This window comes from Salmo salar, chromosome 13, assembly GCF_965601325.2.
Source record: "Salmo salar chromosome 13, fSalSal1, whole genome shotgun sequence".
Taxonomy (NCBI): domain Eukaryota; kingdom Metazoa; phylum Chordata; class Actinopteri; order Salmoniformes; family Salmonidae; genus Salmo; species Salmo salar.
This window is the reverse complement of record NC_138303.1, coordinates 102463124-102535212: the sequence shown is the minus strand read 5'-3', so window position 1 is coordinate 102535212 and position 72089 is coordinate 102463124. Positions and strand designations below refer to the sequence as shown.

Here is a 72089-nt window from a genome sequence, read left to right as displayed (position 1 = left end):
CCCTTCCTCCTGTCCCGTTTTCCTGTCCCTTCCTCCTGTCCCTTCCTCCTGTCCCGTTTTCCTGTCCCTTTCTCCTGTCCCGTTTTCCTGTCCCTTCCTCCTGTCCCTTCCTCCTGTCCCGTCGTCCTGTCCCTTCCTCCTGTCCCTTCCTCCTGTCCCGACCTCCTGTCCCTTCCTCCTGTCCCGTTTTCCTGTCCCTTCCTCCTGTCCCGTCTCCTGTCCCTTCCTCCTGTCCCTTCCTCCTGTCCCGTCCTGTTTCTCTGTCTGCTTATACTATTTGCAGCTCGGCCAGGTTCCAGGCCCAGAGCAGCAGCGTCTCAGACAGAACCCTTCACAGAGTTAATATCAAAAAGGAATCGTTCTGATAGTTCCCAGCGAGCTGAGCTGGCAAAACACTTCCAGATTCTCCTAGAAGGAAAATGTAAACAAACTAGCAACGCTGGCGGGGAAAATGGTAGAGTGACAGAGAGTAGTGAACCTGTTGTGTCCCCCTGCCTCGCAACTGAAGGGGTTCCACACCACTGGGTAGTCCTGCAGGTCACCTGGTTACACACACAGAGAACCATTACATTTACCTGATTCCAGACCTGTTTGTGCCCTCTTGCCAAGATACTATGATATGAGAATGACCATAGGAGTTGGCGAGACAACCCAAACAAATGTGGAACGAGGTTACCATCACATAACAGACGTGCTGGAATATTTCCGATTCAGTCAGCATTTTAAAGCAATTCTCATCAACAAAAGGAGTATAATATGTGCAATATGTTTGTATTGTATATATGTTCTGTATGTTGTTAGGCTTTGCTCCAGACAGAGGACACAGCTCAAGGTTGTATGTATGTTTAGGCTCCACCACAGCAGAGCTGTACATAATAACCATGACTGTACAGGAAGTAACCACTTCATTGAACTCCACCCCAGAGACTGATCGAATATTTGTGTTTGTGCTTTTTTGGGGTGAAAACTAAATCTCAAAATTCATATCAGGGTAGCACTTTATGTTACGGTACAGCAATGATCATATATTTACTTAGAGATGACATATTGAGACTGTAAATAGAGTACAGCAATGATCATATATTTACTTAGAGATGGCATATTGAGATTGTAAATAGAGTACAGCAATGATCATATATTTACTTAGAGATGGCATATTGAGATTGTAAATAGAGTACAGCAATGATCATATATTTACTTAGAGATGACATATTGAGACTGTAAATAGAGCACAGCAATGATCATATATTTACTTAGAGATGACATATTGAGATTGTAAATAGAGTACAGCAATGATCATATATTTACTTAGAGATGACATATTGAGACTGTAAATAGAGTACAGCAATGATCATATATTTACTTAGAGATGACATATTGAGACTGTAAATAGAGTACAGCAATGATCATATATTTACTTAGAGATGGCATATTGAGACTGTAAATAGAGTACAGCAATGATCATATATTTACTTAGAGATGACATATTGAGACTGTAAATAGAGCACAGCAATGATCATATATTTACTTAGAGATGGCATATTGAGACTGTAAATAGAGCACAGCAATGATCATATATTTACTTAGAGATGGCATATTGAGACAGTAAATACAGAGTAATACTCTATGAATCCCTTTCTTTGTGTTTGTTTGTTTTTTAAACAAGTAGCACCACCTGGTACCATTTGGTAGCGGCCAGGTAGTTAACGGTGGAAACAGTACCATAAAAAAAGGCACATAGTAACAGTAAGACTACGGTTAATATAAGCTTATAAAAAAGGATTTATGAAAACGGCACACACTATCCAACTTACGGCTGTTAGTGGTTCAAATCCATTATACTCCCCGAGCCGTTGAAAGGTGCACTTAGGCAGTTAAAGATCTACTGATGTACTTGGAGGTTTGGATTGTAACCTATTGAGATGTGCTTAGAGGGGGATTTGTAGCAAGAGAACTAACTGTGTTCCAAATGGCAGTCCTACAAAGTGCATTACTCTTTACCAGAAACCTGTGAACCCTGGTCTAAAGTAGTGCACTCTATAGGGAACATGGTGCCATTTGGGGCGTTGCCTAACTGTTGTTAAAGAGAGAAAGTCATGATTATATCAGTCAAGAGATCACATACATATGCCTACAGGGTTGAGATAATACCATGAAGTCATACACACATCACTTATGTAGCAGTGTGTAACAGTTATATAACATAGATTTCACCTTCAGGGCTGTTGCATTGTAATGTAGAATAACGGATAAAGTTAGGTGTTAATCCTCTACTGCACACATTTTGGTTTTTCCATTGTAACATTTTTTCCATTTTTTGGAAGATTGATGCTTTCTGATAATGTATCAATAATTTAAAAGATCACTTTTACCCGCCACACCCAGACATTTTTTGGTTGCCTCAGTGCCTCAGAGCAACGCTGTGCCATAAGGGTACTAAAACACCAAGTAAAATCAGATATTTTCAGACAATTTATTAAGTGAACTATAGTAGAAACAATCACTATTTTCATACCAAAATGGGCATAAAGGGGGCATAAACTAGTATTTCACTGCCTATCAAACCTCCTTCTGGGATCCATTCTTCCTCGCTGTCACTGTCCTCAAGCTGACTGTCCTCACTATCAGAGGGTATGATCCTAACTGCCTGATTAGGCTCCTTTGGCCCATAGAAGGTCCCTGTGTCCATCGCCTGTGAATGTCAGTGGATATTGACCATTTTAAAACAAACGTCTTTCATTGAGCATGACATTGTCCTGAAACATAGCCTAACTGCACAATGTTTCCCTGCACAACTACAGTTTTTGAATATATATAAAATAAAAATATGTTCAAAACTTATGAAATATGCTTCTTTAGAGGTTCCTACACAAGTACATATTTTGTATTGTCAAGTTATCTTTATTTAAACAGGCAAAATAATGAAATGTATCTTACTCTCCTCTCACACCATGTGCTCACGTAGCTCTGCTTCATGAAAGAAGTTCCTTCCTCCAACTGATATATGATCATACCAACTTCTGCACCTCATTGGATTGTTTACAGACATGTCATCATCACATATTATCATCTGTAGGATTTATTTATTTTTATTCATATGGGGGGTTGAGGGGCAAAAAGGTTTTCTGTTGCCTGAGGGCACAATGTGCAGTGGAGAGAGGCTTAACAGTAGTTCTGTGTATCAAACCCCTACTAAGGACCCCTACTAAGGACCCCTACTAAGGACCTGATGAGAAGATTGATTAGTAGCTGATTTAGAGGTGAATTTTATATTTAATGAACCTTTTATTATTATTAACCTTTATTTAACCAGGAGAGTCAGTATAGAACAAATTGTTATTTACAATGATGACCTGGCAATGGATTGTATCTTAGGTACCACGATCCTCTTTTTCAGAGAGCTGAGGAGGATGTGGGTGAAGGTTGGGGGTTTGGAGATTTTGGGTGGTGAGTAGGGAGGTTTGCCCGGACAAGCATAGGAACTTTCCACCGTTTCTTTCCTCATTATTTTTTTGTCTGTGTTGTTTTTTCAGTATTGCAATGCATCACTTGACATTACCCAAGCAAGTTTGAGCTGCAGTGCATCAGCTGAAAGCAATTTGGTGCCGAGCACAGCTGCCAGGCGGATAAGACTTTCCTTCTTTCGTTTACTTTGAAATGCTGCAGGGTTTTTTTACATCCAAAATACACAAGGCGGCCAAATTGCTGACATGTGTGTGTAAGGGGCAGAGGAACTCTGCATTCTTCCATGCCCCAGAATGCAAAACTCCCAACTGTTTATCTAAAGAACACAGAACACTTTAGCACTATTAAGAAACATGTCATACAGTAAACTAAAGGTTTCCTCCCACGAAAAATCCCTGTCCTGTTTATTATTCTTTGCAAAAAGTTATTTTAGTTTTGACTCACAAACTGACTGGCAGATCACAATTAAGCAGTGGTGTTGTAATTGGGTTGTGTACAGGCTCCACGTGGGACACTAACAGGCAAGGAAAACGTGGAAGTGCTGGGATTATTTGTCTGTGGATACGTCCTAAATGGCACACTATTCCCTATTTAGTGCACTACTTTTGACCAGAGACGACAGGCCTCTGGTCAAAAGTAGTGCACTATATGGGGAATAGGGTGCCGTTTGGAACACACTGTGGGCAGGTTGAAGCTGTAGATGGCTGTGGACCGGTGCCCTGGCCTGGACTGTCTCTCTCTCACCGAGTATCTGAACAACAACACAGCACAGACTAGCCTGACAGAGGAAACACCGTGACAAGGTGTGACTGTTTTCAACAAGGTCCCTCTCTGTAATAGTTCACAGACACACAGAGTGGTATGAAAACTCAAGTCATAGTGAAAGTATACAGTGCCTTCGGAAAGTATTGAGACCCCTTGACTTTTTCCACATTTTGTTACGTTACGGCCTTATTCTAAAATTGATTAAATAAAAAAAAAATCCTCAGCAATCTACATACTTTATACCCCATAATGACAATGCGAAAACAGGTTTTTAGAAAAAAAATGAAATACCTTATTTACATACGTTTTCATACCTTTGCTAGGAGACCTTTGCTCGAAATTGAGCTCAGGTGCATCACGTTTCCATTGATCATCCTTGAGCTGTTTCTACAACTTGATTGGAGTCCACCTGTGGTAAATTCAATTGATTGGACATGATTTGGAAGGGCACACAGCTGTCTATATAAGGTCCCACAGTTGACAGAGCAAAAACCAAGCCATAAGGTCAAAGGAATTGTCCGTAGAGCTCAGAGACAGGATTGTGTCGAGGCACAGATCTGGGGAAGGGTACCAAAAAATATCTGCAGCATTGAAAGTCCCCAAGAACACAGTGGCCTCCATCATTCTTAAATGGAAAATGTTTGGAACCACCAAGACTCTTCCTAGAGCTGGCGGCCCGGCCAAACAGAGCAATTGGGGTAGAAGGGCCTTGGTCAGGGAGGTGACCAAGAACCTAGAGAGTTCCTCTGTGGAGATGGGAGAACCTTCCAGAAGGACAACCATCTCTGCAGCACTCCACCAATCAGGCCTTTATGGTAGAGTGGCCAGACGGAAGCCACTCCTCAGTAAAAGGCACATGACAGCCGCTTGGAGTTTGCCTAAAGGCACCTAAAGACTCTCAGACCATTAGAAACAAGATTCTCTGGTCTGATGAAACCAAGATTGAACTCTTTGGCCTGAATGCCAAGCGTCACCAAGCGTTACGTCTGAAGGAAACCTGGCACCATCCCTACGGTGAAGCATGGTGGTGCAGCATCATGCTGTGGGGATGTTTTTCAGCGGCAGGGACTGGGAAACTAGTCAGGATCGAGGCAAAGATGAACGGAGCAAAGTACAAAAAGATCCTTGATGAAAACCTGCTCCAGAGTGCTCAGGACCTCAGACTGGGGCGAAGGTTCACCTTCCAACAGGACAACGCAGGAGTGGCTTCGGGACAAGTCTGTGAATGTCCTTGAGTGGCACAGCCAGAGCCCGGACTTGAACCCTATCGAACATCTCTGGAGAGAGCTGAATATAGCTGTGCAGCGACGCTCCCCATCCAACCTGATAGAGCTTGAGAGGATCTGCAGAGAAGAATGGGAAACTCCACAAATACAGGTGTGCCAAGCTTGTAGCGTCATACCCAAGAAGACTCAATGCTGTAATCGCTGCCAAAGGTGCTTCAACAAAGTACTGAGTAAAGGGTCTGAATACTCCTGAGTGGCGCAGTGGTCTAAGAGGCATCACTACAGTCCCAGGTTTGATTCCAGGCTGTATCACATCCGGCCGTGATTGGGAGTCCCATAGGGCGGCATACAACTGTCCCAGCGTCGCCCGGGTTTGGCCGGGGTAGGCCGTCATTGTATATAACAATTTGTTCTTAATTGACTTGCCTAGTTAAATAAAGGTAAAATTAACAAACAAACAAAAATAATTAAATGTGAAATTTCTGTTTTTTATGTTTAATACATTTCTAAAAACCTGTTTTTGCCTTGTCATTATGGGTTATTGTGTGTAGATTGATGAGGGGAAAAAACTATGTAATCAATTTTAGAATAAGGCTGAAACGTAACAAAATGTGGAAAAAGTCAAGGGGTCTGAATACTTTCCAAAAGCACTGTATAACCTGCTCTGGCATGTGGTGCTATTTCTTAACTGTTGGTTCCAGCCCTGATGAAAGAGCATCAACGTGTTCCTGTGGAGTGGCAATGGACTGACATAACATGGAGATGTTACATCATGTTCCTTGGCTGCCATATTGGAATCTGGAATGACACCTGCACTATTCCCCAGAGGCTAATACAAGTGCATCCTGTAAAATCATCTACACACTCCAACCATCAGAATGACCTGGAACCAGTCCACACATTCTATTCTACAAACTTCCTGGATAACAAGTGATGTCATAGTGGAGAGAATGTAGCAGAAAGCACCTGGGGGTGTGTGAAGGCATTTCCACTACGGACAATAATGTTTCAGAGGGGCAGAATCCTCTTGCATCCCTGCCAAACGTGGATGCAGTGTGTGTGTGTGTGTGTGTGTGTGTGTGTGTGTGGTGTGTGTGTGTGTGTGTGTGTGTGTGTGTGTGTGTGTGTGTCTGAGGAATGCTGGACTTCCTTCTATATCAGCCTGATGGTGTGTGTTTATTCCACCAACAGACAAGAGCAGCTGCAGCCCCATGGGCCCATTCAGTAAACAGGATTTGTAACGTCCCACACTATCCTGCTGTGGTTACCTGAATAAATATCTCCATCTCAACTTGTTTCACTTGTGGCTTGATAGTTAAGGGGGAGCTGAGGGAAAGGAATCCTAAAAGAGACAGATTCTGGACACAATCATGTATCCGGAACACGTTAGGTGTGCCCTGGCGGGGGCGGGGGGACTGACCAGTATTAGGAGGAAATCCATTGCTTTGTGTTTAGACACAGGTCATAGGTCATAGGGAAGAGGATGAAAGGTGACAGTTGAGAGAAAGCCTCCAGGGAGCAACTAAAGACAAGAGAGAAGAAGAGAGAGGAGATGGAGGGAAAGTGATGTGGAGGGTAAGGGGAGGGAGGGTAAGGGGAGGGAGGGTTAGAGGAGGGAGGGTTAGAGGAGGGAGTGTTAGAGGAGGGAGGGTTAGAGGAGGGAGTGTTAGAGGAGGGAGTGTTAGAGGAGGGAGTGTTAGAGGAGGGAGTGTTAGAGGAGCCAGGGTTAGGGGAAGGAGGGTTAGAGGAGGGAGGGTTAGGGGAGGGAGGGAGGGAGGGTTAGAGGAGGGAGGGTTAGGGGAGGGAGGGTTAGAGGAGGGAGGGTTTGAGGAGGGAGGGTTAGAGGAGGGAGGGTTAGAGGAGGGAGGGTTAGAGGAGGGAGGGTTGAGGGAGGGTTAGAGGAGGGAGGGTTAGAGGAGGGAGGGTTAGAGGAGGGAGGGTTAGAGGAGGGAGGGTTGAGGGAGGGTTAGAGGAGGGAGGGTTAGAGGAGGGAGGGTTAGAGGAGGGAGGGTTAGAGGAGGGAGGGTTAGAGGAGGGTTAGAGGAGGGAGGGTTAGAGGAGGGAGGGTTAGAGGAGGGAGGGTTAGAGGAGGGAGGGTTAGAGGAGGGAGGGTTAGAGGAGGGAGGGTTAGAGGAGGGAGGGTTAGAGGAGGGAGGGTAAGGGGAGGCAGGGTTAGAGGAGGGAGGGTTGAGGGAGGGTTTGAGGAGGGAGGGTTAGAGGAGGGAGGGTAAGGGGAGGCAGGGTTAGAGGAGGGAGGGTTGAGGGAGGGTTTGAGGAGGGAGGGTTAGAGGAGGGAGGGTAAGGGGAGGCAGGGTTAGAGGAGGGAGGGTTGAGGGAGGGTTAGAGGAGGGAGGGTTAGAGGAGGGAGGGTTAGAGGAGGGAGGGTTAGAGGAGGGAGGGTAAGGGGAGGCAGGGTTAGAGGAGGGAGGGTTGAGGGAGGGTTTGAGGAGGGAGGGTTAGAGGAGGGAGGGTAAGGGGAGGCAGGGTTAGAGGAGGGAGGGTTGAGGGAGGGTTAGAGGAGGGAGGGTTAGAGGAGGGAGGGTTAGAGGAGGGAGGGTTAGAGGAGCCAGGGTTAGAGGAGGGAGGGTTAGAGGAGGGAGGGTTAGAGGAGGGAGGGTTAGAGGAGGGAGGATTAGAGGAGGGAGGGTTAGAGGAGGGAGGGTTGAGGGAGGGTTTGAGGAGGGAGGGTTAGAGGAGGGAGGGTAAGGGGAGGCAGGGTTAGAGGAGGGAGGGTTGAGGGAGGGTTAGAGGAGGGAGGGTTAGAGGAGGGAGGGTTAGAGGAGGGAGGGTTAGAGGAGGAGGGTTAGGGGAGGGAGGGTTAGAGGAGGGAGGGTAAGGGGAGGGAGGGTTAGAGGAGGGAGGGTAAGGGGAGGCAGGGTTAGAGGAGGGAGGGTAAGGGGAGGGAGGGTTAGGGGAGGGAGGGTTAGAGGAGGGAGGGTTAGAGGAGGGAGGGTTCGAGGAGGGAGGGTTAGAGGAGCCAGGGTTAGGGGAGGGAGGGTTCGAGGAGGGAGGGTTAGGGGAAGGAGGGTTAGAGGAGGGAGGGTTAGAGGAGGGAGGGTTAGAGGAGGGAGGGTTAGAGGAGGGAGGGTAAGGGGAGGGAGGGTTAGGGGAGGGAGGGTTAGAGGAGGGAGGGTTAGAGGAGGGAGGGTTAGAGGAGGGAGGGTTAGGGGAGGGAGGGTTAGAGGAGGGAGGGTTTGAGGAGGGAGGGTTAGAGGAGGGAGGGTTAGAGGAGGGAGGGTAAGGGGAGGGAGGGTTCGAGGAGGGAGGGTTAGAGGAGCCAGGGTTAGGGGAGGGAGTGTTAGAGGAGCCAGGGTTAGGGGAGGGAGGGTTAGGGGAGGGAGTGTTAGAGGAGGGAGGGTTAGGGGAGGGAGGGTTAGAGGAGGGAGGGTTAGGGGAGGGAGTGTTAGAGGAGGGAGTGTTAGAGGAGGGAGGGTTAGAGGAGGGAGGGTTAGAGGAGGGAGTGTTAGAGGAGCCAGGGTTAGGGGAGGGAGTGTTAGAGGAGGGAGGGTTAGAGGAGGGAGGGTTAGAGGAGCCAGGGTTAGGGGAGGGAGTGTTAGAGGAGGGAGGGTTAGAGGAGGGAGGGTTAGAGGAGGGAGGGTTAGAGGAGGGAGGGTTAGGGGAGGGAGGGTTAGAGGAGGGAGGGTTAGGGGAGGGAGGGTTAGAGGAGGGAGGGTTAGAGGAGGGAGGGTTAGGGGAGGGAGGGAGGGTTAGAGGAGGGAGGGTTAGAGGAGGGAGGGTTAGAGGAGCCAGGGTTAGGGGAGGGAGGATTAGAGGAGGGAGGGTTTATTGGAGGGAGGGTTAGAGGAGGGAGGGTAAGGGGAGGGAGGGTAAGGGGAGGGAGGGTTAGAGGAGGGAGGGTTAGGGGAGGGAGGGAGGGTTAGAGGAGGGAGGGTTAGGGGAGGGAGGGTTAGGGGAGGGAGGGAGGGTTAGAGGAGGGAGGGTTAGAGGAGGGAGGGTTAGGGGAGGGAGGGTTAGGGGAGGGAGGGTTAGAGGAGGGAGGGTTAGGGGAGGGAGGGTTAGGGGAGGGAGGGTTAGAGGAGGGAGGGTTAGGGGAGGGAGGGTTAGAGGAGGGAGGGTTAGGGGAGGGAGGGTTAGGGGGGGAGGGAGGGTTAGGGGAGGGAGGGAGGGTTAGGGGAGGGAGGGAGGGAGGGTTAGAGGAGCCAGGGTTAGAGGAGGGAGGGTTAGAGGAGGGAGGGTTCGAGGAGGGAGGGTTAGGGGAGGGAGTGTTAGAGGAGGGAGGGTTAGAGGAGCCAGGGTTAGGGGAGGGAGGGTTAGAGGAGGGTTAGGGGAGGGAGGGAGGGTTAGAGGAGGGTTAGGGGAGGGAGGGAGGGTTAGAGGAGCCAGGGTTAGGGTTAGGGTTAGGGGAGGGTTAGAGTAGCCAGGGTTAGGGTTAGGGTTAGGGGAGGGTTAGAGTAGCCAGGGTTAGGGCATCCAGTTAGGGGAGGGAGGTGGCCTAGGCCCGGCCGGCGGTGTGACTGATAGCCCACCAAGGCCTCAGCAAGCGGAGACGGGGGAAAGACTAACCCACCTTGACATGTGTAGGAAACCCTAGCAGGCTGAGCTAGCAGTCAGATAGGAACCACCGGAGGAGCCGAGATGCGCTGCGTCGCTGTGCTGCGTCGTAATGCGTCCCTTTCAACTAAATCTGTTTAGATGAGCGCAGTAAAGAGGAATGCCTCCATATACCTCCTGGAAACCACACACAACTGCATTAAAATGACATCGGACAAAATGAATGGGAATTGGGTATTGGCAACTGCGCAAACATATAGCAAACATGTAGCGCTGCCAACTCAAGTTCTCTCACTGAGCTTTGATTCTATATGTGTGTGAAAACGAGTTAATAAGGATAGACAACAGCAAAGTGGCTTTAACAACGACTTAAGAAGATTTGCATTGACTAGTAAACATGAAAATGAATAAGGGGCATCCTAAGATAAGAGAATAGAGAGACGCCGTGGCGAGGAAGGGAGGAGAGAAGGGGGGGAGGAGGGGATGAGGGAGAGAGTAAGTGGAAGATGGACATGTAGAAGCACTCTATCTTGACCATCGGCTTGGCTGAGAAGACCGTGGAGAGAAATAACTTTTTGGAATTCTAACTCTCCCCACTGAGAGAAAACGATGTATCGGCAGGAGTTTCAACAAACAACGGCGTACATGACAGGGGGGCTGTCTCCATCTCTCCAGCTCTTCTGCGTGGAGAGCAGAGGAGAGGAGAGGAGAGGAGAGGAGAAGAGAGGAGAGGAGAGGAGAGGAGAGGAGAGGAGAGGAGAGGAGAGGAGAGGAGAGGAGAGGAGAGGAGAGGAGAGAGGAGAGGAGAGAGGATTTTTATCTTGCACGCCACGGTGGAACAGCGAAGCTGTAAATAGTCCTGAGGCTAGGGTTATGTCCCAAATGGAACCCTATTCCCTACTTTGACCAGGGCCCTATAGGGAAAAGGGTGCCTTTTGGGACTGAACCCAGGGCTGTATCTCAGGAGGAGTAATGAAGGCCTGGGATGGAGCCAACACAAACACAAGCCGGAGCCGGCCCAGAAGGATCCGCAGCACCGCTCCACTGTGCCCACACACACACACAGTCATGTGTGGGCAGGCATACACAGACATACATGCATGTGCTCATCTGCGTAACACACACACACACGCATCCATCCATCATTCAACAGCTGGGTCTTCCCCTCACTGACTCAAATAATTGTCAAACAACAGACACAACCATTTTGTATCCTGTGTTTTGGACCTAACCCCCAAGTACTCATCTGTTAGTACTGTAATTCTAGACCTAATATTAGTCAATCCTTGACATGGACAAATAAATACAAATCCTCCTGCCAGTGTATAACAATACCCAGGGGATATAGAAAGAGTTTAACAAGACCACACTGAGTCCTAAATGGCATCCTATTCCCTATATATATATGAGAAATAGGAGAAATAGGAATCCTTTAAACATATCATGTCAACACACACAGTCGTCACATTAGGCTGTTAGCACTTATTAAAAAGCACGTTCTATTGTTCCTGAAGAAGACAGGTGTAAACTCTTTACAGATATATTTACCTTACTAGCACAGCACTATTCAAGGTGACAAAATGAAATAATACAAACAATATATTTTGTATAAAAATGAACAAATGTTCCTGGACAGATATCAGACCAGGGAACACATAGAGAAACTGAACAAGTTGAAAGTGATCATTTTTGGGGATTCCCATTTGCACATACAGTAGATCTACCGAGGTGCACCTGGCTGCGTCATCAGAGAGTCACCTGGCTGCGTCATCAGAGAGTCACCTGGCTGCGTCATCAGAGAGTCACCTGGCTGCGTCATCAGAGAGTCACCTGGCTACATCATCAGAGAGTCACCTGGCTGCGTCATCAGAGAGTCACCTGGCTGCGTCATCAGAGAGTCACCTGGCTGCGTCATCAGAGAGTCACCTGGCTGCGTCATCAGAGAGTCACCTGGCTGCGTCATCAGAGAGTCACCTGGCTGCATCATCAGAACCTGGCTGCGTCATCAGAGAGTCACCTGGCTGCATCATCAGAGAGTCACCTGGCTGCATCATCAGAGGGTCACCTGGCTGCATCATCAGAGAGTCACCTGGCTGCATCATCAGAGAGTCACCTGGCTGCGTCATCAGAGAGTCACCTGGCTGCGTCATCAGAGTCACCTGGCTACATCATCAGAGTGCCACCTGGCTGCGTCATCAGAGAGTCACCTGGCTGCGTCATCAGAGAGTCACCTGGCTGCGTCATCAGAGAGTCACCTGGCTGCGTCATCAGAGTCACCTGGCTACATCATCAGAGTGCCACCTGGCTGCATCATCAGAGAGTCACCTGGCTGCGTCATCAGAGAGTCACCTGGCTGCATCATCAGAGGGTCACCTGGCTGCGTCATCAGAGAGTCACCTGGCTGCATCATCAGAGAGTCACCTGGCTGCATCATCAGAGGGTCACCTGGCTGCGTCATCAGAGAGTCACCTGGCTGCATCATCAGAGAGTCACCTGGCTGCGTCATCAGAGAGCCACCTGGCGGCGTCATCAGAGAGTCACCTGGCTGCGTCATCAGAGAGTCACCTGGCTACGTCATCAGAGAGTCACTTGGCTGCGTCATCAGAGGGTCACCTGGCTGCGTCATCAGAGTGCTGTGGGGTGAGAGAGAGCTCACATGCGCTGTCTTGTCTTTGCCCTGCTAACACCTCTGTCACTGAAACACACACACACAGCAGTTATTAAATGTTAGCTTAACCAAACCATTCATAAGCATTTGAAAAGGCGTATTTGAAGTGTAAAGCCACTGGAACGCAAACAATGATTCTGTCACTTTAAAAAGGTTCTGTCATCCTCTATGATTCCCTGTTTACAGGGTGGCAGGTAGCCTAGTGGTTAAGAGCAGTGGACCCTGAGCCATCAAGGTGGAAAAATCAGCCGTTCTGCCCTTGACCAAGGCAGTTAACCCCCAATAACAACTGCTGTCTGGGCGCCATGGATAAGGCAGCCCCCCCCCACACCTCTCTGATTCAGAGGGGTTGGGTTAAATGTGGAAAACACATTTCAGTTGTAGGCATTCAGTTGTGTGACTGACTAGGTATCTCCCTTTGTGATAACATGAGAATATTATTTTTCTGAGTAATTATTTAATTTATGCGGCATTTAGACACAATATGAATCTGCATATTCAGACACCTTTAAAGGATCCTGAAATAACAATACTTTGAAATGTTGATATCTGTCTGAAAAGCATTAACTTGCCAAATGAATTCATTCCTAGAGGCCTCCGGGTAGACATTAGAGAAGGTGGGAGGGAAACTAGGGAAAGAAACAGCTTTCTATGTTGGCCTAAACTGTTCCTTGGTGCCCTGATTTCTATAATTGCTCAGGCAGGACACCAGAGGTTGTGGTGGTTGTGTGGGGTTTGTAGAATACGTCCCTCATGTCAAACACATGACAGTAATCCCATTAAAATGCAAGAATTCTTCCACTGCTAATCATGTTCATGTTATGGAACATGTTTTGCATTACTCCAGAAATGTGCCAGGATTTTTCCAACTTCAGTTGAAAGACATTGGGAGGAGAGCAATGCAACTCTCTCTCTGTTGGCTTAACCAGACCTGGGTTCAGATACTATTTAAAATACGGAGAGTTTGGCTTTAGCCTTACTGGAGTACCTGATTGGCAGGATTTGCCCTTTTAGGACTTTTCTATTGGCTTCATTACAACAGACAAGCTTAATCAAGCACAGTGTAGGTATATGACATTATTTCAAATATTATTTGAACCCAGGTCTGTGTTTAACGAGAGAGAGAAGACTAGTCCAGGGATTATTTAGAGTAGATTGGTGGAGATCTGGGGAGTGACTTCCAGTCCCAGATCTCTTTGTACTCTACAAAATGACAATTCCCATGAGTGGCAGAGTCAGACTGGGTATTAAGTACAACCTGCATGGGAGTTCAAAGCAGGCAAGTACATGTTGAGAAGAAACATTAAAGCAGAAGTCAAACCATGTACGGAACAGAGAGCTCCACAGAGGACTAGAGGATAAACAAATCAAATAGGTCTGCTTGACGAGGTTCATAATGACATGATACTTTTTTGGCATATTTGCGAGACAAGACAGATTTGTTAGACAAACTAATTTGCATTTTGATTGATTCAACACCCTCATAGCTAAAAGCAATCAAGAACTGACAAAAAATCTAGATGATTGCCTTGATTTAAGAAGTATTTTGAGGGAGCATTACTACAACTAACAATGAAGGATATTCAGCTATAGCAAACACTAAATAGGGAAAAGACACAGTGCTTATGAAAATACTTCCTTTGACACCTCATAGAATTCCATCCCTGTTCTTCAACATAAGAGGACCTGATGACTGTGAGATTAAAACAATTTGGGCAGAAACTGACTGTTTGTACCCACGAGCCACCGCCACTTCAAATATTTAATTTGATTCTGTCAAAGTGGTGGACTGAACAATGGGAATATTGACAGTTGGGGAACGTGAATTAGTTTAAGTGTTTTAGCACTGCGGTCTACTGTCCCGAGTGAGCTGTTGCTTTGAGAAAATCCTGTGTTGTATTTCTTTCCTCTGCAAGAGTGGGCTTCCTGCAGCAGGTCAAATTCAACTGTTGGTGGCCTCCCCTTTTCCTGAGGGGCTCTGAGCCGGGCCTGCCACGAGCCACTAGACCCACCCCCCTCTACTAGAGCCACTGGACTCCCCCCTCAACTCCTCTGCCCACCACACGCAGGCAGGCCCTGCCTTGTGCCACTCCATCACCTCTCGAACCCCTTCCCCTTCATCCCCGTTTCGTCCCCTCCATCCCGCTGCACATCACCCAGGTCAGGACCACCGCTGTCAGACGCTTCCTGCACGAGCCACCGGTACAGACCAGAGACCACATCTCAGGGGATTTCAGCAGAAGACAATCAGCCCTCTGACAACAATTGAGTTTCTCTTTTCAGGAGAGGATAGGAATGTAGCTATCACAGTAATGTCTCCTGTTGAAGAAGTCTTCTGAATTCAATGGGATCAACCTCATCTGTGATTTGGTTTTAGAGGACAGAGAGGCTGTTTTATAGAGTACAGAGAGGCTGTTTTATAGAGGACGGAGGCTGTTTTATAGAGGACGGAGAGGCTGTTTTAGAGGACAGAGAGGCTGTTTTATAGAGGACAGAGAGGCTGTTTTATAGAGGACAGAGAGGCTGTTTTATAGAGGACAGAGAGACTGTTTTACAGAGCACAGAGAGGCTGTTTTAGAGGACAGAGAGGCTGTTTTATAGAGGACAGAGAGGCTGTTTTATAGAGGACAGAGAGGCTGTTTTATAGAGGACAGAGAGACTGTTTTATAGAGGACAGAGAGGCTGTTTTATAGAGGACAGAGAGACTGTTTTATAGAGGACGGAGAGGCTGTTTTAGAGGACAGAGAGGCTGTTTTATAGAGGACAGAGAGGCTGTTTTATAGAGGACAGAGAGACTGTTTTATAGAGGACGGAGAGGCTGTTTTAGAGGACAGAGAGGCTGTTTTATAGAGGACAGAGAGGCTGTTTTATAGAGGACAGAGAGACTGTTTTATAGAGGACGGAGAGGCTGTTTTAGAGGACAGAGAGGCTGTTTTAGAGGACAGAGAGGCTGTTTTATAGAGGACAGAGAGGCTGTTTTATAGAGGACAGAGAGACTGTTTTATAGAGGACGGAGAGGCTGTTTTAGAGGACAGAGAGGCTGTTTTATAGAGGACAGAGAGGCTGTTTTATAGAGGACAGAGAGACTGTTTTATAGAGGACGGAGAGGCTGTTTTAGAGGACAGAGAGGCTGTTTTATAGAGGACAGAGAGGCTGTTTTATAGAGGACAGAGAGACTGTTTTATAGAGGACGGAGAGGCTGTTTTAGAGGACAGAGAGGCTGTTTTATAGAGGACAGAGAGACTGTTTTATAGAGGACGGAGAGGCTGTTTTAGAGGACAAAGAGGCTGTTTTATAGAGGACAGAGACGCTGTTTTATAGAGCACAGAGAGGCTGTTTTATAGAGGACGGAGACGCTGTTTTATAGAGCACAGAGAGGCTGTTTTATAGAGGACGGAGACGCTGTTTTATACACAGAGAGGCTGTTTTATAGAGGATGAAGAGGCTGTTTTATAGAGCACAGAGAGGCTGTTTTATAGAGGACGGAGACGCTGTTTTATACACAGAGAGGCTGTTTTATAGAGGATGAAGAGGCTGGTTTATAGAGGACAGAGAGGCTGGTTTATAGAGGACAGAGACGCTGTTTTATAGAGGACGGAGAGGCTGTTTTATAGAGGACGGAGAGGCTGTTTTATAGAGAACGGAGGCTGTTTTATAGAGAACGGAGAGGGTGTTTTATAGAGGACAGAGACTGTTTTATAGAGGACAGAGACGCTGTTTTACAGAGCACAGAGAGGCTGTTTTATAGAGGACAGAGGCTGTTTTATAGAGGACAGAGATGCTGTTTTATAGAGGACAAAGAGCCTGTTTTATAGAGGATGAAGAGGCTGTTTTATAGAGGCTGTTTTATAGAGGATGAAGAGCCTGTTTTATAGAGGATGAAGAGGCTGTTTTATAGAGGCTGTTTTATAGAGGATGAAGAGGCTGTGAGAAAAATGTCCAGAATGTCCAGTGACTGGATGTCCTCACTACTTAAAACTGATGATCAAATACAAAAGAAACAGTAGTGCACTACCGAGGAAATATATTGCTATTTGGGATACAACTTCTGTATTCCTGGCAGCAACAGGCAGCCCTGCCTCTCCCCCTGCCAAGGACCTCTGACTATACACTGCACTAACAGACCTCAGATGCCACACTAACAGACCTCAGACTATACACTGCACTGGCAGACCTCAGACTATACACTGCACTGACAGACTTCAGATGCCACACTAACAGACCTCAGACTATACACTGCACTGGCAGACCTCAGACTATACACTGCACTAACAGACCTCAGACTATACACTGCACTGACAGACTTCAGATGCCACACTAACAGACCTCAGACTATACACTGCACTAACAGACCTGACTCCACACTGCACTAACAGACCTCAGACTATACACTAACAGACCTCAGACTCCACACTGCACTAACAGACCTCAGACTATACACTGACAGACCTCAGACCCCACACTGCACTAACAGACCTCAGACTATACACTGCACTAACAGACCTCAGACTATACACTGCACTAACAGACCTCAGACTCCACACTAACAGACCTCAGACCCCACACTGCACTAACAGACCTCAGACTATACACTGCACTAACAGACCTCAGACTATACACTGCACTAACAGACCTCAGACTATACACTGGCAGACCTCAGACTCCACACTAACAGACCTCAGACTCCACACTGCACTGACATCAGACCTCAGACTCCACACTGCACTAACAGACCTGACTCCACTAACAGACCTCAGACTCCACACTGACAGACCTCAGACTCCACACTGCACTGACATCAGTCCTCTCAGACTCCATTCCTGTTTGGAATTATTTTTTACTTAAGACTTTTTCTTAAAACTGCATTGTTGTTTAAGGGCTTGTAAGTAAGCATTTCACTGTAACGTATTTAGCGCATGTGACAGATACAATTTGATTTGTTTTAAGCTTTACATATTTACACCTTTATAACCCTAACCCTTTATAATATAAAAATACATCAGGAATCACTAAACAAACAAAGGCCTTATGCTTGTTAACATTTTAGTGAAGAGAACACTACAGGTCAGAGTAATATGGTGATTTCCCTGTGGGGACAATAAAGTTTAATTGAGAACCTTTGAGGCCAGTTCCAATACTCGTTAGACAGTTTCTTTGTCAGACAGCGTGTGGATATCAACAGCCTTCTCTCTATACCACTCTGAGGCTTCGTCCCAAATGGCACTTCAGGGATCTGGTCAAAAGTAGTGCACTATATAGGGAATAGGGTGAAATTTGGGATGCAGCCTGTCTTTGAACTGACCCCGTCTGTCTTCCCAGGACCATCCTCCAGGTCTCAGGGAGGAAGTGAGCAGGGAGAACAGGAGGAAACTGGACGGGGCTCATGGGTACTGACCCTGAACCCAACAATACAGTTGATGATGACTACACTCCAGGATTTCAAGTGGGAGACACAGACACTGTTCCTGTCTGCAAAATCATAACTTAAAGCAATGATCTCCTACAGTTTGTAGAAAACGCATTTCCTTGAGTCTTTTGAACCAAACGCAAAAACATGTGAACATGTGTAACATTCTAACTACCAGACAGGAGATTTCTAAACAAGTTCAATATTTAGTATTTATTTCACAACAATAAACACAAGTAGTTTTTGTTCATTCATTATCATTTCTACAACATAGGGACAGGAGATGTGACGATGGCTGGTGCACACAGACGTCCCTTCCTGTCCAACCAGGTCTGATGATGGTGTGTGTGCTGTACTGGACAGCAGGCATGATGGGAGAGGCTCTGGAGGACTGCCTTCCGGTGTAGGGTGAAGTTGCCCCTAGTTTTGCATTCCGCCCCCACTAATGGTTAAGGTGAGGATTGGGGCGGAGGCTGGGAAGATTACCCTTTACCAGCTCCAGAAGAAGAGTCTGCTGCCGTGCTTGGCTGGCTGCAGCTGGCCCTCGATCACAGGGTTGGGCTCCGGCCGGGGTCTCGAGTGGTAAGCATTCTCAGGAAGGGGACGAGAGGTGTCCACCTTTGTCACCTGGAGGGAAACACATGAGCCGAAATGTTAAATAAATCCACAGAGAAGAGGAGACGGGGAGCAGGCTGACTGGTTTGTAGGCCTGTACTAAGAACACAAGTGAAGGTTTTGCTGGTAAAAGAGAAAGCATATTGGTTCAATGAAGATCTGTGTTAACAGGCACAAAGCTGTTTTTAAATGTGAGAGAGTACTGTTTACCTAGCATTTGCACCACTGATGGAGGACAGAGGCAAATGGAGAGAACCAACCCGCAGGTAGTATAGGTAAGAGAATGGGAGAGGGTTTTGAACATTCATAATAACAGGAGTTGGACAAAATGAAGGTCCAATCCAATACATAGAGAATGTTCAATCATTGTTTTGTTGTTCCCAATCGTGATCTTTTAATAGTATTGCCCAAAGCTTTATTGAAAGATGATGTCTGGGAGTAGCAGAGAGGTCCCGTGTGGCTCAGTTGGTAGAGCATGGCGCTTATAACACCAGGGTTGTGGCTTCAAATCCCACGAGGGACCAGTGAAAAAAAAACACGTATGAAAAATGTGTGGACTCAATACTGTTAAGTCGCTCTGCGTCTACTAAATGAGCAGACTTCTCCTTCTGGTAATAGTTTAAAGGGCCTCACCTTGGACAGTTCTCCCAGGTTGGGTCTCTCCCAGCCCAGCTCCTTCTGGTAATAGTTTAAAGGGCCTCACCTTGGACAGTTCTCCCAGGTTGGGTCTCTCCCAGCCCAGCTCCTTCTGGTAATAGTTTAAAGGGCCTCACCTTGGACAGTTCTCCCAGGTTGGGTCTCTCCCAGCCCAGCTTGTCCTGCACACAACTGTCAAAGGCCTGCTGCTGTTTGCGGCACTGACGCAGCTCTGCCAGGTTGGAGTAGTCCAGGCAGGTCCAGTACTCTGTGAAGGACTCAGCACAGCTCCCCTTTATCTGCCTGGAGGAAACATCACGGAATCATCTGATTAGCAAACTGTTGTTGTTTAATTTAACCTTTATTTAACTAGGCAAGTCATTTAAGAACAAATTCTTATTTTACGATGACTGCCTACCCCGGCCAAACCCTCCCCTAACCAGGACGACGCTGGATGAATTGTGCACTGCCCTATGGGACTCCCAATCACGGCCGGTTGTGATACAGCCCGGGATCGAACCAGGGTCTGTAGTGACACTGAGACGCTGCGCCTTAGACCACTGTGCCACTAACGTGACAATTCAGACAGAATCCCTTCCCCAGGCATCTATTTACTTACTTAAGCCCTCGGTTCTTTTAAGGAGCATAGGCTGTTGACAAATGTCCCCCATTTCACCCAGGCAACTGAAGTGAGTTCTAAATGTAGCACTTTCCCTACATGCTGGACAAGAGTTGGCTTTCTTATGGTCAAATTAACACTACTATTATGATCCTGGATAAAACTTGTTTTTTTTAACTATCTAGCTAGACCTATGTTTATTGACCTTTTTAATGTGGGCAAGGTACCACTTCAAGGTAGGTGTAGGACCTCCAAAAGAATAAACAACCAGTTGTAATTAGAAGTTTGACAAAACCTTGTACTATTACAATAATGCCATCTTTTACCACTCAGCCCATGTTTACATCTGGGAGCAGAACTGTTTATTTGTTCCTGCTTTGGAAGTGGGGTTTTATTTGTGGACCTTACACAGAGCAAGCCTGCATGTCAAACCCAGCCCAATTCACAGACAGATACCAGTCACTGCAGAGGTATGTGCCTGTGTGTCCGGCATTAATAGGGGTTATTAGTGCACAGCGGCCTTCTGTAAACAAAGCCGCCCGTCATGCCCCACAGTGAGACAACCCATGAAAACCAGAAGCCATGGCCATCTCAGTCACCAGATATCAACCCAATTGAACACTTATGGAAGATTCAGAAGCGGCGCATGATAACTTTTTCCACCACCATCAACGAAACACCAAATGATGGAATTTGTTATGGAAGAATGATGTCGCGTCCCTCCAAGAGTTCCATTAAAGCCGTTCTGGCTCGTTGTGGCCCAACGCCATATTAAGACACTAGGTTGGTGTTTCCTTTATTTTGTCAGTTACCTGTATATCCCATGTCTGACAGACAGACAGCATATAGTTAGCCTACCACTCTCTTGACTCTTATTGGTCAGTTGCAGAACAGAAGTGAAATGGAACATGTATGCTTTAAGTTAATCTATTCACCCTGTTGTAAAGGCCGTATAACAAAAAACACCCAGGTTGAGGCTTTCGGCTGAAAACTGTTGACAAAACCATGAATCAAAACGGCAGACAGTTCAGCAAAAGCTGCTGATGTGGATCAGCCGTTTCATACAGTAAACATACAGCAGAGTCCTGGCAAGGGTTCACATCTTATCAATTTCTGTTGTAAAAACACATGCAGGCTTAAGATCTTATATCATCACAACTATTACTGGTCCTTAATGATGCTAAAACAGCCTTAAAGTGGCTCATGTGAAACAGACCAACATTTTTCATGTGGGTGTTTAATAGTCAGTCAACACTATGATTACCTACCTGAAGAAGTTAAGTGCACACTCGTTGACTTTCCTCCCTTCGTTCAGACACTTCCTAGGGTCCTTCTCCTCCCAGCGACAGAGCATGAACTCCTTGTTGGCCTTGTCACACTGTGAGCCATAGTGGTGGGCAGCTCCCTTCAGCACTGCAGATGACACACTGATCTACACAGGGGCGAGGCCAGAATGAGACTCTACAGACACTACTCAACACAGACACACATACTGTATAGACAAGTGTATAGCCTACTTCAATATCAAACCCTAAACAGCCGAATATAATGACAAAAGCCAAAGGTGAACATTGTCAGCTATGCTATCTTTGAAATAAAATATTACTTTTTGAGAGCATAAATCTGGTGTACTAGTATTTGGAGTGGGGAGATCAGTTTAAGTACATCAGTGTTTTTGATAATGGCAATCAGAGGGGCAAAAGTTCCTATTTCTTACAGGTCTCATTTTATTCAGTTCAAAACGTATTGCTCAGAATACAAATCACAACATTATATCGATGTCTTTAGATGCACCACAAACATCAACTGTATTGTTGTTGTAGGCCAACTGAAGTTGCCCTGCAAATGCACTCAAGGACAGGCTAAATATCATAACCGATTGACAGCTAGCCAAATATACATTTTGATGTGAGACAACTTGAGGGAGGGGAATTCAATTAAACCAAGTAGCTAGCTAGCTAGAACGCATAAAATCACTTCCCATGATAATAGAGTTAGTAAGCTTGCTAGGTATCTTGCATTGTACGGTATCACAACATGTTTTTTAATAACAGCTGTAGCTGTCCCAAACAGGGACTGCTGTACATAAATTAAACGCTACCTAAGTTATAGTACATAGCGAACATTTGCTAGCAAACCTTAACTTTTTACTTCCAGATCACAGCAAGTAACGTTAGCTGACGGTATCACTACCTATGCAATACTTTGCAATCAACACGACACCTAGCAAACGAAAGCTAGTAACCTTGCTGGAAAGCCAGTATTTAACAAGCTTGCTAGCTAACAATAGCCTGCTATGCTAGCTCCAATTGGATTGCTGCTTTATCTAGCTAACTTTGCTAGCATTGCTAACCAGATTGTTTGTCAACGTTACGATTCGTTCTTACCTCCTCAACATTCAAGTCATTAAAAGTGGGAACCTCCACCGAACCCGGCATGGTCCGGTTTCTGTCAGATTAATCAAAATGAAAAAACGATGTGATAAATTCCCCCAACACACTCAAGGTCCTCGTCTAGCTACAGGACGAGGCCGCACAAGGAAGGTCAGTGAGTGCATTGCGCATGTCCACAGGTTTGAAACGCATTTCAATGACGTGTAGGAACCGAAAGAATAACACCAAAGATACTGTGATTTACACTGATTTAAACGCTGAGTTATTAACTTGTTTGTCTTACGATTGGTTTCCTTCTTCATTGGAGATAGAACACCCCGGTGGCGTTAATCCATTTAGTTTTGTCGCCTTGAACAGGTTAATTGGAGGAGCAGGCAGTCGTTTCAATCGCCTGCGTGGACCTGGAGGACACCTGTTGATCCGAGGACGGAGGATTCAACAAGGTATCATACGTGATCCTGATACTAGGATGGGAATAGCATCATTAAACCTTATTAGTGATAAGCTGACCATTATACGTGAATCAACCAAAATGTTTATTCCTCTGGGGCCAACACGCTAACCCCGCCCCAGATGAATGCTCTGTTGGAGAATTGCACCCATGGCCTTTTAGTTTTTAATTAAACTGCCTTTTTCGTCAGCATGCTATGCTAGTGAATGCTAAAGCAGCCTATTGGATTCCACAACACTTCCGGCAGCTACTCCCCAACGCTATGTATCACATTTTCATTGAATCCAATGGGCTGCTTTAGCATTAGCTAGCCTAGCACGTTGATGACAAAGGCAGTTTAATTAAAAACTAGCAGACCGTTTCGACTTGAAGGAAGACAGTTTTTAGCTGCTCGTAACCTTGCACAGAGAGCCTACCCAGCAGGCAATGCAACCCAGCCCAGGCTGGTGCTAACCTGAATGCAGTAATTCCATAAAAATAAAATGTAATTTATTCACTTGGCCAAATTGTATATTCATAAATGCAAATGCTGTGGGATTTTATTTTATTTTTTAGCTTCTACAATTGTATAAATTCCAGAAATGTGTGAAACATTAAAAAATATATATATATAGATCCCAGAAATGTTCCATAAAGGGATGTTTCTTTTTTTGCTGAGTTTATATAAACCCTGCTTTGCTGATGCTGTGTGTTGGCTAATGAGAGGCTTTGAAGCTGCCATATAGAGCCCCACAGTGTACGTGTCATAATACCTAGAACAAAAAAATGAATGGTGAAAAAACGATTGGAACCGCTAGGTTTTGTGGGTATAAAACCTAACGGTTCCAATAATTTTTTCACCATCAGGGATTTTAGAAACACTTAAAATAAGAGCTGTGTTTTGTGTAAGCTTACCCTGGCGTGATGTTTTGATAACCATGTAAATCTCTATGACAAGGTGATTTTTATCAATATATTTTGTTCTATTTACGCTCAGATTTGAAAATGCTAGTTAGCATAAAAGTAGACATCATGCAAGACTACAAATCACTGCAAACTCCTGCACCTCATCTTTAGCTGACTCATTTGCTAACAGGTATTGTGTCTCATTTTACATTTTAGTCATTTAGCAGACGCTCTTATCCAGAGCGACTTACAAATTGGTGCATTCACCTATAATATCCAGTGGAACAACCACTTTACAATAGTGCATCTAAATCTTTTAAGGGGGGGGTTAGAAGGATTACTTTATCCTATCCCAGGTATTCCTTGAAGAGGTGGGGTTTCGGGTGTCTCCGGAAGGTGGTGATTGACTCCGCTGTCCTGGCGTCGTGAAGGAGCTTGTTCCACCATTGGGGTGCCAGAGCAGCGAACAGTTTTGACTGGGCTGAGCGGGAACTGTGCTTCCTCAGAGGTAGGGAGGCGAGCAGGCCAGAGGTGGATGAACGGAGTGCCCTTGTTTGGGTGTAGGGCCTGATCAGAGCCTGAAGGTACGGAGGTGCCGTTCCCCTCACAGCTCCGTAGGCAAGCACCATGGTCTTGTAGCGGATGCGAGCTTCGACTGGAAGCCAGTGGAGAGAGCGGAGGAGCGGGGTGACGTGAGAGAACTTGGGAAGGTTGAACACCAGACGGGCTGCGGCGTTCTGGATGAGTTGTAGGGGTTTAATGGCACAGGCAGGGAGCCCAGCCAACAGCGAGTTGCAATAATCCAGACGGGAGATGACAAGTGCCTGGATTAGGACCTGCGCCGCTTCCTGTGTGAGGCAGGGTCGTACTCTGCGAATGTTGTAGAGCATGAACCTACAGGATCGGGTCACCGACCTTGATGTTGGTGGAGAACGACAGGGTGTTGTCCAGGGTCACGCCAAGGCTCTTAGCACTCTGGGAGGAGGACACAAGGGAGTTGTCAACCGTGATGGCGAGATCATGGAACGGGCAGTCCTTCCCCGGGAGGAAGAGCAGCTCCGTCTTGCCGAGGTTCAGCTTGAGGTGGTGATCCGTCATCCACACTGATATGTCTGCCAGACATGCAGAGATGCGATTCGCCACCTGGTTGTCAGAAGGGGGAAAGGAGAAGATTAATTGTGTGTCATCTGCATAGCAATGATATGAGAGACCATGTGAGGATATGACAGAGCCAAGTGACTTGGTGTATAGCGAGAATAGGAGTGGGCCAAGAACAGAGCCCTGTGTCAATTTAAAACTTTCCCAAGACAGTTCACAGAATTGTCAATTTAGCCAATTTTTGAATTACTAAATTTAGTTAACATTAGATAGTTAATCCAGAGATTCTTACCTTTGCCTCGATTCGCAGTCTCATCCAGAGCATCATGGCATTTGTAGTTATGTATGATAGCCACATTAGCAGCTAACTAGCGTTTCATTTTTGGGGGGTAACTACAGGCAAATATATTGATGAAAGTCACCTTGTCTGAGAGAGATTTACACGGTTATCGAAACGTCACGTCAGTGTAAGCCTACACGAATCACAGCCCTTATTTTACGAGTTCCTAAAATCCCCTTTGGGAAAAATGAATGGTGGAAAAACGTTTTTCCTTTCTGACCACTAGGAGCAGTCCTCCATAGGAATGAATGAAATCCTACAGTATTCAAATAAATTGTTTAAATTACATGTATTTAATTAAGTATGTACAGTATTTGTTGTAGTGGGGGCCGTAACATTAGTAATTATACTTTAAGGAAAATCTTTATATATATATATAAGATTTTGTGTTTGTTAAGTTCACAAAATATCATTTAAAAGTATGCATTAAGCATTGGCGAAAATCTGATATCAACTTTGGAGGGGACAATTACATGACATTTTCTCAAGAGCAATTCCTGAGGGGGAGCCCAAAAGTAGTGCTGTAACACATAGCCTACATTGTAATATGGTAAATGTATATTGAGGAACCAAAGAAATAAGGTGTTTGCCGTACTCCTAACTACCGGTACCCAAAACTACACAACTAATCACAACAGCAATACTATTGCCTTTAACAAATCTTAGTTCAGTCACCAGTTTAAGTTGAGAGTGGGGGTATCCATGGCATTTTCCAATTATGTTCCTATTTTACAAGTCAAAAAAATTGAGAACCTTTCATAATGTTGCCAAACAAAGACAAACAAACTTACCTGAGACTCCCTGTCTCTGCCAGTCTGTCCCTGCATATCTGTCCCCAACTCTGCTGTCTGTGTGCCATCTGTTGCCTGCTCTGCCTAATGACATCATTGTGAAACATTTCCATTAGAATTTCATTTCTTTCTTATGAACATTTTATCAACTAGTCTTTGAGATATTAGGCTACTAGGGTTCTTACTATGCATTTTGGTGTATTGAAAAATACTCTGATGTCCGTCTTTTATTTTTCTGCCATTTTTCTACCTGGCTGGCTGGCTACACACACACAGTGTGTAGGTTATTTACAGTAGGAGATAGGCTGATCTGATCATCTTCGAATCATTCTATTTGGGCTTCGATCTAAAAGGTAGCTAGCAAATGTGAAACGGATTAAAATGACAAGAGTTGACAGCTGTATGAGTTCACCATTTACACAACATATGCTGCAACCTTTTGTAATTTTAATAGTTTGTTTCATATTGGCTGGCTTCCATCAATAGCTGAATTTGCAAAGCTAGCGAGCACCAATTCAGTTTCAGTGGTGTTTGCTATAATCTTTGCTACCCGGGTTAAATAAAGGTGAAATAAAATAAATAAATAAAAGTTCACTTGCGACAATTTAGCTTTTGCAACGAGACCATTAAATATATTTAAGACAATGGTAGAAGAGAGTGTAGTTCTGTTCAGTTTGGATTTCAGTTTATCGCTAACCTTATCACAGGGACTTTGAAGCACTAACTTACATCATCTGCATGCTGATTCCATTTTTGACGACGCCACATAAATGGAATAGGCACTAGCTAGCTTAATAGTTAATATTTCCGCGCTAGCTCTGCATATTCAGCTAGTGTGTGTGCGCGATTGACTGGATTAACCTCACGTCAGTTACGTGCATTGAGTGCCTTTCAGACAGTAGATACAACCTCTCTGTTACCTAGCAAGCTAAGGAACTGGCAGTGGATCAAACCATTGTGAGGCAAAGGGTGGGGGGGTTGCAATCTTTTGAAACTTAAAAACGCGCTATTAAGTGTCTATAATCAGCTCAATTGCTTTCATTGCGTATTATTAATATTATTTAAATTACATAGTTATGTTTCAGTGGTATATTGGGGGGGACAAATCATATTTTTCCCAGGATGGGGGGGTCGTGTGTCCCCCGTCGCCCCCGGGATTTCCGCCCCTGGCATTAAGGCACATTTGTCAAAATCATTTCACGGAGGGCCGAGTGTTTTCAGGATTTCTCTCCTCCCTTGTACTTGATTGATGAATTAATGTCACTAATTAGTAAGGAACTCCCCTCACCTGGTTGTCTAGGTCTTAACTGAAAGGAAAAACCAACAGACACTAGGCCCTCCATGGAATGAGTTTGACACCCCTGCATTAAAGTGTGTTTATTTTACAATGGACAGGTTCAGAAATGTATGTGCAGTGGCTTCAAACAGAAATCTCTCATCATTTGTTTTATTAGATGACTTCATTTTATACAAGAGTGTAGAAATCCTCACTGTTTAAAAGAAACAAAGAAAACACGAGCCATTTCAGCTCTTTATTGCTCGATTTTGCATGAAATATAGCAATTTGTATTCAGTGGTGTACTGCAGTTTCTGTGGACCCCCTGCAAGATCGGAGATCGTGCCCCTCCCAACCTAAAAAAAAACCGAACAGATTTAATGCGTCAGCCACTCAATCACAAAGTAAGTAGAATTTGAAAGTGTATAAATACCAGCTAAAAACTGTATATAACTATAGATAGTACACTGTATATATACTATATATATAAACTGTATATATACAATCCTATTGTGTTCTTTGAAATACATTTTCTTTCGTATTAATGTTAAGACCTTCATAAACACAACCAAATACTTTTTGAGATAGCATATATTAAATGTATTTATTATAAGGCTGTTAGAATGTTGACCCCACAAAAGGTAGGGCCCGAGCCTGAATTGGTATGGCTGGAGGCCCGGTGTGGTGACAATGATGGTTTCTGGGAACTGATGGCTTTTAGTTGAAGCTAGATGGAGTACAGCATTTTAGCTAAGCCTAACCAAAAACGATATGGTCTGACCTACCTACCCATGTCAATTGGACAACAGAAACACTTGGCTTGCTACAGGTGGAAATTCTAAAAGTTTTATGAAGGACTTGGGAGGGTTACTTTCAAAATGATTAATTTACAACAACAACTTGATGGGAGGCAGACCCCTAGAGCTCCCCACGTTGTTGTACGCCAATATTTGTATTGTCTCAAGCACTGAGCACATTTCCGGTCTGCTGAGCGCAAACTTGAACCTTGTGAGATTTCTATGCAACTTCCGGCACATTTACTGTGAACACTGAGGTTGTACCCACTTTAATGTATTGTTTTAACTGTGGCCAATTAGGCTACTGTGGCTATTTGATCATAATGTAGGTAGCCCTACCAGAGTGGCCTACCATAAAAAACAATGGAGAAAATGCTTCACATTACATTTTAATATAAAAATAGCGGTTCCTATCATTCAGCCTACAGTAGCAACCAATGTGTGGTGTTCAATGTAGGCTTACATTCCATGAGACTTTTGAAAAAACACGCAGAGCTTGACATTAACCTGTTAATGCACTTGTCCTTCAGACAAGGTGACTGAAAATGTTGTTGTTTGATGCAAGAAATCCCTTTATAAAATTCATTATTATTCCCATACCATTATTACAGAGAACCAGACAAATTATGCTACCCTCTGCCTATTGGCTACTTTAGCTTATTCAAGCCTTTCTCAAAATACAACATTGCCCTTTTAAGACAAAAAAAAAAGCTCCTTAATTAATGGACTCACTTTTCAAATATGTCTAGAAATGTACAAGGTTTGTGCTCTTGTAGGAAGCAATCACTCCCACAATGCTGACTACAAATTAGTTTTAACTGGGCTAATAACTTACTAACTAGCAAAGAATATGAACCTGGCTACATGCAACTCTTGCTTTGATTTCAAAACAAGCCATTATAATCCTGACACTCATGCTGTAAAACAGTCCAGTTCCAAGTGAACGACACAAATCCATATATGGAAATGGTCTATTTGCATATAGTTCGTTTTGCATAGTTGGGTTTCTTTCGGTATGTTGCGATGAAAGTGGCTAATATTGCGTTGATTCGATCACTATTCCCACATTAAAGGGAAACGTTGACTTGATAGTGTTAACTAATGGGGAAAACTCAAGAAAGTTGAGTAAAATTCAATCTCGTGCTTCTCTGTGCTGGCTGGTTTTTCTTCTGCGGTGCAGTCCATGGGGAGCTGCGCAGCCGCCGGCAGTTTAGAGGGAACATTGGATTAAAGTATTGTGTTTACAGGGCTTATTATTTTCTAAGACAAGAGACAACATGCTAGGCTTCTTTTATCATAATACACTTCATGCGGTGAAATTTGGAGAAAAAAAAGAGACACGGCACTAGCTTCCCGTTTCCATGGCTACGTTGTCAAACAACCTGCTTGCTGCAGAAACCAGACAGCTGTTAGCTAAGCTAACCTCTGTTTTTCATTGTAACTTCATAAAATAGCAAATATGGAGTTCACAGGTAGCAGTTACACTGGAGCCTTCAAGAATGGCAGGTAAAGTAATAACTATTCTTTGACATATGCCAGTTTGCAAAACTTCTATGTGTCAAAGTGTAGTGACATAACGTTAGCTAGCTTACTTTAGCAGTAGTGGGTAGCTAGCTAGCTTGCACCAGTTCTGGCACAAGTTAAAGTCCAATGTTCTTATCATCTCACCACTGGTGAATTAGCTATGTCCTTTGCTCTGTTCCTCAGGATGGAGGGAGAAGGAGAGTATAAATTCCCCACAGAGACAAGATATGTTGGGGATATGAAGGATGGCATGTTCCATGGAAAAGGTGTTCTCTATTTTCCAAATGGAAGCAAATATGAAGGAACTTGGGAGAAGGGGATATCCAAACAGGTGTGCAACATACTTTCTGTGTGTGTGTTTCGCATTGGTTATAGTGGGCATTACATCTGGTCCCCTTTAGCAATCATTCACATTCATTGTCGCAGTTATTACGTTTCCATACTTCTCCTCCAACATGTGCTCTCTGCATGTTCCACACAGGAAAGACATTCCTTTTTGGTCAACTGTTCATTCATGCGTATCTCAGCCATAATAGTAACCAGTTCGATTATTATCATGATTACTGCGGTCCATTAGACATGATCTAGGTTTAGCAAGCCCATGACCAAACACACCTCACTCCCATCCAACTCAGACCTCTTTGTTTCATGGTAAAAACTCCACAGGATATGGAATATAGATCTCTCAACAAAGGATGCACGATTAAAGACTATTCAACCATATTGGCATACTTAGGTCTATGTTGTGGTGAAATGTAATTCCCAATCCAAACAGAATTGAAGTGGTGAAAAGTCCCCCCCCCCTAATATCCCTTATTTGCCATTAGATACAGGTTTCAAGTTTATGACTAAATAAAGACAGTTTGTTGCAGAATACTACAATGTTTCATCACTGAAACTACAAAGTGTTTCATCCGCAGGGAAAGTATACCTTCTCTGATGGGCTGGAGTACCAGGAGAAGGACTGGGAGTTCTGTGATGGTTATGACAGACAGTTCTACACTGAGAGGTGCAATGGACTCAAACCTGCAGGTAAAACATGCACTTCTTTTTTTTATGAAAATCTACCTTTTTTTTACAAGCAGACTAAATCCTAAGGTATTAGGATAATAATCTATTCAGTCCTCAATACCATAGCAATGGAATAGAACATATTATCTCAATGGTTTTCACCACAATCTGTATTTTTTTTGTCAAATTTAGTCACCTTGCTTTTTGTTGTTTGACTCAAGACTTGACCAGTCACTGACTCTATCTGTCCTGGCAGGGGAGTCTCAGCTGACAGACCTGGACCCACCGCGTGTCATCCCAGATGGCTGCTATGACTGTGGGGACGGCTTCTACGACCCCAACACCAGGGTTATCACTGACTATGAGCATCACTTCCTGAGGAACGCAGGTGAGCAGAGACTGTTGGAGCTCACTTCAAGGTTTTGACACAGAGTGTGAAAACAGATCCAGGCGTATTGAATCACATATATTTCTGACCTCCGGCTCATTAGAGTGCGCAGTAACCTCCAATTTTCCAGTACTGAGTTTGACTTTGTCTTTTATCTTAACTTATCATATTTTTGGGCCTCATTCCTTTATCACAGGGGTGCAACTTTGGTTTTAGAAGTGGGGGGGACATAACTTTTATTTATTTATATATATTTTAATCCAATTGGATAAACATCCGAAACAGGCTACCCGACCGCTCAGAGGCGTCCACATGGTCCTAAAGCACACAGTTTCCTTGTTTTGTATCACATTCCAATTATGAAACTGGGGGGGGGGACAAAAATTGCCATTTTGGAATGTAGTACAAAACGAGCCAATTGTGTGCCTCGTCCCCAGTGAAAGTTGCACCCCTGCTTTATTATAATGTTCAGGGCAATTATTATCCCTCTGGCCACCTGGGAAACATTTTATATTAAAAACTGATAAAATACTATAAACAGATTACCCATATTCTCTAATGTAAGATTATTGCAGGCAGATACTTTGCTGAGGCAGCCTTATTACCCTATAACTCATCATCTGTAGTCCTCTCAGCCAAGCATGCCTCTCCACTGCAGTCATTTTAGTTTTGTTTTCAAAGGGAACATTTTAAACACATTTTTTTCCACCCATTGAGTGCTCGATGTGGGATCTTTGATTTGAAGGCAACGAGGTCTGTCAGGTTTTGCGATAGGAATTCCAATAGCCGTGCCAGTTTTTCATAGTTTTTGCATCACCAGACAATGTCATGGATTACGAACGGTTATGGATCTAATCGTCTCTCTGTGAATGGGATGGACGGGGGTGTATCTATGGGAGACAGCCCAGCTGTGATGTCATAGTCTGTCTTGTGAAATAATAGCCACACTATATTCAATCTCTTGCCATAGGTTGCAGCTAAGCCGGTATTATTTGGAAACCGTGAGTGTATAGGCTTAGACTATATACACATACACAAAATAAAATACTAAATATGATATGAAAGTGTATATTTCTTATTGTCTTCGATCAGACTGCCACAAACACAGGTGTGTGTATGTGGATGATCACTGACTGACAGGCAGGCAGTGGTTTAGGACTTACTAGTGGTCCCAGATTTACTAGTGGTTCCAGCCAGACCATGACAGGCAGGCAGTGGTTTAGGATTTACTAGTGGTTCCAGCCAGACCATGACAGGCAGGCAGTGGTTTAGGATTTACTAGTGGTTCCAGCCAGACCATGACAGGCAAGCAGTGGTTTAGGATTTACTAGTGGTTCCAGCCAGACCATGACAGGCAGGCAGTGGTTTAGGATTTACTAGTGGTTCCAGCCAGACCATGACAGGCAGGCAGTGGTTTAGGATTTACTAGTGGTTCCAGCCAGACCATGACAGGCAGGCAGTGGTTTAGGATTTACTAGTGGTTCCAGCCAGACCATGACAGGCAGGCAGTGGTTTAGGATTTACTAGTGGTTCCAGCCAGACCATGACAGGCAGGCAGTGGTTTAGGATTTACTAGTGGTTCCAGCCAGACCATGACAGGCAGGCAGTGGTTTAGGATTTACTAGTGGTTCCAGCCAGACCATGACAGGCAGGCAGTGGTTTAGGATTTACTAGTGGTTCCAGCCAGACCATGACAGGCAGGCAGTGGTTTAGGATTTACTAGTGGTTCCAGCCAGACCATGACAGGCAGGCAGTGGTTTAGGATTTACTAGTGGTTCCAGCCAGACCATGACAGGCAGGCAGTGGTTTAGGATTTACTAGTGGTTCCAGCCAGACCATGACAGGCAGGCAGTGGTTTAGGATTTACTAGTGGTTCCAGCCAGACCATGACAGGCAGGCAGTGGTTTAGGATTTACTAGTGGTTCCAGCCAGACCATGACAGGCAGGCAGTGGTTTAGGATTTACTAGTGGTTCCAGCCAGACCATGACAGGCAGGCAGTGGTTTAGGATTTACTAGTGGTTCCAGCCAGACCATGACAGGCAGGCAGTGGTTTAGGATTTACTAGTGGTTCCAGCCAGACCATGACAGGCAGGCAGTGGTTTAGGATTTACTAGTGGTTCCAGCCAGACCATGACAGGCAGGCAGTGGTTTAGGATTTACTAGTGGTTCCAGCCAGACCATGACAGGCAGGCAGTGGTTTAGGATTTACTAGTGGTTCCAGCCAGACCATGACAGGCAGGCAGTGGTGTATGATTTACTAGCCAAACTATAGTTTGGTAAACCCTGTCTAGAGTAACTATACGCAACATGATACAGATGAGTGTCCTCATATTAATCACTGCTTGATCCGGAGCATGCAAATCTCATTTATGTATTTAGACAACAGACAGACAAAAACAGACAAAGAGATGCATATCCTGAACAGATGTCCTGAACATGTGCAATAAGAAATATGTTCAGATTTTTTCCTTCATAACAGTTCTGGTATTGACCAATGAAACGAAGGGGAGGAAGGTAGTGTTGAAGGAGAAAAGAGGAGGAGCTGTAAAATAGAGTTGTTCCAATCATTGGATTCAGATTAATTTGGTGTCTGCTGTTTGTACTGCGTATTGGTAGGGCATTTTTCTACAGGAAACCTTTGATTGATTTAGCAATATACCGCAGACGGCCTTGTGTATTACAGCTACTATCAGGGATGAAATGTCAGCCATTCAAAACCACCCTTATAAACTGGGTGGTTCGAGCCCTGAATGCTGATTGTCTGAAAGCATACCATGGGTATGGCAAAACATGTATTTTTACTGTTGTAATTATGTTGGTAACCAGTTTATAATAGCAATAAGGCACCTCAGGGGTTTGTGGAAAGACATTCCTTTTCCACATTGCGTCGTGCCTAAGAACAGCACTTAACCGTGGTATATTGGCTGTATATTTATTGCTTTAATATACCTCTCAGATCCATTGTCATACCCTTGATGCTCTATTTCTGTTAGCCCTTACCTAGGAACTAATATAGTGAAGAATTTTAAATGAAATATGCATATAAGCTTTCAATAGACTGTGTGTGTGTGTGTGTGTGTGTGTGTGTGTGTGTGTGTGTGTGTGTGTGTGTGTGTGTGTGTGTGTGTGTGTGTGTGTGTGTGTGTGTGTGTGTGTGTGTGTGTGTGTGTGTGTGTGTGTGTGTGTGTGTGTGTGTGTGTGTGTGTGAGGAACCGCACGCACAAGAAGGATCATTGGGCCTCGTCACACTGTGTCCTCTGATCTATGTTCATCTCTGAGAGGTTGAAGGTATGTCTGTCAAAATGGGTGTGAAGACAGAATTTAATGCCAATGGCTTCCATCCAGGAAGGAGAAGAGCAGAGGGTCCCGGCACTAACTGGACATTGAGAGGAACTGCTCTCCCTGTGGGGACCATGTGTTTTGAGGAGGAGAGGAAAGAGTGCAGTCACCACTGTGGAAGAGGACAGAAGAAGGGATGTGTGCGGGGGGATGGGGGAGCGGAGCAGGGCCCTCAGACCAGAGCGATGCTGGGCCAGGCAGGAAGGGTCAGGGAAATGCCCAGGCTTTGGGCCAAGACATGAAAAGAAGCACAAAAGCAGATGGAAGGAAGAAGCCCTGAGGAAGAATCTCTGAGTCTTCACAGCAGCAGCCCAGCTGAGGAGAGGTGAGGTGAAACGGGTCATCTGGACTAGACCCAACCCCTCTGAGGTCGGTCCAGTCGGGGGAGGGGAGTAGTGGCGCGGGTGGAAGTAAGGTGTGTCTTACTTCCACCACCTTCCTGCCAACCAACGCCACATGCTGCCTGATCAACTGATGTACTTTACTTTACTATTTATATTTTTGACAACTTTTTCTACATCCCTAAAGAAAATAATGTACTTTATAATCCACACATTTTCCCTGACAACCAAAAGTACTCATTACGTTTTGCATGGCTAGCAGGAAAATGGTCCAATTCACTCATTTAAAAAGAGAACATCCCTGGTCATCTCAATTGCCTCTGATCTCACGTAACACAAATGCTTTGTTTGTAAATTGTGTGTTGGAGTATGCCCCTGGCTATCCATAAATAAAATGGTACCGTCTGGTTTGTTTAATATAGAGCATTTGAAATGATTTATACTTTTACTTTCAATACTTAAGTATGTTTTAGCAATTTTACATTTACTTTTGATACTTAAGTATATTTAAAACCAAATACTTTTAGACTTTTACTCAAGTAGTATTTTACTGGTTGACTACCCTTTTACTTGAGTAATTTTCTATTTAGCTATCTTGACCTTTACTCAAGTATGACAATTGAGTACTTTTTCCACCACTGGTATTTATTTGTCTGTCTGTAATTTTCTGTTGTTCGCCCTGGCATCGAGCAGGAGCCCTACAAGTGGTCAGGAACCCTATTGCCACATTGTTTGTTGCAGTTTCCTGTTTCTGGAATAACTTCTTTTGAAAGTCGTAAGGTTTGACATTCAAAGCCTCCCTCTGCCAAGGAAAACAGCGCTGGTTTGAGCTACGGCCACTTGGTTGTGAGTCGAGGTGTGTTCCCAAAATGGCACCCCTATTCACTATATAGTGCACTACTTTTGACTGGAGCCTAATGGGGGGCTTGTGCCATTTGGGACGCAGACAAGCTGAAGCCTTTTCAAACAGATACAATCAGCGTGTTCATGTTTACTGTAATATCACTGGGTTCAGGTCAGTGTCTTCATATTTACTGTAATATCACTGGGTTCAGGTCAGTGTCTTCATATTTACTGTAATATCACTGGGTTCAGGTCAGTGTCTTCATATTTACTGTAATATCACTGGGTTCAGGTCAGTGTCTTCATATTTACTGTAATATCACTGGGTTCAGGTCAGTGTCTTCATATTTACTGTAATATCACTGGGTTCAGGTCAGTGTCTTCATATTTACTGTAATATCACTGGGTTCAGGTCATCGTGTTCATATTTACTGTAATATCACTGGGTTCAGGTCATCGTGTTCATATTTACTGTAATATCACTGGGTTCAGGTCATCGTGTTCATATTTACTGTAATATCACTGGGTTCAGGTCATCGTGTTCATATTTACTGTAATATCACTGGGTTCAGGTCATCGTGTTCATATTTACTGTAATATCACTGGGTTCAGGTCATCGTGTTCATATTTACTGTAATATCACTGGGTTCAGGTCATCGTGTTCATATTTACTGTAATATCACTGGGTTCAGGTCATCGTGTTCATATTTACTGTAATATCACTGGGTTCAGGTCATCGTGTTCATATTTACTGTAATAGCACTGGGTTCAGGTCATCGTGTTCATATTTACTGTAATAGCACTGGGATCAGGTCATCGTGTTCATATTTACTGTAATAGCACTGGGTTCAGGTCATCGTGTTCATATTTACTGTAATATCACTGGGTTCAGGTCAGTGTCTTCATATTTACTGTAATATCAATGGGTTCAGGTCATCGTGTTCATATTTACTGTAATATCACTGGGTTCAGGTCATCGTGTTCATATTTACTGTAATATCACTGGGTTCAGGTCATCGTGTTCATATTTACTGTAATATCACTGGGTTCAGGTCAGTCGTGTTCATATTTACTGTAATAGCACTGGGTTCAGGTCATCGTGTTCATATTTACTGTAATAGCACTGGGTTCAGGTCATCGTGTTCATATTTACTGTAATAGCACTGGGTTCAGGTCTGTGTCTTCATATTTACTGTAATAGCACTGGGTTCAGGTCATCGTGTTCATATTTACTGTAATAGCACTGGGTTCAGGTCATCGTGTTCATATTTACTGTAATAGCACTGGGTTCAGGTCATCGTGTTCATATTTACTGTAATAGCACTGGGTTCAGGTCATCGTGTTCATATTTACTGTAATAGCACTGGGTTCAGGTCAGTGTCTTCATATTTACTGTAATATCACTGGGTTCAGGTCAGTGTCTTCATATTTACTGTAATAGCACTGGGTTCAGGTCAGTGTCTTCATATTTACTGTAATATCACTGGGTTCAGGTCAGTGTCTTCATATTTACTGTAATATCACTGGGTTCAGGTCATCGTGTTCATGTTTACTATAATATCGCATTGTTCTTTCCTGAAACCTTCTTTTCTACAATCGTAATTGAAACAAATGTATTCATCACATACACAGTTTACAGCAGGTATAAAAGGTACAGCTTAATGCTTATGTGCCAGGTCACTCAACAATGCAGTACATGAATCAATAATTATTTACATTTCAACAAATAGACTCCCCCAGAATCATGACAACTCCAATGTCAACCATACTCCAGCATTAGCCCAAGTAACCCACTGGCAGCATTAAGTCATGTTAAGTCTATTGGTCAAGGTGATCTGACAGCCATTAACTTAATTTAACACTTTAAAGTGTTGCTTCTGCATTAGTTGGCAGGAAACACTTTTCCCTTGGAGTGTATTTTAAGGATTTAAGATAAACATGTTTTAACAAGGAGCCATTATCGTTTCCCCAGCACCATGTACACCACTGCTCCTGGGTGAGTCGGAGCCTTTTTGTGAGAGAGTTTAGGGAATTAGTTGATATCCAGTTAATGGCCAGCAGCAAACCGTCCTGGGGGGCTAGAGGGAAAGGCAGAGTCAGTAAGAGAAAAGTGATTCACCAACAAGACAATATTTGTAGCAACAATGTCATGTTTATGATGTGCTAATTGATATGCATTATACAACGGGTGGGTCTAATCCTGAATGCTGATTGGTTAAAAGTGCATTCCAGCCGGTGTCTATTCAACAAGTTCTTTGTAACAGGCAGTAGAGCCTACAGCTGGTGTACAGTGTTCCCAATCAGTTTGTTTTACTTTTATCATATTTTATTTCATGACAGCCATGTGTAGATAAATGAATCTAACAATACAACCATGCATCCTACAATTATTTGGATCTGGTTGATAATATTTTTCAGAACACATTTAGGATTTTATTTTCTTCTAAAAAACTAAAGTGTGTAGGCTAAATAATTTTTCTCCAAGAATTAAGAATTAATACATTCCAAATGAATGTCCCTAAACGCCCCTAAACGCTCATTATAGAAGGCTTTATTGCAGGGTTTAAATAAGACGTCCACAGTAACATTTTAAAAACACATGAAGTGTATGTTAAGTGTTCACAATTTACATTTTATTTCAGATTGCTTCCGAACCATGGTGGCCACCTGTGCCCTCAAATAGAATTGTATTAAAGTAGGAGTGACTTTTAAACACTGTGAACGATCACAATCCAGGGGAAATTACAGAATATGAAAATGTGTGAATTCTGTCTCATTACCATACGTGCTCGGAGAAACGGAAGGTCTAATTGTAGTTCTATACGACCTCGCAACAGGCAGAAACCGGTGCAGTGGTATTAATTGGTTTAAAATAGTGATGAAATGACCTTCTTGACGCTGACCTCCGTTTGTTGAGAAGGGGGAGGCAACACAACGCGACATAAAGGGTGGATAGGCTGTTTCTCGCATGCTGTTACCGTGGTGCATGGAGCAGACCGTGATTTGTATTTCTGAACGCGCGCGCCAGGTAGAGTGGCGAGAGAGGCGACTTGGAGTGGCTGCGGCTATCGCAGGCAATTACAAACAATCAGGCTACAGCTTCAGACCTGTGCCCAACAATGGGCCCAGCGCACACTGTTCCCCCAGATGAGCTCTCAAGTGTGTGCAGCTGCGACGCTCCGATTCAGTCCCAGCAGAGAAGCTACCTCTTGCTCTGCAATTATTAAGTCATTTCAGTTTTAACTATGAAAAACACTATTATCCGCAGTTTTGGTAGTCGAGTCATCCTTGTTAAAATTGTCGTTCATTTTTTGGGGTGATTTATTGGTGGTTGAAGTACCACTAAGAAGGTATTTTCTCCTAATTGTTACCCTGATTTTTCACTGAGATGTAAATGGTTATTGAGTTGAATGTGTCCATTTCAAAAGCTCTGATATAATTATATGCATCCAGTCCAGTGTCTTTTTTTCGTCTTCCTCGATCACATTACAATTTTATTTAATGAACTATTAGAATAAGTAATTTCTTTATACCCTTTCAGTTAGAATAATTGTTTTAAAACGTGTTTTTAAAAAGTTGTTGCTTTATTCTGACCTTCATTGTCTTACTTGATTATTCTGAAAATCTATTTATTTTCCTGCAGATGACTATGAACGGGAGTGGATTGTGTCCACTTGTCGGAAGAGCTGGGATGAGGTCGTTGGACATTCACCTGACAACTAGGCTGAATTTCACAACTGGACATTGAGTTGAGGGGCCTGAGAAGCTGCTGATTTTTAAAGGCAGCTAATTTATGGAATGTTTAACTGTGGGTGTGTATAGGCTACATGTGAATCATATTTTGTGAAATATGGAATATTCCACATTTTCGTTATTATTATAAATATATGATTTTAACAGATGCATAAAAAACATCGATAGGTTTATTTCAGATGCACAAAAACACAGCGAAGCGCATGTAATGTAGCCAGCCTATACTGAAATGAAATATGATAAAGTCTAGATCGAAAAAGATGCGAATGCTTCAAACATTTTAATGCAGAATGAGGGGGGGAAAAACATTTGGGATTTTTAACTTGTAAAGCCATTTGTTTACGTGTAATGTTTGTCCTTTTAATTCTCTGCATGGTGCTAAAATGTTTGTGCTGCCAGTGTAATCAGTGTCAGATTGTTCTCTCAAGTGTCCTGAAAGACTCTGCAGGTAGCAGCCTAATGGATGCAAATCAACATGAGAGATGACTTCCTGTTATACGTGCAATATATCCACCAGCATAATATACAGTTGCTATAGGCTTTGTTCCAGTTGTAGTCTTATATTGAGATATATCTTGTCTGTCTGTCTACAAAAACACACCAAAATTCTAAACCCCGAAAATCGAACATGCATTCAAGTATAGAAATATGGAATGAAATCTCCGTATAAGGCTTTGGCTCCGGTAATTGTATTTTGTACTATAATGCTGTATTTTGGGGGGGCATATTTCTATAGTGAATTTTTGCGTGTTTTTGTACAGACAGACAAGCATATATTCTGAGACGTTATGTCTGCCTCAGCGAGAGCTGCCCTTTGAAACAGAACCCAGAATAGGGGATCAATCTCATGATGCAGCCTGACAGTGACTTCCTGTCTGTGATGGCGCTCCGCTGGGCTCGCGGGAGGAATCAGCAGCAGAGCGGTGGAGAAAAGAAGGAGAGGAGAGTAGTTATTACTGCACACACTGACCCATGAAGTGCTCACTAGCACAGCCAACGGCCTGTGATTGCTTCCCGCGCCGGGCACACTCGCACGCACACACACACGACCAGGCAAACCCAGGCTTAAGGAAAATTCAAACACACCAGAATAACTCTGAGGCCTATAAAAATGTACAATGCATGATGCATATAGCGTAGCATGTGCAGACACACTTAGGTTTTACCACGGATTTCATATTTCAAGATCTATTCTTAAATTGGCTCCGCTGTGTGTGTGTGTACGTGCGTCCTTTAGTGATTGTTTGGGATAAGGAGGTTAAAGTGCTTCTTGCATCAAATTGTTGTGGTCCAACAGAATTATTTAAAAAAATACAAATTTCACATTTTAAAGTCAATTTTATTGCATTTAGTACACAAAACACAGTCAAACAAATAAACCTTTGTTTCATTTTTTATAAAACAATACCATTTTGACATTTTCGGAGAAAAAAAGTGCTTACAGACTATTGTCTCAATAAATACAAGAACATTGAAGTCTTGTCTCCTTTAGTCCCTTCGTAAACACAGGATCCTATTCCTCACTGACTCCAGTCCACAGCCAAGACACAAAGTTCCAGTTTCACACAACCTCCCTCTACCCTGCCAGTCAGGCTGGCCAGCCACAGTCTATACATATCATATCCCCAGTCCGCTAACTGTCAGTGTACCACATCTCCATTTCAACCCATAGAAGTGAAGCACACAGGCTGGACCACTGTAGAAGACACAAACTCTCGGACATGGATCCTGCACAGACATAAACACTAAATTGCTGACAAAACAGCTGTTTAAAAAGGTATTACATGTAATGTGACATGTATCGGTCTTTCAGTCCTTAACCACTGGAGGAAGACTATCTGTTTATACACTGCAGACCTCCCTGTCTCATACACCATGTGATTGTTCAACATTTAAAAGAGTTATGTCAATTTCAAAAGTCTCACAAGGGTGTTACAGTAGTAAATCATGATTTTAGACAACTACAATTTGGAGCTTCAAATGATTGAAATGTCCATAACAATAGATTGTAATGTATACTTGCACATGAGCATTGGAAATTCAAATCACACCAAATAAATCACATTTCAATATTTTCACCAGTACAGATTGAAAGTTACACCTTTCCAAAAAAAGGTGTAATAAAAAAATCATCCTAATAAATGTGAGTTTTTTTTCTCTCTGTGAATTTGAGTGTTTTACCTCAGCTGCCTGAAAATGATGGATAACTCAAAACAACCAACTGACGGTTTTCTCAGCATGTAGAAGATAAGGCACACAATCTATCCTCATCTGAGGCTCATATCCTTTACAGAAGGCTGCTGATCACAATGTATTAAAGGGACATTTAAAATGTATATTCCATCGTCTCCAGCACATGTTAAAATTGCACATTTCTATGTTTTGTAGTAAAAAAAATATAGAGGAAGTTAAGTGTTTCCAATGACATCATCAGTGTGCATGGTGTGATTTTAACCAATTATGAGTAGGCATTGCCCACTAATCGTCTACTAATTGGTTGATGATGTCATTGGAAACACTTATCTTCCTCTACAGTTTTTACTACAAAACATAGAAACGTGCCATTTTCACATACAGTTGAAGTCGGAAGTTTACATACACCTTAACCAAATACATTTAAACTCAGTTTTTCACAATTGCTGACTTTTAATCGTAGTAAAACTTCCTGTTTTAGGTCAGTTAGGATCACCACTTTATTTTAAGAATGTGAAATGTCAGAATAATAGTAGAAAGAATGATTTATTTCAGCTTTTATTTCTTTCATCACATTCCCAGTGGGTCAGAAGTTCACATACACTCAATTAGTATTTGGTAGCATTGCCTTTAAATTGTTTAACTTGGGTCAAATGTTTCGGGTAGCCTTCCACAAGCTTCCCACAATAAGTTGGGTGAATTTTGGCCAATTCCTCCTGACAGAGCTGGTGAAACTGAGTCAGGTTTGTAGGCCTCCTTGCTCGCACACGCTTTTTCAGTTCTGCCCACAAATTTTCTATAGGATGGAGGTAAGGGCTTTGTGATGGCCACTCCAATACCTTGACTTTGCTGTCCTTAAGCCATTTTGTCACAACTTTTGAAGTATGCTTGGGGTCATTGTCCATTTGGAAGACCCATTTGTGACCAAGCTTTAACATCCTGACTGATGTCTTGAGATGTTGCTTCAATATATCCACATAATTTTCTTTCCTCATGATGCCATCTATTTTGTAAAGTGCACCAGTCCCTCCTGCAGCAAAGCACCCCCACAACATGATGCTGCCACCCCCAGTGCTTCACGGTTGGGATGGTGTTCTTCGGCTTGCAAGGCTCCCCATTTTTCTTCCAAACATATACTTGCGTACTATTGTTTGTACAGATTAACGTGGTACTTTCAGGCGTTTGGAAATTGCTCCCAAGGATGAACCAGACTTGTGGAGGTCTACAATTTTTTTTCTGAGGTCTTGGCTGATTTCTTTTGATTTTCCCATGATGTCAAGCAAAGAGGCACTGAGTATGAAAGTAGGCCTTGAAATACATCCACAGGTACACCTCCAACTGACTCAAATGATGTCAATTAGCCTATCAGAAGCTTCTAAAGCCATGACATCATTTTCTGGAATTTTCCAAGCTGTTTAAAGGCACAGTCAGCTTAGTGTATGTAAACTTCTGACCCACTGGAATTGTGTTACAGTGAAACAATCTGTCTGCAAACAATTGTTGGTAAAATGACTTGTGTCATGCACAATTAGATATCATAACTGACTTTACAAAAGTATAGTTTGTTAACAAGACATTTGTGGAGTGGTTGAAAAACAAGTTTTAATGACTCCAACCTAAGTTTATGTAAACTTCAGAGTTCGACTGTATATTGATGTTGGGCTGGTGCTGGAGAAAATGAATATGTAGTTTCATTTTTTTTTTTACATTTCCCTTTAACGAAGAGCTGATTACCTGATGATTTCATACAACATCAATACTAACAACTGTGATTTAAAAATTCGTATTCGTTTTTAGTTCGTAGCAGATTCCACACCAAAACTATCAGTTATTTTGCATTCCTTCATGGTATCATCACAGAGCGAAAGGGGAGGTTTCTTACCTCAGTGTCTCTTGCCCAGCCCACAAGCCCAAACCCTTGCTGTTTTTTTCTCCTCATGAGTAAATCTGACAGCACACATGAGGCTGTATTCCTGTTAGCCTGGTCCCATCACTCCCTTCAGAGGATGGAGAGAAGAGTCCTTTCAGTCCATTTCTGCACGCACAGAGAGCTCATAGTCGTGTTGAATGTGTCTTGACAGTGAATAAGTCCCAGTTAGCAAAAGGAAGGGCTCATGTCCTCCATGACAACAATAGGTGGGATATATAATCATGATCCTGTTCATAGAAAAAGAGTTCTCTGTCTGTCTGTCTGTCTGTCTGTCTGTCTGTCTGTCTGTCTGTCTGTCTCTCTGTCTCTCTGTCTCTCTGTCTCTCTGTCTCTCTGTCTCTCTGTCTCTCTGTCTCTCTCTGCCTCGGTCTCTCTCTGCCTCGGTCTCTCTCTGCCTCGGTCTCTCAGGCATCTTGAATCTTGATCCTCTCCGTAAGTCATCATGTTTGACCTCTCGGGTCGAGTCGGCGAACGGAGGTTGCTGATGGGAGGTCAGGGTTCATGGGTCAGAGGTCAGGGGTGTAGCGGCAGCATCCGTTAGTTAGCGGCTGAGGGGTAGCTGGGACAGCGACATTGCTTGATGGGGGTTCAGGCTCTGTGTCGCTAGAACAGAGAACGGGTGGCCTGGTGGAATAGAAGAGAGGGACACACTTAAAATATCAAGATGGAGGAGCAGTAGAGGGACATACTTAAAATATCAAGATGGAGGGGCAGTAGAGAGGACATACTTAAAATATCAAGATGGAGGAGCAGTAGAGGGACACACTTAAAATATCAAGATGGAGGAGCAGTTGAGGGACATACTTAAAATATCAAGATGGAGGAGCAGTTGAGGGACATACTTAAAATATCAAGATGGAGGAGCAGTTGAGGGACATACTTAAAATATCAAGATGGAGGAGCAGTAGAGGGACACACTTAAAATATCAAGATGGAGGAGCAGTAGAGGGACATACTTAAAATATCAAGATGGAGGAGCAGTTGAGGGACACACTTAAAATATCAAGATGGAGGAGCAGTAGAGGGACATAGTTAAAATATCAAGATGGAGGAGCAGTAGAGGGACATAGTTAAAATATCAAGATGGAGGAGCAGTTGAGGGACATACTTAAAATATCAAGATGGAGGAGCAGTAGAGGGACACACTTAAAATATCAAGATGGAGGAGCAGTAGAGGGACATAGTTAAAATATCAAGATGGAGGAGCAGTAGAGGGACATACTTAAAATATCAAGATGGAGGAGCAGTAGAGGGACACACTTAAAATATCAAGATGGAGGAGCAGTAGAGGGACATAGTTAAAATATCAAGATGGAGGAGCAGTTGAGGGACACACTTAAAATATCAAGATGGAGGAGCAGTAGAGGGACACACTTAAAATATCAAGATGGAGGAGCAGTAGAGGGACATAGTTAAAATATCAAGATGGAGGAGCAGTAGAGGGACATAGTTAAAATATCAAGATGGAGGAGCAGTAGAGGGACATAGTTAAAATATCAAGATGGAGGAGCAGTAGAGGGACATAGTTAAAATATCAAGATGGAGGAGCAGTAGAGGGACATACTGAAGCACAGTATTTGTTTTATTGTTAGCGCTCGAGTGAGATTTCCAATGTGTTCATTACAAATGCAAATAAACAGAAAACTTGAACTATTGACACAGCGAAACACGGTCAATAGTTAAAGTCTTAGAAAAAAGGGTTCCAAAAGGGTTATTAGGCTGTTGAAATCCCTCCTCTGTATCTCTCTGTATGTCTTCATCATTATCATTTTATTTTCTAACAGTGGAGACGTAAGGATGAAAGGACTGAAAAGACAGCCAGAAGATGAGGGCTTTGTGATGATGTAGTAGACAGACTAACCTATGTAACACTCACTGTCGATGTATCCGTGCAGGGCCACCATGCGCGCCCTCTCAGAACTTCCAAAGGGGGAGTAATGCAGGTCGTCAGGCAGCGAGGGGGGCATCCGGGACTGGGGATGGCCTTGTGGGGGTCCGCTGTGCTGGGGGGTATGCTTTTTGTGTCTTGCTCTGCAGTTTTGAAACCAAACCTATGAAAATGCAATGTTACCAGCCGTGATGTATCTGCAGCTATATTCTCAATGTTTTAGGATCATTAGTCATGCATTAACTATGCCATCTAGCATACGCTGTTATCCAAAGCAACTCACAATTGCTTTACAGTGCAATCGCTAGCATTGCTTTGAGACGGAGAAAACAGACAGTCACCTGTATGACTCTCCTGCTTAGACCCGTCATGTCCGCCAATTTCTGCAGGGTCTGTGCATCAGGGTTGTTGTCCTGTGAAAACTGAGTCTGCATCACCTGGGAATTATAACAGAGTTTTAGAAATGTATGACCTCAGTCTCAGTTATTTTTATTCTATATTAGCAAATTGTTAAGTATCAGCTTCCATTTTTCATATTACTGCAGAGATAAACAACAGCGAGCCCATTGGAATGAATGAGACACCAAAACACATCTGACAATGTAACCAACAACGACCATTAGAAAGTTAATAAGATAGTGAAATCACTTTGTGAAGTCATGGTCATTCACTATTGACTTATTATTAGAAAGAGAAATGAAGAGACAGGGACATGAGCGTCCCTCTCTGTGACTAACCTGCAGCTGCTCAGCAGTGAAGGAGGTGCGTGCTCTCTTGGCAGGCTTGGGTTGGCTGTCCTGCTCTGACGGCACTGCCCCCTCCAGAGTGATGCCACTACCTGAGACACCACGGCACAGAGAGGGGGAGAATGAGAGGATGAAACATAGAAAGAAAGAGACCAACAGAAAGGGACATGAGGCAAAAGCCATATTTAAAACCAGTGTTAACAGGGTTATATAGAGTGTTATAAAACGACATACAGTTGAAGTCGGAAGTTTACATACACCTTAGCCAAATACATTTAAACTCAGTTTTTCACAATTCCTGACATTTAATCCTAGTAAATATTCCATGTCTTAGGTCAGTTAGGATCACACCTTTATTTTAAGAATGTGAAATGTCAGAATAAAAGTAGAGAGAATGATTTATTTCAGCTTTTATTTCTTTCATCACATTCCCAGTAGGTCAGAAGTTTACATACACTCAATTAGTATTTGGTAGCATTGCCTTTAAATTGTTTAACTTGGATCAAATGTTTCGGGTAGCCTTCCACAAGCTTCCCACAATAAGTTGGGTGAATTTTGGCCCATTCCTCCTGACAGAGCTGGTGTAACTGAGTCAGGTTTGTAGGCCTCCTTGCTCGCACACGCTTTTTCAGTTCTGCCCACAAATTTTCTATAGGATGGAGGTAAGGGCTTTGTGATGGCCACTCCAATACCTTGACTTTGTTGTCCTTAAGCCATTTTGTCACAACAAAATGCTTGGGGTCGTTGTCCAATTGGAAGACCCATTTGCGACCAAGCTTTAACATCCTGACTGATGTCTTGAGATGTTGCTTCAATATATCCACATCATTTTCCTACCTCATGATGCCATCTATTTTGTGAAGTGCACCAGTCCCTCCTGCAGCAAAGAACCCCCACAACATGATGCTGCCACCCCAGTGCGTCACGGTTGGGATGGTGTTCTTCGGCTTGCAAGCCTCCCCCTTTTTCCTCCAAACATAACAATGGTCATTATGTCCAAACAGTTCTATTTTTGTTTCATCAGACCAGAGGACATTTCTCCAAAAAGTATGATCTTTGTCCCCATGTACAGTTGCAAACCGTAGTCTGGCTTTTTTATGGCGGTTTTGGAGCAGTGGCTTCTTCCTTGCTTAGCGGCCTTTCAGGTTATGTCGATATAGGACTCATTTTACAGTGGATATAGATACTTTTGTACCTGTTTCCTCCAGTATCTTCACAAGGTCCTTTGCTGTTGTTCTAGGATTGAGTTGCACTTTTCGCACCAAAGTACGTTGATCTCTAGGAGACAGAACGCGTCTCCTTCCTGAGCAGAATGACGACTGCGTGATCCCATGGAGTTTATACTTGAGTACTATTGTTTAATAGATGAACGTGGTATCTTCAGGTGTTTGGAAATTGCTCCCAAGGATGAACCAGATTTGTGGAGGTCTACAATCTTTTTTCTGAGGTCTTGGCTGATTTCTTTTGATTTTCCCATGATGTCAAGCAAAGAACACTGAGTTTGAAGGTAGGCCTTGAAATACATCCACAGGTACACCTAGAATTGACTCAAATGATGTCAATTACCCTATCAGAAGCTTCTAAAGCCATGACATCATTTTCTGGAATTTTCCAAGCTGTTTAAAGGCACAGTCAGCTTAGTGTATGTAAACTTCTGACCGACTGGAATTGGGATACAGTGAATTATAAGTGAAATAATCTTTCTGTAAAAAATTGTTGGAAAAATGACTTGTGTTATGCACAATGTAGATGTCCTAACCAACTTAGCTTAGTTTCAGTATAGTTTGTTAACAATACATTTGTGGAGTGGTTGAAAAACTAGTTTTAATGACACACTCTTAAAGGGAGTGCTCCTAATCTCAGTTTGTTACCTGTATAAAAGAACCTGTCCACAGAAGCAATCAATCAATCAGATTCCAAACTCTCCACCATGGCCAAGACCAAACAGCTCTCCAAGGATGTCAGGGACAAGATTGTAGACCTACACAAGGCTGGAATGGGCTACAAGACCATCGCCAAGCAGCTTGGTGAGAAGGTGACAACAGTTGGTGTGATTATTCGCAAATGGAAGAAACACAAAATAACTGTCAATCTCCCTCGGCCTGGGGCTCCAAGCAAGATCTCACCTCGTGGAGTTTCAATGATCATGAGAACGGTGAGGAATCAGCCCAGAACTACACGGGAGGATCTTGTCAATGATCTCAAGGCAGCTGGGACCATAGTCACCAAGAAAACAATTGGTAACACACTACGCCGTGAAGGACTGAAATCCTGCAGCGCCCGCAAGGTCCCCCTGCTCAAGAAAGCACATATACACGCCCGTCTGAAGTTTGCCAATGAACATCTGAATGATTCAGAGCACAACTGGGTGAAAGTGTTGTGGTCAGATGAGACCAAAATGGAGCTCTTTGGCATTAACTCAACTCGCCGTGTTTGGAGGAGGAGGAATGCTGCCTATGACCCCAAGAACACCATACCCATCGTCAAACATGGAGGTGGAAACATTATGCTTTGGGGGTGTTTTTCTGCTAAGGAAACAGGACAACTTCACCGCATCAAAGTGACGATGGACGGGGCCATGTACCGTCAAATCTTGGGTGAGAACCTCCTTCCCTCAGCCAGGGCATTGAAAAGGGGTCGTGGATGGGTATTCCAGCATGACAATGACCCAAAACACACGGCCAAGGCAACAAAGGAGTGGCACAAGAAGAAGCACATTAGGGTCCTGGAGTGGCCTAGCCAGTCTCCAGACCTTAATCCCATAGAAAATCTGTGGAGGGAGCTTAAGGTTCGAGTTGCCAAACGTCAGCCTCGAAACCTTAATGACTTGGAGAAAATCCCTCCTGAGATGTGTGCAAACCTGGTGGCCGACTACAAGAAACGTCTGACCTCTGTGATTGCCAACAAGGGTTTTGCCACCAAGTACTAAGTCATGTTTTGCAGAGGGGTCAAATACTTATTTCCCTCATTAAAATGCAAATCAATTTATAACATTTTTGACATGAGTTTTTCAGGAATTTTTTTCTTGTTATTCTGTCTCTCACTGTTCAAATAAACCTACCATTAAAATTATAGACTGATCATTTCTTTGTCAGTGGGCAACTGTACAAAATCAGCAGGGGATCAAATACTTTTTTCCCTCACTGTATCTCTATACACATATATACAGTGCATTCGGAAAATATTCAGACCTCTTGACTTTTTCCACATTTTGTTACATTACAGCCTTATTGTAACATTTATTCATTGTTTTTTCCCCCATCATCAATCTACACACAATACCCTATAATGACAAAGCAAAAACAGGTTTTAGACATTTTTGCAAATATATAAAGAAAATAAATATTACATTTACATAAGTATTCAGACCCTTTACTCAGTAAGTTGTTGAAGCACCTTTGGCAGCGATTACAGCCTCAAGTCTTCTTGGGACACACCTGTATTTGGGGAGTTTCCCATTCTTCTCTGCATATCTTCTCAAGCTCTGCCAGGTTGGATGGGGAGCGTTGCTGCACAGCTATTTTCAGGTCTCACCAGAGATGTTCGATTGGGTTCAAGTACAGGCTCTGGCTGGGCCACTCAAGGACAGTCAGAGACTTGGCCCCGAAGCCACTCCTGTGTTGTCTTGGCTGTGTGCTTAGGGTTGTTGTCCTGTTGGAACGTGAACCTTAGTCTGAGTTCCTGAGCACTCTGGAGCAGGTTTTCATCAAGGGTCTCTCTGTACTTTGTCCATTAATCTTTCCCTTGATTCTGACAAGTCTCCCAGTCCCTGCTGCTGAAAAACATCCCCACAGCATGATGCTGCAACCTCCATGCTTCACCTTAGGGATGGTGCCAGGTTTCCTCCGGACGTAATGCTTGGCATTCAGGCCAAAGAGTTCAATCTCGGTTTCTTCAGACCAGAGAATCTTGTTTCTCGTGGCCTGAGAGTCCTTTAGGTGCCTTTTGGCAAACTCCAAGCAGGCTGTCATGTGCCTTTTACTGAGGAGTGGCTTCTGTCTGGCCACTCTACCAAAAATACCTGATTGGTGGAGTGCTGTGGAGATGGTTGTCCTTCTGAAAGGTTCTCCCATCTCCACAGAGGAACTCTGTCAGAGTGACCATTGGTTGCCGTTTTTGGTTGCCAGCTCTAGGAAGAGTCTTGGTGGTTCCAAACTTCTTCCATTTAAGAATGATGGTGGCCACTGTGTTCTTGGGGACCCTCAATGCTTCAGAAATATTTTGGTACCATTCCCCAGATCTGTGCCTCCACACAATCCTGTCTCGGAGCTCTACGGACAATTCCTTCGACCTCATGGCTTGGTTTTTGCTTTGACATGCACTGTCAACTGTAGGGCCTTACAGGTGTGTGCCTTTCCAAATCATGTCCAATCAATTGAATTTACCACAGGTGGACTCCAATCAAGTTGTAGAAACATCTCAAGGATGATCAATGGAAACAAGATGCACCCGAGCACAATTTTGAGTCTCATAGCAAAGAGTCTGAATACTTATGTAAATAAGGTATTTCTGTTTTTAAACATTTGCAAACATTTCTGAAAACCTGTTTTCGCTTTGCCATTATGGGGTATTGTGTGTAGATTGATGAGGGGAAAAAAACATTTAATCCATTTCAGAACAAGGCTGTAATGTAACAGCATGTGGGAAAGGGAAGGGATCTGAATACTTTCTGAATGCACTGAGTATCCAAAACATTAAGAACATCACAGACTGACCAGGTGAATCCAGGTGAAAGCTATGATCCCTTATTGATGGCACTTGCTAAATCCACTTCAATCATTGTGGATGAAAGGGAGGAGACAGGTTAAAGGAGGATTTTTAAGCCTTGAGAACACTGAGACATGGATTGTGTATGTGTGCCATTCGGAGGGTGAATGGGCAAGACAACAGATTTAAGTGCCTTTGAACGGGTTATGGTAGTAGGTGCAATTCAAGAACTGCAACGCTGCTGGGTTTTCACTCTCAACAGTTCCCTGTGTGTATCACCACTCAAAGAACATCCTGTCAACTTGACACAACTGTGGGAAGCATTGGAGTCAACTTGGACCAGCATCCCTGTGGAATGCTTTCAACACCATGTAGAGTCTATGCACTGATGAATTGAGGCTGTTCTGAGGACAAAAAGGGGTGCAACTCAATATTAGGGAGGTGTTCCCAATGTTTTGTACACTCAGTGTGTGTGTGTGTGTGGTGTGTGTGTGTGTGTGTGTGTGTGTGTGTGTATATATATATATACACACGACTAGGTAAAAGAGTGCCCAATCACCATTCTCGGCAGCCCGTTTGAGGTTCTCCACCATGGTGTCGTAGTGGATCCTGCAGAGCACCTTCTCCTCCACCAGGCCAAACTCCTCCCCCGTGGACAGCTGCCTCTTGCAGGAGAAGCAGGCGAAGCACGCCAAGTGGTAGGTGTTGCCCTTGGCCCGACGCACCCAGTCGCTGGCATATATCTGGCGTCCACACCGGTCACACTTTGTACCGAACCTACTGTGTGTGTGTGTGTGAGAGAGAGAGAGAGAGAGAGAGAGAGAGAGAGAGAGAGAGAGAGAGAGAGAGAGAGAGAGAGAGAGAGAGAGAGAGAGAGAGAGAGAGAGAGAGAGAGAGAGAGAGAGAGAGAGAGAGAGAGAGAGAGGCTGTGGCATTAATACTCTGCTAAGGACAAAAAACCTACAGAAAAAACAGTCAAAGTGCAGTCAGAAGTTATTAAATATGCCAACTTTATGTACAGAATATGACAACGCTTATAGGTGAATTGAACTAGTGAAATCCATGCATTTAAATGGATGCACAATGTTAAAAGCAACATTCTGACTGAATACCATCAGGCTTGATTGAGTGAGCTGTTTTGTCTTGTAGTAATGTGTTGCCTGCCTGTATTTCCTTAAACCTTTACATTAACAATACATCTCATTTAAAAATAAATATATTTTAGAAATATTTTTTGAGGTCAATAGATACCCAACATAACAACAGGAGGGGTTGTGTTCGACACAGCCACTCATATAGAGCCTGTTTTCATTCCTGATTTCATAACAACAGGAGGGGTTGTGTTCGACACAGCCACTCATATAGAGCCTGTTTTCATTCCTGATTTCATAACAACAGGAGGGGTTGTGTTCGACACAGCCACTCATATAGAGCCTGTTTTCATTCCTGATTTCATAACAACAGGAGGGGTTGTGTTCGACACAGCCACTCATATAGAGCCTGTTTTCATTCCTGATTTCATAACAACAGGAGGGGTTGTGTTCGACACAGCCACTCATATAGAGCCTGTTTTCATTCCTGATTTCATAACAACAGGAGGGGTTGTGTTCGACACAGCCACTCATATAGAGCCTGTTTTCATTCCTGATTTCATAACAACAGGAGGGGTTGTGTTCGACACAGCCACTCATATAGAGCCTGTTTTCATTCCTGATTTCATAACAACAGGAGGGGTTGTGTTCGACACAGCCACTCATATAGAGCCTGTTTTCATTCCTGATTTCATAACAACAGGAGGGGTTGTGTTCGACACAGCCACTCATATAGAGCCTGTTTTCATTCCTGATTTCATAACAACAGGAGGGGTTGTGTTCGACACAGCCACTCATATAGAGCCTGTTTTCATTCCTGATTTCATAACAACAGGAGGGGTTGTGTTCGACACAGCCACTCATATAGAGCCTGTTTTCATTCCTGATTTCATAACAACAGGAGGGGTTGTGTTCGACACAGCCACTCATATAGAGCCTGTTTTCATTCCTGATTTCATAACAACAGGAGGGGTTGTGTTCGACACAGCCACTCATATAGAGCCTGTTTTCATTCCTGATTTCATAACAACAGGAGGGGTTGTGTTCGACACAGCCACTCATATAGAGCCTGTTTTCATTCCTGATTTCATAACAACAGGAGGGGTTGTGTTCGACACAGCCACTCATATAGAGCCTGTTTTCATTCCTGATTTCATAACAACAGGAGGGGTTGTGTTCGACACAGCCACTCATATAGAGCCTGTTTTCATTCCTGATTTCATAACAACAGGAGGGGTTGTGTTCGACACAGCCACTCATATAGAGCCTGTTTTCATTCCTGATTTCATAACAACAGGAGGGGTTGTGTTCGACACAGCCACTCATATAGAGCCTGTTTTCATTCCTGATTTCATAACAACAGGAGGGGTTGTGTTCGACACAGCCACTCATATAGAGCCTGTTTTCATTCCTGATTTCATAACAACAGGAGGGGTTGTGTTCGACACAGCCACTCATATAGAGCCTGTTTTCATTCCTGATTTCATAACAACAGGAGGGGTTGTGTTCGACACAGCCACTCATATAGAGCCTGTTTTCATTCCTGATTTCATAACAACAGGAGGGGTTGTGTTCGACACAGCCACTCATATAGAGCCTGTTTTCATTCCTGATTTCATAACAACAGGAGGGGTTGTGTTCGACACAGCCACTCATATAGAGCCTGTTTTCATTCCTGATTTCATAACAACAGGAGGGGTTGTGTTCGACACAGCCACTCATATAGAGCCTGTTTTCATTCCTGATTTCATAACAACAGGAGGGGTTGTGTTCGACACAGCCACTCATATAGAGCCTGTTTTCATTCCTGATTTCATAACAACAGGAGGGGTTGTGTTCGACACAGCCACTCATATAGAGCCTGTTTTCATTCCTGATTTCATAACAACAGGAGGGGTTGTGTTCGACACAGCCACTCATATAGAGCCTGTTTTCATTCCTGATTTCATAACAACAGGAGGGGTTGTGTTCGACACAGCCACTCATATAGAGCCTGTTTTCATTCCTGATTTCATAACAACAGGAGGGGTTGTGTTCGACACAGCCACTCATATAGAGCCTGTTTTCATTCCTGATTTCATAACAACAGGAGGGGTTGTGTTCGACACAGCCACTCATATAGAGCCTGTTTTCATTCCTGATTTCATAACAACAGGAGGGGTTGTGTTCGACACAGCCACTCATATAGAGCCTGTTTTCATTCCTGATTTCATAACAACAGGAGGGGTTGTGTTCGACACAGCCACTCATATAGAGCCTGTTTTCATTCCTGATTTCATAACAACAGGAGGGGTTGTGTTCGACACAGCCACTCATATAGAGCCTGTTTTCATTCCTGATTTCATAACAACAGGAGGGGTTGTGTTCGACACAGCCACTCATATAGAGCCTGTTTTCATTCCTGATTTCATAACAACAGGAGGGGTTGTGTTCGACACAGCCACTCATATAGAGCCTGTTTTCATTCCTGATTTCATAACAACAGGAGGGGTTGTGTTCGACACAGCCACTCATATAGAGCCTGTTTTCATTCCTGATTTCATAACAACAGGAGGGGTTGTGTTCGACACAGCCACTCATATAGAGCCTGTTTTCATTCCTGATTTCATAACAACAGGAGGGGTTGTGTTCGACACAGCCACTCATATAGAGCCTGTTTTCATTCCTGATTTCATAACAACAGGAGGGGTTGTGTTCGACACAGCCACTCATATAGACCTGTTTTCATTCCTGATTTCATAACAACAGGAGGGGTTGTGTTCGACACAGCCACTCATATAGAACCTGTTTTCATTCCTGATTTCATAACAACAGGAGGGGTTGTGTTCGACACAGCCACTCATATAGAGCCTGTTTTCATTCCTGATTTCATAACAACAGGAGGGGTTGTGTTCGACACAGCCACTCATATAGAGCCTGTTTTCATTCCTGATTTCATAACAACAGGAGGGGTTGTGTTCGACACAGCCACTCATATAGAGCCTGTTTTCATTCCTGATTTCATAACAACAGGAGGGGTTGTGTTCGACACAGCCACTCATATAGAGCCTGTTTTCATTCCTGATTTCATAACAACAGGAGGGGTTGTGTTCGACACAGCCACTCATATAGAGCCTGTTTTCATTCCTGATTTCATAACAACAGGAGGGGTTGTGTTCGACACAGCCACTCATATAGAGCCTGTTTTCATTCCTGATTTCATAACAACAGGAGGGGTTGTGTTCGACACAGCCACTCATATAGAGCCTGTTTTCATTCCTGATTTCATAACAACAGGAGGGGTTGTGTTCGACACAGCCACTCATATAGAGCCTGTTTTCATTCCTGATTTCATAACAACAGGAGGGGTTGTGTTCGACACAGCCACTCATATAGAGCCTGTTTTCATTCCTGATTTCATAACAACAGGAGGGGTTGTGTTCGACACAGCCACTCATATAGAGCCTGTTTTCATTCCTGATTTCATAACAACAGGAGGGGTTGTGTTCGACACAGCCACTCATATAGAGCCTGTTTTCATTCCTGATTTCATAACAACAGGAGGGGTTGTGTTCGACACAGCCACTCATATAGAGCCTGTTTTCATTCCTGATTTCATAACAACAGGAGGGGTTGTGTTCGACACAGCCACTCATATAGAGCCTGTTTTCATTCCTGATTTCATAACAACAGGAGGGGTTGTGTTCGACACAGCCACTCATATAGAACCTGTTTTCATTCCTGATTTCTGTAACGTTAATATTGACATAAGCTCAGAACCACTTGTTTTTTCAAGCAAGGTTCTGTTTTATCGATTGCTGTTCTGAACAATGGACAGTTCATTACCTGGCAAATGAATATGCAGCTTAAAAGTTATTTATTTTTGAAATAAATACATATTTACAATAGGCTTATATCTAAAAAAAATACATACAGACTAATGATATATACACTACCATTCAAAAGTTTGGGGTCACTTAGAAATGTCCTTGTTTTTGAAAGAAAAGCAAATTTTTTGTCCATTAAAATAACATCAAATTGAACAGAAATACAGTGTAGACATTGTTAATGCTGTAAATGACTATTGTAGCTGGAAACCCCTTTGCAATTATGTTAGCACAGCTGAAAACTGTTGTTCTGATTGAAGAAGCAATAAAACTGGCCTTCTTTAGACTAGTTGAGTATCTGGAGCATCAACATTCGTGGGTTCGATTACAGGCTCAAAATGGGCACAGGAAGATTGGAAAAAAGTGTTGTGGACAGACTATTCTAAGTTTGAGGTGTTCGGATCACAAAGAAGAACATTTGTGAGATGCAGAAAAAATGAAAAGATTCTGGAGGAGTGCTTGACGCCAACTGTCAAGCATGGTGGAGGCAATGGGATGGTCTGGGGGTGCTTTGGTGGTGGTAAAGTGGGAGATTTGTATAGGGTAAAAGGGATCTTGAAGAAGGAAGGCTATCACTCCATTTTGCAACGCCATGCCATACCCTGTGGACAGAGCTTAATTGGAGCCAATTTCCTCCTACAACAGGACAATGACCCAAAGCACAGCTCCAAACTATGCAAGAACTATTTAGGGAAGAAGCAGTCAGCTGGTATTCTGTCTATAATGGAGTGGCCAGGAACCTATTGAGCTGTTGTGGGAGCAGCTTGACTGTATGGTACGTAAGAAGTGCCCATCAAGCCAATCCAACTTGAGGGAGATGCTTCAGGAAGCATGGGGTGAAATCTTATCAGATCACCTCAACAAATTGACAACTAGAATGCCAAAGGTCTGCAAGGCTGTAATTGCTGCAAATGGAGGATTCTTTGACGAAAGCAAAGTTCGAAGGACACAATTATTATTTAAATTAAAAATCCTTATTTATAAACTTGTCAATGTCTTGACTATATTTCCTATTCATTTTGCAACTGATTTCATGTATGTTTTCATGGAAAACAAGGACATTTCTAAGTGACCCCACACATATACTACTGTTCAAAAGTTTGGGGTCACTTAGAAATGTTCTTGTTTTCCATGAAAACATACATGAAATCACTATTATTTTAATAGCAGGACACTGTAAAGTCCATTATCCCTATGAAGAGTATGAATTAGGCTGTTTGAGAAGGTTTGAATCCTAAGCAACCTGCCTAAAAGTACAAGTACAATAGACCAACATAGCTACTGTAGTAGGTCAAAGCTGTGTGCTGGAAATCCTTGGTAGAGCATGGGTGAAGTATGTATTGTGGTGCTCATATGAATTTCCTTTCTTTACAATGTAAAAAGGGGCACATATGACAATCTAAAGTACAATAAACAATAAAAGAGGGTATTGAGAGATCAGGCGTTAGTTTATTTGAATTGGCAGACAGACAGAGAAGGGCTGTAGTAATGACCAATCATCAATCATAGCCAACCAGGCAGGCAGCAGCAGACTGATTTCGCAGCAGGCAGCATCTCCCAAAAGTGTTCTTCGGCTGTCTCCATAGGCCAACCCTTTTTGAATCCAGGTAGAACCCTTTTGGGTTCAATGTTGAATCCAAAAGAGTTTTACCTAGAACCAAAAGGGTTCTACCTGCAACCAAAAAGGGTTCTTCAAAGGCTTCTCCTATAGGGACACCTGAAGAGTCCTTTAAGGTTCTAGATGGCACCTTTTTTTTCTAGGTGCATACGGTTCTGTCCCAAATGGCCCCCCTGGTCAAAAGTAGTGTACTATATAGGGAATAGGGTGCTATTTGGAATTCGACCTATCCCAGTTACAGGATGATACCATGGAGATGAATTAGTTGTAATGAGCTTGGCTTCCAAGCTCTACTGGCTCCAGTGCAGAGAGAGAAGTAGTCTGGGCTTTGTCCACTAAGAAATGACATGACGAGGTTAAGAGAGGGTCTGAGACTGACTCTACAGACCTGCCTGGCTGGCTTTCAAGATGTCTCAGCCTTTTCCCAGGGAAAGAATGGTGTTCAACTCTGACAAACCTAAATGAATAAGCTATAGTAGCGTGCACACACACACACACACACACACACCACACACACACACACACACACACACACACACCACACACACACACACACACACACACACACACACACACACACACACACACACACACACCACACACACACACCACACACCACACCTCCCTTCCCTGATCACTTAAAATGCTTGGTACTCTGTAGCTCATGCATCTCCAGTTTACAGATATTGCTGATAATGGACACAACTAAAGTGGATACAACTCATTACGCACAAATACACACAGCATGCTTTCAAAAGCCTCTGTGAAACCATTCCAAAGTGTATTGGGTAATTTAAACTGACTATCTATGGCCCTCTTTGATGACAATACAGTGTGTTGAGTAGAGGACAGAGGAACAAAACTGTAATCTAACATGACAGCGTGTCTGTCTCAGACTCTATGACACAACACAGAGGAGTGTGTGTGTGTGTGTGTGTGTGTGTGTGTGTGTGTGTGTGTGTGTGTGTGTGCATATCATCGTCTTTCTTCTTCTACACCAGCTTTGTATTTAATTATTCCTTTGTACCAAAAACCTGGTGTTTATACTGTTTACACTACCGTTCCAGAATTTGGGGTCACTTAGAAATGTCCTTGTTTTTGAAAGAAAAGCACATTTTTTGTCCATTAAAATATCATCAGAAATACAGTGTAGACATTGTTAATGTTGTAAATGACTATTGTAGCTGGAAACGGTTGATTTTTAATGGTATTATCTACATAGGCGTACAGAGGCCCATTATCAGCAACCATCACTCTAATGATCAATTAGCCTTTTAGAATGATAAACTTGGATTAGCTAACACAACGTGCCATTGGAACACAAGAGTGATGGTTGCTGATTATTGGCCTCTGTACGCCTATGTAGATATTCCATAAAAATTCCATTAAAAAATCAGCTGTTTCCAGCTACAATAGTCATTTACCAACATTAACAATGTTTACACTGATCAATTTGATGTTATTTTAATGGACAAAAAATGTGCTTTTCTTTCAAAAACAAGGACATTTCTAAGTGACCCCAAACTTTTGAACGGTAGTTTATGTAAATCTTCCAGTCCGTATTATCTTCAGGAGGAAAATCTTCTTCAGAAGGTCCCAGCTTTCCTCTCAGCCCTTCTCTCAGCCCTTCTCTCAGCCCTCCTCTCAGCCCTTCTCTCAGCCCTCCTCTCAGCCCTCCTCTCAGCCATCCTCCCAGCCCTCCTCTCAGCCCTCCTCTCAGCCCTCCTCTCAGCCCTCCTCTCAGCCATCCTCTCAGCCATCCTCCCAGCCCTTCTCTCAGCCCTCCTCTCAGCCCTCCTCTCAGCCCTCCTCTCAGCCATCCTCCCAGCCCTCCTCTCAGCCCTCCTCTCAGCCCTCCTCTCAGCCCTCCTCTCAGCCCTCCTCTCAGCCCTCCTCTCAGCCCTTCTTTCAGCCCTCCTCTCAGCCCTCCTACCAGCCATCCTCTCAGCCCTTGTCTCACCCCTAAACGTTTTGTGGATACATTTCGGTATGCTCTGGGAATTCTGTAATCTGGGGTAGATCGTCCCTGAGAGAGCTATGTTTGATTGTGCTTTTCATGGAGGGAGGTAGCTAGGTCATTGAGAGGCCTATACTGTTGAGCATGATTAGAGGGTATATTCATCTGCAAGATTATTTCACATAAACATATTATTGAGCATGGGAAAAAGTCTTATTAAATGTCCATGTTTTTTCTTCAGCAGATACCCTACTATCAAAGCATAGACTCTTCAATGCATTACAACAACACTCTCTGTTTGTAGTCACCAGGACCAGTCTAAAATGAACATTTCAATCACAGAAGGTTGATGGCACCTTAATTGGGGAGAACAGGCTTGTGGTAATGACTGGAGCAGAATCAGTGGAATGTATATATATATATATATATACACACACACATACTGAACAAAAATATAAACGCAACATGCAACAATTTCAAATATTTTACTAAGTTACAGTTCATTTAAAGAAATCAGTCTATTTAAATAAATTCATTAGGTCCTAATCTATGGATTTCACATGACTGGGAATACAGATATGCATCTGTTGGTCACAGATACCTTTAAAAATAGGTAGGGGCGTGGATCAGGAAACCAGTCAGTATCTGGTGTGACCACCATTTCCCTCATGCAGCGCGACACATCTCCTTAACATAGAGTGGATCAGGCTGTTGATTGTGGCCTGTGGAATGTTGTCCCACTCCTCTTCAATGGCTGTGCGAAGTTGCTGGAAATTGGTGGGAACTGGAACACGTTGTCGTACACGTCGAGCCAGAGGATCCCAAACATGCTCAATGGGTGACATGTCTAGTGAGTATGCAGGCAATGGAAGAACTTGGACATTCTCAGACTCCAGTAATTATGTACAGATCCTTGCAACATGGGGCCGTGCATTTGTAACCGGTGTGAAATGGCTAGCTAGTTAGCTAATAGCGTTTCAATCGGTGACATCTGTCACGTTCTGACCTGTAAAGGTGTTATTTGTTAGTGTTTAGTTTGGTCAGGACGTGGCAGGGGGTATTTGTTTTATGTGGTTCATGGTGGTTGTGTGTATGTGTCCATGTAGAGAGGGGTATTTGATTTATTAGTCCAGGGTTTTGGTTATTGTTCTATGTTAGTTTATTTCTATGTTCTGTCTAGTCATTTGTATTTCTATGTTTAGTTAATTGGTGTTGGGGCCTTCAGTTGGAGGCAGCTGTCTATCGTTGCCTCTGATTGAAGGTCCTATAATTAGGGGTGTGTTTGTATTGTGGGTAGTTGTATTCTGTTTTGTGCTTGTCACCTGACAGAACTGTTAGTGTCGTTTCTGTTAATTGTATACGTGTTTATTTTGTTTCTCCTTCTTATATATCAAAAAGAGAAGATGAGTATACACTTCCCTGTTGCGTCTTGGTCCTCCACACACGACACGCGTTACAACATCACTCGCTCTGAGACCTTAAAGTAGTTGTATCCCTTGCTCTGTCGTGGGGCTTTTGTGGAGTGATGGGTAACAATGCTTCGTGGGAGGCAGTTGTTGATGTGTTCAGAGAGTCCTTAGTTCGAGCCCAGGTTGGGGCGAGGAGAGGGACGGAAGCAATACTTTTACACATTATCATGCCGAAACATGAGGTGATGGCAGCGGATGAATGGCACTACAATGGGCCTCAGGTTCTCGTCACGGTATCTCTGTGCATTCAAATTGCCATCGATAAAATGCAATTATGTCCATTGTCCGTATCTTATGTCTGCCCATACCATAACCCCACCGCCAGCATTGGGCACTCTGCTCACAACGTTGACATCAGCAAACCGCCTGCCCACACGACTCCATACACGCTGTCTGCCATCTGCCCGGTACAATTGAAACCGGGTTTAATCCGTGAAGAGCACACTTCTCCAGTGTACCAGTGGCCATCGAAGGTGAGCATTTTCCCACTGAAGTCGATTACAACGCTGAACTGCAGTCAGGTCAAGTCCATGGTGAGGAAGACGAGCACGCAGATGACCTTCCTTGAGATGGTTACTGACGGTTGTGCAAACCCACAGTTTCATCAGCTGTCCAGGTGGCTGGTCTTAGACTATCCCGCAGGTGAAGAAGCCGGATGTGGAGGTCCTGGGCTGGCGTGGTTACACGTGGTCTGCAGTTGTGAGGCCGGCTGTAAATACTGCCAAATTCTCTAAAACAAAGTTGGAGGCGGCTTATGGTAGAGAAATTAACATTAAATTCTCTGGCAACAGCTCTGGTAGACATTCCTGCCGTCAGCATACAAATTGCCTGCTCCCTCAAAACTTAAGACATCTGTGAAATTGTGTTGTGTGACAAAACTGCAGATTTTATTGTCCTCAGCACAAGGTGCACCTGTGTAATGATCTTTGATAGGGCCAGAATATCAAATACCAGAATAAATGATCTAATGATTCTGTCTTTTCGCAGCAAAATCTGCAGAGCTGCAATTGTTGTTTGCCCCATATATATAACATTCTGTTGGTGGCAAGAATTTTGTTTCATAATTAAAATAGAAAAAGTGTTGTTTTAGTGTATCACTTCATACACCATTGTTGCCATGGAATGGGTACATCGAAAGTGTCACTGTGTTCACTTACCTCCCTGACTTCTCCTGCCATTCAATCTGACATCGCTAGTCTCTCGTTCCTCTAACTAGGTCTGGTAACACTCATGGCTTGCTCCTCTCGGTTTCTAGGCAGACCTCATCAGGGCCTGGCAGGAAGAGGGCGGGCAGCGGGGCGGGCTGATGAGGAGGGTTGGATACATACGGCAGCTTGCCCCTCACACACACTGTCGCCTCTAACCCCCATGCTCGCCGCTGCCTCCCCTGCAACACGGCAGCGCAGACGGCCACTCAGGTTACCATGTCAGCATCCCAGGGTGCCCCTGATTAGCGGTGCTTTGCAACTTCCTGTGTGGCCTGCGGCTCGCAAACTGCTCACGGCTTGCAGGCTGGCTGGCTGTTTTTCTGTTTCGGGGCCTGGTTAAAAGAGAGGGTTTAGGTACTACAGCGTGTGCTCTGTCCTGTACCCCCTCCACCCCCTGCTCACTCCTACCACCCCCCCCCCCCCCCCCCCCCCCCCAGGCAGAGTAAACCCACACTGATTTCCTGCTATTACGCCCCATTACAGAAGCTGTCAGTCCAGAGCCAGATGAGAGACTGACACAAACGATAAATATCTCCTTGTTTTTCTGTCCAGGGCCAGAATGTAAGGATGAGGCCCTCGGGTCTGGTTTGCTCTGGTCCTCTCAGAACTCACACCAGTCATCAATCTTTTCTATAGCAGGTTGGTTGGTTGCTGGTTCAAACCAGTAAGGTTGAGGGGATTCAATCAACCCACTGTGAATACACCTGACCAATCAATGGCTACGATCCTCGTACACAAACCAACCCCACATTCGGGGATGCTTTTGGTCCCAACCGCAATAGTCTCTTGTGAAAGCTGATTTGGTTCTGGGTGCCGAGATTACAACCAGAACAATGACATACCTCACTGGTATTGTACGGCCTTGAACCATGTCACATTTCACAATATAAAATCCTGAATTTCATATTTCTTATAATCCTCCCACTGTAGGGAATAGAAGAGGTTTGAGGCTAAAGGGGGAATGGGGCCTTATGATGTCATGGGGAACAGGGCCTTATGATGTCATGGGGAACGAGGCCTTATGATGTCATGGGGAATGGGGCCTTATGATGTCATGGGGAATGGGGCCTTATGATGTCATGGGTCACGTAGAACATTATTATTGTGTAGCACAAACAACACCTCAATGATTGACAGCTGGACAAGAGTAAATAAACAAAGGTCTACATAAGCAGGTTCCTATGGCGCACACGCACGCATGCATGCACGCACACACACACACACACACAGTACCTGATGTGGATCAGAACCACATACATTTTCCCCTTAGTGCCTGTTTGAACGGGAGGCCCAGAGACACATAGTGAGTGTGTGTGTGTGTCTGTGTTTGCGTGCGCGCACATGTGTGTGGTGTGTGGGTCAGTGTCTGTGGAGTGTGTGTGTGCGTGCGTGTGTGTGTCAGTATATGTGCGAGCATGCATGTGTGTGGAGTGTGACAGGAATCCCGTTCAGAAACACGTTGACCTGGGCTATGCTGGGCGCTAGGCTGGGGGCTTTAATTGCGGGTGATTATAAACCTCAGACCAGTGGCTCTGTATAAGGTTACCATTAGCAAAACACCAGGCAGACCCAACTCACCACTCTGAGCTGCTGAACCCTTACAGCATAAACCTCCCCACCCCAGGACACACACACCTCCAACAAGGCCTACTCCCTTCACCTTTCCCTGACACACACACACACACACACACACACCTTTTTCTGCAGGGTCCGTTGCCATCCTCTGAGGGATGGGAGCAGAGCAGGCAGATGCCAATGTGCCCCTGACTATGGTTCTGCCTGTCGGGCTAAACTGTTCACACACACACTGATATGCCAACGTGTCCACTGACTGTGGCTAAACTGATCCCTAGCCTCAACATTAGTACCAGGCTCCCTCTCAGGCTAGGAACCATTAAAGTCCTTTCACCATGTCCACAATAATACATTAGCCAGCCAATCACATTCTGCCTCTAGTTATGTTCCCAACATGCCACCATACTCTGTGGCTGTCTCTCAAATGGAACCCTATTCCTCTATATAGTACACTACTTTAGACCAGGGCCTATAGTGCTCTGGTCAAAAGTAGTGCACTATATAGGGAATAGGGCTCTGGTCAAAAGTAGTGCACTATATACAGAATAGTGCTCTGGTCAAAAGTAGTGCACTACATAGGGAATAGTGCTCTGGTCTAAAGTAGTGCACTATATAAGGAATAGTGTGCCATTTGGGACACAGTTCTTGCATCAGTCTCCAGGAAAAGTGTATCTGTATGATGTGGAATTATTCCGGAGGAAAATGAATCCAACTAGAATGGACCCGTTTACAGCGTTAATAAGGGGAATTATCAAGGAAAATGGGTTGCATTGTGTTCAGTGTTGGACTACTCTTTCCAACAGCAGATGGTCCTATCTCTTACAATAATATCATTTTAAAAACTTGGCTACAGTTCTCTTCAACTGCTTTTTTGTTAAAGCTTTTGAATATCTTTTTGAACACCATAAAACGAAGCCGGCTGTCACGTGATTGGCCACTACGTATGAAGGACAAATGCTGGACGTTCTGTGAGTATTATTGTATTCAGTGGTGCTGGACGTTCTGTGAGTAGTATTGTATTCAGTGGTGCTGGACGTTCTGTGAGTAGTATTGTATTCAGTGGTGCTGGACGTTCTGTGAGTAGTATTGTATTCAGTGGTGCTGGACGTTCTGTGAGTAGTATTGTATTCAGTGGTGCTGGACGTTCTGTGAGTAGTATTGTATTCAGTGGTGCTGGACGTTCTGTGAGTAGTATTGTATTCAGTGGTGCTGGACGTTCTGTGAGTAGTATTGTATTCAGTGGTGCTGGACGTTCTGTGAGTAGTATTGTATTCAGTGGTGCTGGACGTTCTGTGAGTAGTATTGTATTCAGTGGTGCTGGACGTTCTGTGAGTAGTATTGTATTCAGTGGTGCTGGACGTTCTGTGAGTAGTATTGTATTCAGTGGTGGACTCCTTTTTCATACAACAGATGGTTGTTTTTCTGAAAATATTCAACTTTACCAGATAAAGGTAGCAACAACAAAAATGTATCTGGAAAAGTTGTCATTAATCGGAACAAATATGTAAATGTGAATATTTCAACACATAGGTAATTAATTATGGATCATGTTAATTTGTTGGTGATGTGGACACCAAGGAACTTGAAGCTCTCATCCTGCTCCACTACAGCCCCATTGATGTGCCTTTTACTGAGGAGTGTCTTCTGTCTGCCCACTCTACAATAAAGGCCTGATTGGTGGAGTGCTGCAGAGATGGTTGTCCTTCTGGAAGGTTCTCCCATCTCTACAGTGGAACTCTGGAGCTCTGTCAGAGTGACCATTGGGTTGTTGGTCACCACCCTGACCAAGGCCCTTCTCCCCCGATTGCTCAGTTTGGCTGTGCGGCCAGCTTTAGGAAGAGTCTTGGTGGTTACAAACTTCTTCCATTTAAGAATGATGGAGGCCACTGTGTTCTTGGGGACCTTCTAATGCTGCAGAAATGTTTTGGTACCCTTCCCCAGATCTGTGCGTAAACACAATCCTGTCTCAGAGCTCTACGGACAATTCCTTTGACCTCATGGCTTGGTTTTTGCTCTGACATGCACTGTCAACTGTGGGACCTTATATAGACAAGAGTGTGCCTTTCCAAATCATGTCCAATCAATTGCATTTACTACAGGTGGACTCCAATCAAGTTGTAGAAAATCTCAAGGATGATCAATGGAAACAGGATGCACCTGAGCTCAATGTTGAGTCTCATAGCAAAGGCTCTGAATACGTACGTAAATAAGGTATTTCTGTTTTTTATTTTGAATACATTTGCTCAAATGTCTAAAAGCCTGTTTTTGCTTTGCCATTATGGGGTATTGTGTGTAGATTGATGAGGAAAATGTTTTATTTCATCAATTTTAGAATAAGGCTGTAATGTAACAAAATGTGGAAAAAGACAAGGGGTCGGAATACTTTCTGAATGCACTGTAAGCTCATGTTTACAATCCCTGGATGTATTCTTCATGATGTTAATCTGTTAAAAAATTCCAGTAACACATTCTCGGTTGACATTGACTTCTGTTAGTTCTGTAGTTTAAGGCTTGATGTTGATTTGATAGCTGCTCTACATGCCTGCATGCTGTGGCACAACACAAGTCTTGTTGGTGTTCAATTCTCAATAGCTACACTGTGCTACAGCCAGACTCTGTGAGGGGCTTAGATGAAACATCTTGTGACGCGTCACTTCACATTATTAGACTAACGCTGAAAATAAACCTTGGCAGCTTCCATTGATGCCCTGTGTTGAGTACTCTGCAATCATACATACAACATGAGACTTGACTTCTTAGGTTTAGCCGAGGACTGTTATTCTCATGCTGCAGTGCATGTATGTATGTATTAGACCTTTGTAAATATTATGTAAAATGTGTTATATGAATGAAGCTGGTCAAATTTAGCATATCATCAAAAATATCACAGCATTTAAAGCAATGAAAACAATTATGTTTTTACATATTGTATGTGTGTCAATTAATGTGGTAAAATATGAAACTGAACAAATAGCATTGAAAGCAGTGATGAATGGTGTTATTGTGTGTAGAAACTGCAGAACGGGTGTATGACAGCATGCTATAAGACAGTGGTTCCCCATCTTTCAGTTACTGTACCACCAACTGAATTTTGCTCTGCCCATTGTACCCCCCTCATGTGCATTTTACCAGTAGGCCTAAGTACTGCCTGTGGATAGACCAAGTACCCCCAGGGGTCCTAGTACCTCTGGTTGGGAACCACTGCCATAAGAAAATAGACAAATAAATGGTAGTCTTCCAGGTAGCAGCAAATAGAATCATTATAATTTACTGTGAATAGTTTATTGTCTTTTGTTACAATTAGACAATCTCACAAAATCATTGATTTGTCTGGATTTCTATTTGGTCATAACTCATACATGTTATGAGTTATAATGTTAATCTATTTACTGGCCTTTATTGGCCCAAAGACACTAACAAGAGATTAGGTAACAATCGAATAACAGATCGTATCCTATATTACAATCAGATGAATCAGTTGATCTCACTTTCCTTTTTAAATCAAAAGACTAGCTGAGCTGACGATTCATGGACTATACATTCAAAACAATAACAATTTGTTCTTAACTGACTTGCCTAGTTAAATAAAGGTTCAATCAAAAATAATAATATATTGGCGTACAATCACTTGATTTAAAACGCGTAAACCTATACAAATTAAGTCGTGGTTTAATAATAGTGTCTTAGCATCATTATTATTGATGATGCATCGGTGTTGTTTTTGATAGGTCTATTACTTCAAAATAATATTAGGCATTTTGCAATTGTCTTGTTGTTGTTGTTTTATAAATTGTATGATTTAATATATTTTAAATTCCAAACTGTAAGGTAAAGAAGTAGTCTGCATTGATGTAATTTTCATCTTGAGAATGCATGTAGGCCTCTATATCCCAGCGATGTATAATTCCTTCAAAACTCATCTCACTGCACCCCTGCATATTTTAAGCCTATATAATCAGAATCAAAATGATTTTGTAACACCTCAATATTTAGGCCAACGGTGTAGCCTCAACAATGGTACTCGTAAATCTTAGCCATAGTTAACTCCAACCCCTATTGTGTTAAAGCTTTTGTATACCTTTTTAAACATTGACCCATCAATGAGACAACCCGCATCTCACGTGAGTGCATGGCCACACGTTAAGGAGTCAGGTGTTCATTTGGCAGACAGCCGCAAACCTCAATAATATTTTGAAAACAAAGTCAAAAACTTACCCTACCTGAAATAATCCATTTTACAGAAGATCTCTTTGTTTTTGATGTAACAGCTGTTGTGTTGACGCAACGACGTCCGGCAGACAGAACACTCCAGACACCTCACGTGCCAGATCAAGTTATTCACCTGCAAAACAAAACAGTGGTAAAAACAAAAAAACGCTGAAATAATTATAATTATAACAATAGTAACAATAACAATAACACATTAATATTCTGTTGGTATCTATCCAGTATCCAAACTACCCGTTTCATAATATTTCTCAAATATTATGCCATGGATTTGCATTTAAAAAAATGAATCCAATTGTAGCCAATAATAACACAATAAACAAGAGTAAAATAACATATATTCATTTAGGCTGTTCTCCCCTTTGCAATGAATGAATTTTGTTCCCGTAAAAAACATCCATATTTGATTTGGTATTTTGGTGGTGCTACAAAAACAGTATGATTTTTCTGATGTTTCCCTCTGTCCGGTAACCTTTAATTCGATATTTGATTCCACATATCATAGGCCAACCGGCCATTTGACTTCAGCTAGATTGTGCACACATAGGCTACATGCAGACTATGCGAAATGGTTGACTATTGTTTGATTTTACTATTGCCGTTCAAGTTAAAATAATTCCTAAAACGTATATTCTGTTGAAGGATAATTCAGATGTAATAAATAATACAATATCTTATAATTGTGCTTTTTCCCGATGTTTGTCCCTGTACTAAGTTAAGTTAAATATCAGCACTATGTTATTCAAAAATGATTCTATACTTCGTTCTCCGTGTAAGAAAATGGGCAATGTTCAAAATAAAGGAGTATGACCTTGGAGCACTAGGTCTAGAATAGATGATTTAACAGACAATCAAGTTACAGCGAGCTTTGGTGGAGAGTGGACCATTTGGTCTGTTTACCTTTATGATAGGCTAATATTATAGGCTAATATTACGACAAAAATCACATGCATCAAATATCATTTTGCTTTAGGTTTTCTGAGTATTTTTTTTTAGAGAAGCAAGCAGACATGTTTATATAATTGAAAGATAAATCTCCTAGAAAATAACCTATTTCAAGATTAATATGGTTGATGCATTTAATCCCGTCGATTCCTGATAAGATCATTTCCACATGCCTCGTTTCCATATATAGACAAATTGAGACAGATAGCGGACTAAATGATCTTCGTAGTTTAGTAACACACTTCCTGCATCTCTGCAAAACACACCCAGGCAGTTGTTTTGACTTGGAAGCACGCGAGGGCACGCAAGGCTGGGAGGTCTTGATGTGAAATACTGGTCCATAGATCTAGGCTACTGTCCTCTCCTATTAGAATATCATTGTATGTCCAAACTGGTTCTTCACAAACCCCTCATTATTTTTGCTTATCATATTTTGGAGTATGCTTTTTTTAAATATTCATATTTAAACATTGTCCTACGGAAGATAATGTGGCCAACATGGATGTAGACTATCGCTTGTGCAAAATACATCAAACATATTTGAAAGTTGTGAAAAAAAATAAAATAACGCTAAAAGGGTTTTTAGATCTGTTTACATTTGCACACACTCTCGCATAGGCAAAAACTCACGCACTCCCACCTTGAGAAGATATCTGTCCAGGATCTCCAAACCGCAGCTCGCGCAGACGTTCTTCCGGGTGGACAGCACCGAGGAGGCGGTGGAGGTAGGCGAGCAGATAGACGGAGTAGAGGGGGGACTCGGGGAGGAGCGCGTGTCCTCTCTCTCCATGTTCGATCGGTGGGATTCTCCGTCAGAGTGAGACTGCACGATAAACAACACAATAATAAGGACATGGATAGGTTGTAAACACATCTGGACCATCACATTTAAAATATTCCAGCCTATAGGCTGCCTTCATGACCCGAGACATGTTTAGCCTAAGCATCTTGAGGCTTGCTATCAGGGTCACCAAAAACTGACATAGGCCACATGCTTTATGGTTTATATAATACTTTACAGGCAGTTGGACAATAAGCAATAATAACATGCCAATTTGCGCAAGGCAATAAAACGCTTTGCTCCAGATGCCATAATAATAACAGAATTGCAGAAATTGAAAATAAGGAATAACTTCTTACCATGACGCGTTCGTGTTCGGCTTCCACACAGCGCGACGCACCCGGTGCACTCTGCTGCATTCCTGGAGAAATGACCTACAAGACAAGGTTTAACAGCAAGAAAGACGTCAACTCGCGGCTAAAGTTCCTTCCATCTCCAGCCATGAAATCACTGAGAGACATTGCAGCCCTGCAGCTATATAAAGCGTCCAGACAATAATCCCGATTTTAACTGTTGTAGGCTATTTTGGGCCCTGCAACAAAAGCCCCAGTTTTAATGAAGCTATTTCACTTAACCCATGGCTCTTAAAGTAATCGTATTTTCCTCGCAATCCAGAGAAACGAAAAAAAAACGACCTGCAATTACAAATAGCTTGAAATGCTCATGATAAGAGGGACCCCGAAGTGTCAATTTCAACTGTCAATCAGAAAAGGCAACGGGCCACCCAAATAATTGCAAATTTGATTTGTAATGGCAGTAATTAAAATCTAATTCTTCTCTGGCGAATTGGCATGTTGGAGAGGGTGGACTGCAAATCACACTATTCATAATAGACGCGAGTGCCTATTCCTTGCGCAGCTGATCTTTCTACACAACCAGTGATTCTTGACACCACTTTAAGACACAAAAACAGTTGCAGTTAAGAAAGCAACATGATGACAGCAGACAGAAGATTAGCAATAAGATCCCAGTGTAGTCTATACAATATCAACGAACAATGTGTGGTTAACCAGAAAGCAATCGCGCATCTTCTAATGCGTTTTATTACCATATATATTTACACACAGAGTATCATTGTATAGCCTAGTTTTCGTCACATTACCTGTTTTGCGGGAATTCCTTCGGATAAAAACTGATCTCCCTCTGGTAGAGGGGCCAAGACCTCATTTTTCCAATACATGAAAGCACTTGGTATTCTGATATAGCTTAAAGTAGGTTGCGTTCGCTTCCCAAGCTCAGCGCTTGAACTGATTTCACTTTCATGCAAAAAAGTTGAGCGTCAATGGTATCATCCGTGCCATAGATCTTCGGTGTTAATACACTTCTATTTTGCACCCACAGCGTGTTTTCCTTCTACACAACGGCCTCCCAGCACACACGCGATATAAAGCATAAGACGTTATTCTAGCCCGGACGGACGGGCAAGTGGAGATTGCTCTTCAGAACGCGTTATTTAGAACACGTAGTAAAATTATTCCTTCCTCTTTGTTTTCCTCCGTTAGGGATGGACTTGCTGTCTACAGGAAGTGGATGGGTTGGCAGGTTTGCGCCAGATCTGCAAGAACGCGAGACAACTAGAGCAAGGCAGGGTACCGTCTCTCCAAGCGCAACTCATCTGAAGTGAAAGTTTAGTTGCGCCCCTTGTTTGGAGGGGGAGGATAAACTTGTTGTATCATGCAAAGGTATAGGCTATACGGCTCTTTCTGACTTTCTGACAGCACTGCTATGATGGAGGGTTTTTTTCTCAATTGGCAATTTTTGTTAGTGAGAAATAACCCATTTAAAAATGAAGGTAAGTCTGACACTGGATAATGTTGGTTCAGGTTCACGGCTTTTTAATTTAGGTGTTTATTTTTATTATTTAGACCTATTCTTTTAGAATTTCACAATATAAGTTAGGCTGTATATACACTTTGTAGTATTGTACAAAGTTGACATCAAATCACACCCAAACATAAACAAATATGATTGAAATACATGTATGACCCTTGATCACAAGATAAGTAATCCATTATAAAAATATATATATTTCTGTCTGGAAATGATTTAATTAAATCTTTGTTGTAAACTTATTTAAAAGTGGATCATCGAATCATTGTTTTTCATTTTGCATAATTAAAAACACAATTATGCACCATAAATAGTTAAGGTTTAATTATTCATGTTATACATTTATTCTATTGCATTCTTGGAGTTTGTGAGACTAAATAGACATAAGATTTCAAACGAGACAAACATTTATTATTAGGCCTCAACCTAATGTCAAAATATTGTTATTATTAAATGAGTTGCTTATTTGATTATTATTGTTGTGTTAATTTATTATCGCTGATTAGAAAAAGATTAAACTAAACGCACATGTTTGATTCTGCAAGAGGATCTATTGCAAATTTGACACAAAATAAATTCTCATTCTCACGCCAAATATATAGGCTTTTTAATCCAATAATCTAATAATATATTGAGGGCGAATCAGTAGATGCTTTGTTTAGCTATGAAAAAGACAACATAGCCAGTGGAACACAGCCCTGCAGCATCAAGCATAAAAAATACCAACTAGCTATGAAAAAGACAACATAGCCAGTGGAACACAGCCCTGCAGCATCAAGCATAAAAAATACCAACTAGCTATGAAAAAGACAAGATAGGCAGTGGAACACAGCCCTGCAGCATCAAGCATAAAA

At 43.3% G+C, this 72089-nt stretch overlaps 3 protein-coding genes across 4 annotated transcripts; 1 reads left to right on the top strand and 2 right to left on the bottom strand.

The window, feature by feature from the left end:
* Positions 1-18241: 18241 nt before the first annotated feature.
* On the bottom strand, positions 18242-22482 carry LOC106568384 (NADH dehydrogenase [ubiquinone] 1 alpha subcomplex subunit 8). The gene is made up of 4 exons (XM_082960530.1): positions 22301-22482; positions 21182-21345; positions 19432-19597; positions 18242-18670 (listed from the first exon to the last, which is right to left on the bottom strand). The coding sequence occupies exons 1-4, from the start codon at positions 22349-22351 to the stop codon at positions 18533-18535; spliced, it is 519 nt and encodes a 172-aa protein (XP_082816656.1). The 5' UTR covers positions 22352-22482; the 3' UTR covers positions 18242-18532.
* Positions 22483-22488: 6 nt separating this feature from the next.
* Positions 22489-40620, top strand: LOC106568383 (MORN repeat-containing protein 5). Of its 2 annotated transcripts, none has more exons than XM_014138686.3 (5): positions 22489-22749; positions 29652-29799; positions 30389-30500; positions 30736-30867; positions 39035-40620. In XM_014138686.3, the coding sequence occupies exons 2-5, from the start codon at positions 29653-29655 to the stop codon at positions 39112-39114; spliced, it is 471 nt and encodes a 156-aa protein (XP_013994161.1). In that variant the 5' UTR covers positions 22489-22749; position 29652; the 3' UTR covers positions 39115-40620. The 2 variants fall into 2 exon arrangements, with proteins under 2 accessions (XP_013994161.1, XP_013994159.1); XM_014138684.3 differs by lacking the exon at positions 22489-22749 and adding an exon at positions 29093-29450.
* On the bottom strand, positions 40463-71045 carry LOC106568385 (LIM/homeobox protein Lhx6). Its single transcript, XM_014138688.3, has 9 exons — positions 70508-71045; positions 69705-69779; positions 69205-69387; positions 67613-67734; positions 51168-51388; positions 45893-45993; positions 45497-45592; positions 45129-45318; positions 40463-43891 (listed from the first exon to the last, which is right to left on the bottom strand). The coding sequence occupies exons 1-9, from the start codon at positions 70583-70585 to the stop codon at positions 43809-43811; spliced, it is 1149 nt and encodes a 382-aa protein (XP_013994163.1). The 5' UTR covers positions 70586-71045; the 3' UTR covers positions 40463-43808.
* Positions 71046-72089: the final 1044 nt, after the last annotated feature.

Coding starts and splice junctions, on each gene's coding strand:
- LOC106568384 (XM_082960530.1), bottom strand. CDS start 22,351: ATGCCGGGTTCGGTGGAGGTTCCCACTTTTAATGACTTGAATGTTGAG. Junction 21,346..22,300: donor ATGACTTGAATGTTGAGGAG/GTAAGAACGAAT, acceptor GCCCCTGTGTAG/ATCAGTGTGTCATCTGCAGT. Junction 19,598..21,181: donor TGTGCACTTAACTTCTTCAG/GTAGGTAATCAT, acceptor TGTTTCCTCCAG/GCAGATAAAGGGGAGCTGTG.
- LOC106568385 (XM_014138688.3), bottom strand. CDS start 70,585: ATGTATTGGAAAAATGAGGTCTTGGCCCCTCTACCAGAGGGAGATCAG. Junction 69,388..69,704: donor CCGAACACGAACGCGTCATG/GTAAGAAGTTAT, acceptor TTTATCGTGCAG/TCTCACTCTGACGGAGAATC. Junction 51,389..67,612: donor TGTAAAATGGATTATTTCAG/GTAGGGTAAGTT, acceptor ACACACACACAG/TAGGTTCGGTACAAAGTGTG.
- LOC106568383 (XM_014138684.3), top strand. CDS start 29,404: ATGGAGTTCACAGGTAGCAGTTACACTGGAGCCTTCAAGAATGGCAG. Junction 30,501..30,735: donor CAATGGACTCAAACCTGCAG/GTAAAACATGCA, acceptor CTGTCCTGGCAG/GGGAGTCTCAGCTGACAGAC. Junction 30,868..39,034: donor TCACTTCCTGAGGAACGCAG/GTGAGCAGAGAC, acceptor ATTTTCCTGCAG/ATGACTATGAACGGGAGTGG.